A 72,089-nucleotide genomic window follows, 5' to 3' on the forward strand; every position below is an offset into this window, starting at 1 on the left:
ATTGCCCAACTGGCTTTTTGTTGAAGTGCAACTCACACTGACAGTTGAAGGCCTCTTTGGGGTGCTGATATTCATACTTCAACACCATATGAAGGTCCATAGAGAACCCTTCTAGCCCCATAAAGTTTGGTTTGTCCCACCCTAGGCTTATACTCGAGTCAATACATTTTTCCAGTTTTCTTAGGTAAAATAGGTACCTCGGCTCATATTCGGATCGGCTTATTCTCGAATTTGGGCAAATTTTCCAAGTTTCAAGAAAGAGTATGGTTTTAGTAGGGGGGGATGGGGAGGGGAAGAAAGGGTTGGGTAAGAAAGATATGAAAACCTGGAAAGCTTGATTAAGGGAAGGAAAACAATAACTGTCAGCCTTGATAGTTTTGGGGGTTAATGTTAGTCAAAAGAAAGAAGCTTATGGCTAGGATATGCTGGAATTAGGGGAATAGTTCTGCATATTACTAAGCATCTAATCAGCGAGGCCCCTGATCTTTATGGAAATTAGCAGATTTATTTTGCAAGAATGCTATTTTGTCCTCAAAGTGTCAATTGCTATTTACTCTAGCTATTACTTTGGATATAGTGGGAGGGTGTCAGGAAAAGCCAGGATTCAAACACCACTTGGGGTGTTCCTGGCGGCATGCATTTGCCTCTATAGCCACTGGAGGCATTTTGGGCTGTCTGATTCTTCTCTTGTCTGTCTCCTACTTTCTGTCTGCTCCCTTTCCTCCGCCCACCTCATTAACCTCATGTGTTTCCCATCTCCTAATCTTCACCCTTTATAAGCCTTTCCCTGACGATTGCCCCTTGCTTGGTCATTAAATGTTTCTTGTGACCCTGCCTCCGTGTTCCCTGTTCCTGTGACTATTCTTGTTCTTGCTGGTTCCAAGCTCCAGTTCCGTGTCCTGATCCTGCTTTCTGCCTTGTTCCTGTTCTCTGGTGCCCTTCCTAGTTCTGCCTTGATTTCCCGGTTTTGACCTTGGCCTGTCCTCGACTTCACTTGACTGCCGCTTGCCCTGACCTTTTGCCTGTTTTGGATTCCGCCTCTGCCTGCCGTGTTATATATGCAGTGTGTATTTCCATTGTGTGCACAGTTACATCACTAGTTATTAAAGTTCTTCATTATTATCATGGCCTCTGACACCAGTTCTGTGATCTATGGTTACACTCTGGGTTACCCAGTCTTCAGGCTCCCACCTTCCTGGTACTCCATGGCGTCTCCTCAGGGAGATCGTGACAGAGGGTCTATGGATTTCCATTTATCTGCTAAAGCTATGCGGGTAGCTGTTAAAACATGACTGAATAAGATCTGGGAATATTTGGAGAGTTCAGGAAAGGGCCTCCCCAACAGGTTAGTAAGTGGGTCTTTTGGCAAGACCTGAGTGGTTAGATTGGTTAGTAAATCTGCTACGCTGTCCCAAAGAGTCTGTATCTTAGGGCAAGTCCAGAAGATGTGGAATAGAGTGCCCTAGTCCTCGCAAAGTCTCCAACAAGTGTTGGGGTGGTCCAGGAATAAAGCATTTAGTTTATCCGGGGTGTAATACCAAAACATTAATACTTTATAGATATTCTCTTTCTGTCTAACACAAGTAACTACTTTTCTGGAGTTGGCCCAGATTGCTTCCCAGTCCTCTGTGGTTGGTTGGGTTGGTAAGCAGTTGGCCCATTTGGTCATGTACATGTGGTTGGGTTGCTCATCTGAAGGTGAATCTGTCAGCAGTCTGTTTATCTTTGAGATTAAGCCCTTCTGTGGTAGGTCTAGGAGCGCCAAGGATTCAAAAGGTAAAGAGGGTGATGATTTAGTTTGTTGAATATAAGGTTGCAGGAAGTGTAGTAATGTTCGTCAGTTTTAAACTGATAAGACACAACTTCTGGCTATTACTATTCCCCCTAAACAGTACAGTATGAGGGTATTGTTTATTGTGTGCCCAGAACATTCCTTCTCTGTATATTTGTATTTATACATATGGGAGGGAGGTGCCATATTCTTTCCCTTAGACAGTACAGTATGAGGGTACAGCTTATTGTGTGCCCAGAACATTCCTTCTCTGTATATTTGTATTTATACATATGGGAGTGAGGTGCCATATTGTTTCCCTTAGACAGTACAGAATGAGGGTACAGCTTATTGTGTGCCCAGAACATTCCTCCTCTGTATATTTGTATTTATACATATGGGAGGGAGGTGCCATATTGTTTCCCTTAGACAGTACAGAATGAGGGTACAGCTTATTGTGTGCCCAGAACATTCCTCCTCTGTATATTTGTATTTATACATATGGGAGGGAGGTGCCATAGTGTTTCCCTTAGACAGTACAGTATGAGGGTACAGCTTATTGTGTGACCAGAACATTCCTTCTCTGTATATTTGTATTTATACATATGGGAGGGAGGTGCCATATTGTTTCCCTTAGACAGTACAGTATGAGGGTACAGCTTATTGTATGCCCAGAGCATTCTTTTTCTGTATATTTTTAGTTAATGTTACTTGGGAGGTGCTATAGTGTTTCCCTTACACAAACTGAAACAGACAGAAAATAAAAGAACAATATTAAACAATGAAATGTTTTTAAAGTAAAAGAATGTAAATTTGGGATGACAATATCCTATTATCACACCCCCAATGCTTAAGTAGCAGTTGCCACGGATGTGATACATAACATGCAGATAGCGCTAACGTCCCTTGCTGTATGTCAATATTCACATCAAGTTTCAACCGCCAGAAACGTCTTGTTGCTTTTTAAGATGCCTTGACTGATATCCAGTGCTCTGTAAGGAGAACGGCGCTCTTTGTACAACAATGGGAACCCAGGATGCTTAGCTGAGACGAAATGAAAAGTGATTAACTGAATTTTAATGCAGACAGGGAGACCTATTGATTCTCAGTGCAATAAAAATTCAGTCCCCGGAGGGTCGTGGATTAGGCAAACACTGAACAGCACTCGGTGCGTTCTCGCTACCTAAGGAAATCTGCTGAGCCCGGCAACATTTCACTCAGTATTAATGCGGGAATGTGATTTCATTCTCATCATTCTGACTTTTATTGGCAAGTGTAAGCATTAAAGTATTGAGTGTATAATATTGCCATTAAACAAGGCCCGATAACTGCACTGTGCTGAAATTCCTCGCTAGCTTTTATTTCTCTACTGCACAAAGATTTGTGAAGGCACCCAACTGTTGTAGAATTTGGAATAGCGATTAGTTCAGGAACAGGGTAATTTATGCCATTTCTAAATGATGACGGTAACAATGCACAAACTGCAGCAGTGGGCATGTAAGTCATTGCTAGTAATGGATAGGCACTGTGGGGATAGCAAGTGCAGAACAAAGGCAGAGACACAGAAACCATTGAGCTTATTTCTAAAGCTGGCCATACACGCACCGATAATATTGTACGATATTCGGTGCGTGTATGGCAAGTCGGCGAGTCGACCAATATCGCAGGAAGCTGCTGATATCGGTTGACTCGCCGATCGGCCAGGTTAAAAGATTTTGATCGGGCGCCATAGAAGGAGCCTGAGCAAAATCTGCTGTCAGGGCTGAATCGGCAGGAGGTAGAAATCCTATTGTTTCTACCGCCTTATCTGCCGTTTTAGCCCTGAAGGTTAGTGGCGGATTTAACGATCTTTCGTGCTACTGATGGTCACACAAAAGATCGCAAATCACCACGTGTGTGGCCACCCTAAGACTTAACATTATTGTCCTGGCCATTTTGCATAGTATTTAGTTGCTATACTGTGCTCACAAGTTGATTGCACATCCAATGGTTTATCTGTATCTCTGTACTGACTGTTGCGGTCATGCAGAGGGTCTTCTATCTGACTTTTACCTTTCTTCAGGCATTTCACTCCTATGCACCATTGCCAGTGCCATCTGAGGGCACAATCATTTATACCAGGAGTTTGCCAAGAGGTTTATGAGGCTGGATCTCAAGCAATAGACTTTGATCTGAATGCCTATGGCACTTGACAAGTCCCTTCATCTTGACACTTACTGTGCCTTTGATGGATGGCTTAATTGCTGTTACAAAGATCTAAAGCACTTTGGGGGCTATAAATTGCATGGGAGAAAAGCAGTATAGATGTAACCTCCAACAACACCACCACCGTTATGTCACAGACATATGAACAAGGACTACACATATCCCAACATAGATATGTCTATGGTAGTTAGCAGCTCTTTAGACAGTCTCAAGAATCATTACTCTCCAATTCTGTAAATTTCTAAAAGTATGTAGTGTGTTGGGTACAACGTATCCAACCAAGACTTCTTTAACATTAGCCGAGAAATTGCTGGAGACTATATCAGTCTAAAAAGTCGGGTATATACTGAATATGGTTTCTTTTCATTTTACTATACAAAGTTATAGCTGGAGCTGTGCAGGACTTCTGTGTCTTGCTCTTCTCTATGTAAATGTATAATCTCCTTAGAGCTAGAGAATCCTATGAATAAGAACATTCACTGTTTAGTCGAACCTGTAACCTAGAACACAGTCCGTACTGATAAAGCTATTTAAACGTTGATGAAGATGCTGTTGTGCAAGCAAATTGCATGTTGTCATTCTCATATTAAAAGACCTTTGACCTGATCATGAATAGAACTAAATGAATACCCAAATGTCTGTCTTATCAAAACTATGATTGATAAACTTGCAAGCAAACCAACCATTGAAACCAAACAGAAAATCCAACATTTATGTCTTGAACTAATTGCATTTTAGCAGAAGGGAGCGAGAAAACAATCTGCTTCTCCCTTGAACATGCACATAGATATTATTAGCAGGAGAGCTGTCTAGTTCATAATCTTATTATTGCACGCCCAAGGCAGATCTAGATAACGTGACTTTCTTAATATCACAAAGAGCCTTGTTTCATATTACGAAAAACAGGATCATCTACTCTGAAGGCAATGACATTACTAGACTAATCCTTTCATGAAGCATCTTTAACGCTTTGCTCTTATGACTGGCCATAGCGCTATATTCTCTGGTTCTCTATGTATTTTCAAGATACTTATGTAGGTTGCATGCATACATTTACAGGTGACTTATATATATATCGGAGGAGAGTTGATCCTTAAAACTCCTCACCTAATCAGCAAACGCTCTCTGTCTGAAACAAATGGCTTCTTGTCTACAATCTGACACCATTATTAGTATCTTCCTCAGCCTGCGCTATAAAAATGCAATCAACAGAGATGCTTCTAAGAATTCATGGAAATCTTATTGCCCGGTGCAAGATATAATGTAAAACAGAAATTGGCATTCCTCCATGCAACACTATACAGAAGAATTCAGGGCTGTCTGCAGGCAAGAATAGTAAATGATTCTGTTTGAGACTTAAAACAACATCATTATTATTATTATTATTATTAATAATAACATGTATTTATAAAGTGCCAATATGTTCCGCAGCGCTGTACAATAAGTGGGTTACATACACTGGGCATACAGAGTAACATATAAAGCAATCAATAACCGATACAAGAGGTGAAGAGAGCCCTGCCCAAAAGAGCTTACAATCTATATGTAGAAGGGGTTCAGACACAAGGTGTGGGAATGGGCAAGATCAGAAGTAAGGTAATAGATGTAGCACAGGGAATTGCATTTAGCAGCACGCTGAAGTTAAGATAAATGAGGGGAAGCTTCTCTAAATAAATGGGTTTTAAGAGATCTTTTGAAGGCAGAGAGATTGGGAGAAAGTTGGACAGATTCTGGGAGCGAATTCCAGAGAAGGAGTTGAGTATCAGGTCAGTAGAGGAGCATAACAAGTGGGTTGGTTGGTATCTAGAGATAAGATCAAAGATGTAGGGTTGGGGGAAAAATGAGGCTGTGACCACAAAATTCATATAAGGGATCCTCTGCACTCACCCATTATCAATATAAATAGGGCATTAAGCCATTCTGTGCATTAAGGTACCAAGCAATGCCCTCCCCTTCAACAAAACAGGGATTGTTTGTCCATATATTGCAATGTACTTCAAGCTGGCCAACTGCGTCTAAGTCATCCCTGGTCTGGCCAGTCCTACACTCACTTTTATCTGATTCATTAAGAATTCTACTGCTTTAATATACATTTTATAAAGGGACTGAGTTTTTTACCTGCAGCTTACTTGCTTTCAAGCTTAACCCCCCCCCCCCTGTTTAACTGCCATCTTCCTACCACTTATGAAATATCAGCCTGCCCCTTACACTAGTTCCATCCCTTAGGCTAGGTCTGAATGTATATGCAGCTGATTGTAAAAACCAGGCCCTAATTTACTAATTGATTAGACTAAAAAGTAAGCTTTACCAGAAAGGTCTATGTAAATACAGCCCTCTATCAAAAGAAACACAGGATTTCTTGTCTCCTTTTTTGTAAACATGTTCTTCGGCATCTGACTTCCTCTCTCAGAAAAATCCTTCATCCCTGGGGCCAGAGTCTGTGGAGTTCTCTCCTCCCCCCTCCCATAAGAATTCATATCTGGCAACCATGGGTCTCATACTTAAACACTCAGGACAAACTGTGAAATATGCATCTACCGAATATGACAAAACAAACTAATAGTAGATAGTACTAACACAGAATATCTCATAGCATTAAGTTACTTACCTTGTTGAAATTTATATGTTCCATTGTATACAAATCTTGCAGAACAGATCTAAATGAAGAATTGTATAATATAAAACTACTTAAAATCACAAGCAAATATGTATAAATTAAGCTGTATGTTTTTTCTCTTATGCACTAATAAAGATTTGAATACGAAGAATTCATAAAACTCACTCTCCCCTTCCCTTAGGAATGTGTAATCTGAGCTTCCAACGTCTAGAGCTGCAGCAGGAAGCTATGAAGACCAAGCTAAAATGGCAGCTGCTATCTTAAACAAACAGAGAAAGCTTCTAGGGCTCATTACTCAGGTATGGTAATGCTTTCTGCAGAATAAATATAGCATTCTAGGTGGCACTAATGTGGCGAATCTATTGGCAGTAAAATTCCAAAATGACTATCCTTCTCCTTTAATAAGCAGTACAGAGAGGCTGCAATATATTGGAGTAACTTCATGCTGAGGGATTCTGCTGTCTTGTAGGCTAAATATACAGTATGCACTTTGTTTTTCGCTGTGGTTTTTCTTTTTTTCCCCCAGCTCTTGTTGCTTGAAGCCTTTCAATGACAGGCCCAATGTATTCACAAAGCAAATACGTTAAAAAATTAAATCTGAAAATGATTCCCGGAGACACACGACATCTAAGTGTAGATTATACAGGCCCGGCGGCTCATTATGACCCTATGTCTCTGTACATTAGAAGTGTGACTTAAAAGGAAGGGAGTCGCAGAGACATAAAGCTTGGAAATAAGCTGGGAGATGGCCGTAGAGTGATATTTCCCTGCAAGGCTGGAATGTCATGGATAATACAGCACTCGTTATTAATAGCGCCTGATGATGTGATTCATGGTGACGTAACCAAGGGAACATAAACTTACAGCGATATTTTATATATGAAGAGAGTGAGGCCAATGTTTAAAAAGATACATATTTATATATGTTATAGCAAAAAGGAGAGTTGTGACCACCACTAACCAATTTCATACAATAACATAAATTAATTGGAGGTGCAATGAGTGTGTGACCACAAAATTCATACAAAGACCTCCTCCCTGCTCTCGTTACAAACAGGGTAATTTGTTCAGAGGTAGTGATGAGCGAATCTGTCCCGTTTTGCTTCGCCATAAAATTCGTGAAACGGCAAGAAAATTCGTGAAACAGCGAAAAATTTGAGAAATGCATGTCGCATGATTTTTTTTGTCGCTCGTGTTTTTTTTCTGTCGCCCGCGTCTTTTTGTCACCCGCAGCTATTTTCTGTTGCCCGCGTCTATTTTTTTTGTCGCCCACACTTTTTTTAGCAAGAAAATTTGTGAAACGGCGAAAAATTTGCAAAACGCATTTGTCGCACAATGTTTTTTGTCGCCCACACTTTTTTTTACACGACCACTCCCAATTTTGACGCGACTGCGCCCAATTTGACTCGCAACAAAAAAAATTTCTGAGTGACTAACTTTTCCGCAGTGAATTTTCACGGAAGCTTTGCGAAACAATTCACCAATGGCAAAATGCGGAAATTCGCTGTGAATCCATGTCTGGCGCAAAAATTTGCTCTTCACTATTCAGAGGTTCTTATAACCATTTGAATAAACAAACCCCTCACTTCTGTAGAGAGTAGCCATTAAGTAGCTCAATATCAGAGGGCTTCTCAGTGGACAGGTAATTCCTTTGATCAGCTTCTTCTCTGCTCTGCAGAACCAGGAAGTAACAAGAAGCATTAAAGTAAAAATTATTAATTATTTCATATTCTTGTTTAGTGCCCAATACAACAAAACCATAGATATTTCTTTAAAGCGGGCTATGTTTAGTACAAGCCCCATTTACAAACAATCTCTATCTCACAATCAACAATCTCTCTTCTTTCAATTTTTATTGCTTGTTTGTGTAAAATTGTGTGCATTATGTTTTAATCTTACCTATCACTTACCTATTGATGAGCAGGAGACAAAATGCTTAAGGATTTCCAGGAAATTCTTTAAAAAATTGTAATTTTAGCAAAACTGTGTCATTTGGGACTTTGAAATAAAATGGCTCTTATCCATTCTGAATTTCAAAGTAAATGTACTTACTAAAAATTGTATGGCTTTCTTGGGTAAACTTACTGTTAGGGGCATATTTGTTCATGCAACCGATAGCTTTTGAACATTCTGTATTGTACTTCTTCAGGTTTTTGATCACTAGAAGTCACGAATCTTAAAGGAGAAGGAAAGCCATTTTGGCATTTTACTGCCAATAGATTTGCCACATTAGTGCCACCTAGGACACTATATTTATTCTGCAGAAAGCATTACCATACCTGAGTAAACAGCCCTAGAAACTCCCTCTGTTTGTTTAAGATTGCAGCTGCCATTTTAGCTTGGTCTTCATAGCTTCCTGCTGTAGCTCTAGCCTATAGCTCAGACTACACATTCCTAAAGAAGGGGGGGGTGAGTTTTATGAATTATAGGAGGGGGGAACAGGAGAGGGGAGAGAACTGCACAGACTCTGGTCATGGGAATGAAGGATTTTTCTGAGAGAGGAAGTCAGATACCCTAAGAACATGTTTACAAAAAAGGAGACAATAAATCCTGTTTCTTTTGAAAGAGGACTCTGCTTATGCTGTATTTATGGCTGTATTTACATAGACCTTTCTGATAAAGTTTACTTAGTTTTTACCTTTCCTTTGCCTTTAATAACACTATATCTATCTGTAATTGGTGAGCTTGGGAGACATAGGGCTTTCCAAACAAGTTTTATTTTTGTGCACATAATAGGTTTATTTTTAAATTGTGTTTCTAGTTCTATATTTTGTAAAACTATGGGCAGATTTAGAGCTTATGTAGTCCTAAAAAAATATTTTCTTTAATAGGTAAACAACAAGTTCCACCTATGAAACTACCCAGAAGAGCAAGAGCAATTTAATGCAAATAAAGTTAGAAACGCGGCTGGTACTGAACGTGTTAATTAATGCCGCTCCATTTCGTGATTTCTACTTCAAATTGAACATTTTACTACCGGTAATTACGACTTTTTTTTCAGCAATGAAGTGTGTGACTAATGCGAGGCAAGTGGGTGTATGACTAATCATTTTGCAGGCTAAAGGTTTCCTTTGAAAAAGTGCATTTATGGAAGCATGGATTTCCAATGTATTTATCTGTTTTATTTAGGAAAAAGCAGGTGAGGAGATTATTGATTCTTCCCAAATAATGTGCGGCTGATCAGGGTTCTTTGGGGAAGATTTTAAAAACTAGAAAATCAAAGACATCAAGGGGCACATTTACTACTTTTTTTTCTGGCCGTATAAACTCGACATTGGTATATATTCGAATTTAACGTGATCATTGCTGTATTTATATAATGTCACGATAATGCTTGAATCGTTTGTACGAAAATTTCGAGTTTACATTCAAAAATCCTGAATTTTTTCAGTGGAAAGTATTGTTAAAACTCGAAAAATTTGAGTTTAAATGGACGTTTGTTTCCATGAATCCTCTTTATTTTCCCCGAACAGGAATTGCCCCAGCAGGCATTTTAGGAGCATTGGCATTCTTGGAAAACAATAATGTGAAACTGAAAACAATGATGGGATTAACTTCCCCTTGAAAATGTGTGAAATAGAAAACAATGAGATTAACTTCCCATTGAAAGTTCAAGGACAGGCTGTCACTGACTATTCTATTGCTCTACTATTCTAAGCCTCCATAGGCCTGAATGGTACTCGACAGATCAAACCTTCCTAATTTTTATTTGGCTAAAAAAAGTTAACTAAACATTAATAAATCACTAATTATGGGAGTTATTTTCGAAAAAACTCGATTTTTTTCGGGGAACAATTGAGTTCTGGCAAAAACCCATTCATAAATCTCAAAATTATCTATGGGTATGTGTTATATAGGATGAAGCCACACCCTGCTTTATCATCACTGCCTGTCAATGATAACATCACATCTGATTTTATTGTGGCCAGTAGATAAAGCAACTGTGGGTTGGATCAGGCACCAGATCCAAATAGTTTAATATACAGGTTGAGGATCAGATCTACTAGATCAGTGATCCCCAGCCAGTGGCTCGGGGGCAACACGTTGCTCACCAACCCCTTGGATGTTGCTCCCAGTGCCCCCAAACCAGGGAGTTATTTTTGAATTCCTGACTTGAGGGCAAGTTTTGGTTGAATAAAAACAAGATTTCCTACCAAATAAAGCCCACTGTAAGCTGATAGTGTGCATAGAGGCCCCTAATCACAGCCCTTATTTGGCACCTCCATGAACTTTTATGGTGCTTGCGTTGCTCTCCAAGCCTTTTTACATTTGACTGTGGCTCACGAGTAAGGAATCTAGTACAGGGGACCCCTGTACTAGATTACACCTGTATAGGTCACTAGTTTATACAGATACACTTATAATGATACCGGATGAGAAATCTTCTACCACCCTCTTGCTGCTTCCATAACTAGCATCATGAGTGTGGGCCCTCTGCAACCTTTATTTTTCAGTACTATACTGCTAAATGCTTGCATTTTAAGTAAAAAAAAAAAAAAATACAAAGACCCTGAGCCTGGAATTAAGTTTGTATTATTTTGCAAAGAGCTATATATTGTAACTGTATAATAAAGCAAATAACTGGTTTGTTACTTAACTCTTACCCAATCAATACCCTAAATGCGTCTTCAGTGCCAGAGGGGTTCACTTGTTGCTTACCTACAACCCTTCCATACTGCTAATAAATAGTCCTCTGGTGGTCCTCTGATGAAGCGCCACATGGTGCGAAACGTGTTAGGAGATTAGGATGCACCTGGTCATTGTTTGGTATAGTATGTTTTTCATATAATTTATGTTTTTGTTAATTTGAGCCAATAAATGTAGTTGTTTTTATTCCACTGAAAATCTTTGCTATTTATCCTTCCATACTGCTACACTACTACTAAGTTGCTATTTGAAGTATAAAAATTCACCACACCTGAAAACAATTCGTTGGTAAATCAATAAGTTCATTTTATTTTTGCAAAGTTCATTCTGTGTTTGCCAAAAATAACATTAAAAAATATTGAAATAAATTAATTTTCATCCGCCTCTAGGTTTATGTTATTCCCAAACTTGGCATACAGCTGCACTTTGAGATCAGAGAGCACTTGTTGGATGGATTCTATACGTGACTGTAAACATTCGATTTCTTCTTCCAATTGTTTCTAGGAATAGCGAGAACAGAAAGATTTAACATATGATCTAGCTGGTTGCATCAGTTAAAAACTTAGGGGCAATTAGGGACAATTTTTTTTTTCCTTTGCACTGTTCGATACATCAATCACAAATTTTGTTGAATATATTGCTTTAAGAAATATCTCAAATGGCTTTCTCTCAATCATGGTCGATTAAAGACTATGTTAGAACATTTCCAGTATTGCCAGAATTCCTTGTGCTTTCTGGCAGCTCAAAAAACTTGAATATTCAAGTTTTTGAGAAGCAAAAAGCTGAATAATTAAATCCCACAATAAAAATATCCAGTTTATATTAAGAAATACAAAGGTAGGCCTAAAGTAGAGTGATGAAATTCCCGGATCAGTTTGAATTTGTTATTTCATAAATGTAAGGATCACGAAAACCGACATTAATAGTTAACTCATTCATCAATCAAGAGGAAACTCAATTGGCTGGCATTAGCCTTAATAAACAGAAATCTCCGACCTGTAACCCTACATGTTATTTTAGCTATAAACAGTTTTTTTTTTTCTTACAGCTACAAGAAGCAGCAGTATTCAAAATGATCTGTTGCTTTAAGCAACTATTCACTAATTCTAAAATCCAAACTGCTAAGGTGGCCATACAAAGACTGACTGTAGCTGCCGATATTGGCCGATTCGCAGCTTATTGGCCCGTGTATGGGCGCGAAAGATGGGCTTGAAATCGGCCACATCTCGATCTGGCAGGTTTGATTTTTCAGTCGGATCCACATCGGCTCGTTGATGCAGTTCCCGAACCAACTGCACCTATATCCACCTTTCTAATTCAATTGTTTGGCCCCGTAGGTGGGGATATCAGGAGAACTGCTCCCTGGGTGACCTCGCCAAGCGAGCGGATCTTACCATGTATGGCCACCTTTACCGTTTGAGAAGGTCACACTTGTTTATTTATATTAAGCATTAAAGTCATCCTCTTCAAACCAATACAAGATTTGTGGAATCTGTTTTGGAATTCAGGCTGCTCCACCTCTTACAGACCTTGGCGGCTTCCAGCATCTCTTGAGTCTCCTCCTGGGAGTGACTTATGAACACATCTCCAATCTGGTACGGAACCAGCAGGGAATCTTCTAGCATCATTAAGTCCTCACAGGCGTCTTCTAGGTTCTGAAGCTGTTTCTATATAAAAGGGTGAGAAAACAGAACAAAGCTTCTAACTTTGGGCCTATTCCAATTCTATTCATTCTATATACAGTAAAACAGCTGCATTTCATTAAACTGAACAATACTGAAGTTAATTTATGTACAGAACCACAGGGTACGCATTTTGCTTTCTAGGGTCAACAGAGCTAAATACTAGGGGATTGTTTATAGAACAAAATCTGTGGTTTTTCAGGCACATTTTTTTTGTTTAGCTCTGTCACCAAATTGGATTCATTTTCTATTTGAATTGTTTTGGAATGCTCCTAATAGACCAAAATGGTATAAAGTCATGGGATTTTACATTTCACTATTCCCATAGGAAGGCCAGTTTGATATTGATTACCATATACATTTTTCTGATTGAACACTAAAACAAAGAATTATATTTCTCCAGAAAACATCAGCATTCATTGAAATATATTTCACTTCTATGTATCGGTGCATTCATTTTTTTTTGGATACAGCTGAATACAAAATCCTCTGCAAAGCCAAATAAAAACTTTATTTACATTAAAAAAATTGTCACGTTCAGTTGTGCCAACTTTAAAGTCACATTCTACTTTAGGGGGCTGATTTATTTAATATTCTTTCTATGATTTCAGAAACTCATTTGAGATTTGATGGGAGAGAATGGAAGGAGCCCGCTGTTATTTTCAGATAATAAAATATCTTGCATTTCACTGCCCCAAAGGCTAAATAAAGAGAAATGTTAAAATAGGATTCCAGTTATATTCTTAGTAATGGTATGGGATCCCTTATCCAGAAACCCGTTATCCAGAAAGTTCCAAATTACAGAAAAGGCCATCTCCCATAGACTCCATTATAAGCAAATAATTCTAATTTTTAAAAATGATTTCCTTTTCCTCTGTAATAATAAAACAGAATCTTGTACTTTGGGTTTATTCAATACTTAAATGATTTTTATCAGACTTAAATTATGGAGATCCGAATTACAGAAAGAACCCTTATGCGGAAAACCCCAGGTCCCAAGCACTCTGGATAACAGGTCCCATACCTGTATAATGATTTTGTCCCATTCCTGAACTGGAGAAAACTATTATCGATTAAAGCCATTCAAGAAATTAATTTGTGAATGAAGTGAAAACAGATCGCCAACATCCTTCTATTTAAAGGCCATTTTATCAAATATATTAATTTGCTAAAATTCTACTGATCTATGAACAAGCCGTTTACAGCAAAACCTTTAAAATAATTTGGAATTAACTTTGGCTAATTCATTTACAAGGATCACAAAGAACGTGGTAACTGGAGATGGAAAAAAGCCACATTCATCAAACTGAATACTTTGCTCATATAATTTGTTTTAACTTCAAGCTGATTCGGAGGACAGAGCCCCCCCCCCCCCCCATTCGGTAGCTGTCTCCAGTTTGCCTTAAAAGGAAGGGAAATACTTCCTGACTTTAAACAGTAATCAGACCCATCCCTGGATAAGGGTTGTTCTATAAGTATCAATACCAGTCCCCTCTTTACTAGCTGACCCTATTTCAAATAGGGAGAACCCTTTCCAATAACTGATGTAAGACATAGACTATTTACAACTTGATGGTTTCTTGACCTGTCACACACTGTACTCTAGGACATTTACACAACACTTTATAACTGGCATGGAAAAGGCATATCGGTTAATGCAGATGCAATTGCTAACCAGTGATGTAATATGCTGTGAGTAAAACATTTAGTCACTGCCTTAATAACTTGATAACTTGTTTTAACAATCAGCAGCCTTATAATGACTGTGGTTCTATGTGGAAAGATGGTTTACTTTTTCTCTGTAATAATAAAACAGAACCTTGTACTTGATCCCAACTAAGATATAATTACCCCTTATTGGGGGCAGAACAACCCTATTGGGTTTATTTAATGGTTAAATGATTCCCTTTTCTCTGTAATAATAAAACAGTACCTGTACTTGATCCCAACTAAGATATAATTACCCCTTATTGGGGCAGAACAGCCCTATTGGGTTTATTTAATGGTTAAATGATTCCCTTTTCTCTGTAATAATAAAACAGTACCTGTACTTGATCCCAACTAAGATATAATTACCCCTTATTGGGGCAGAACAGCCCTATTGGGTTTATTTAATGGTTAAATGATTCCCTTTTCTCTGTAATAATAAAACAGTACCTGTACTTGATCCCAACTAAGATATAATTACCCCTTATTGGGGGCAGAACAGCCCTTTTGGGTTTATTTAATGGTTAAATGATTCCCTTTTCTCTGTAATAATAAAACATTACCTTGTACTTGATCCCAACTAAGATATAATTACCCTTTATTAGAGGCAAAACAATCCTACTGGGTTATTGGGTTAATTCAATATTTAAATGGTTTTTAGCAAACTTAAGTTATGGAGATCTAAATTATGGAAAGATCCCTTATTCGGAAAACCCCAAGTCCCAAGCGTTCTGGATAACAGGTCCCATACCTGTAGTACATAAGAGGGGCATGCACTGCTTCCAACCCCAAAATTGTACAGGAGCAGCCATTGGCTAAAACCTCATCTAACACATATATATATTTTTAATTACAATCACAAATTATAAAAAAAAATAACCAGGCTTTAAATAAAGTGAGGCACAGATGTTGTTTACTTATTAGCTGGAACATAGACCAGTTGTCTTCCCTCCCATTTGGTTCCGTGAATTTTATTTTGCCTTAACCCCTTCACTGCTAAGGTTCTGCACACCTGACGACTGCTGCTCCTATTTTACTTCAAATTACAAGAGTACCAGGGCTGTATTATACAGAGGATTAAGAATTCCTTGTATGTATGGAGGTTGGGGTTGTTTTCTCTGGAAAAGAGGCGCTTGCGAGGGGACATGATTACTCTGTACAAGTACATTAGAGGGGATTACAGGCAGATAGGGGGGGTTCTTTTTTCCCATAAAAACAAATCAACGCACCAGAGGCCACCCCTTTAGATTAGAGGAACAGAGCTTCCATTTGAAGCAGCGTAGGGGGTTCCTCACGGGGAGGGCAGTGAGGTTGGGGAATGCCCTTCCTAGTGATGCTGTAATGGCAGATTCTGTTAGTGCCTATAAGAGGGGCCTGGATGACTTCTTGAACAATCAGAATATCCAAGGCTATTGTGATACTAATATCTACAGTTAGTATTAGTGGTTGTATACATAGTTTATGTATGTGAGTGTATAGATTGGTAAGTATAGGTTGTGGGTGTTGGGTTTACTTGGATGGGTTGAACTTGATGGACTCTGGTCTTTTTACAACCCTATGTAACTATGTATGTGTAAATACCCCAACAAATTATGTTACTTCCTTCTAAAGTTCCCTGAAAGTTGGGCCATAGCCCTCCTGTTATGTTATAATTTCCTTGCAAGCAGGTACCAGGAGAAATAGCATAGCAGTCCATGGAATATACTGTGTCTAACCTATATAAATGTAAGGAAGGTATTGGCTACCCCCAGGTCTTGCCACAAACCAAAAGAACAGTGCTGATGGGTGCCATGTAGAGAATACAACTACTGGTTCCGGTGAGGGTGTGTCACATTTCAATTCTTGAAACAATCGAACATGATGACAGTATCCCTTCCTTCATTCTAACAGACAAGGACTAATTATAGTTAACTGCTGATTGGCTGATGAAGAATACGACACCAGTGGAAACTTTCCCCTTTTCTCTGAGCTTATATGGAAACTTTGCATCAAAGAGGCTATAAAAGCAGCCATTTGTGCGTTTTCTGCTGACCTCTGGCAATGGAAAGGTGCTTCAAATGGGAAAACAAAATCTCGAAAATAACAATGAGAAGAAAAGCGCAGTAATTGTCATTTTATGCACACATCTGCATCACCCGGCGCCTCCCTGTGATAGAACCGCATTAACAATCATTACTGCCACGATTCCTCATTTATGGAAGGAACCCATTTCAGGCTAATTGGTCCTTCAACGCCTTTACAAAGGGGACTGCTGTAATTTAAGTGCGGAGCAGATGGATAAGTGGGACTGCGCTTTTATCCGCGTACGCATTTGAAGCTGGAATGAAAAGGATATATAAAAATATTGCTGGGAGTTGAACGTTTCTCAGTGTTTTCATTTCGGTGTTATTGCTGGTTGTATATATTCTATATTTAATTTGCTTCCCTGTGCTTCTCTGCTGCTGCCACCAACAGGAGGAAAGTGGTACTGCATGTTGCATAGGTATATTGGAACTAGAGAAACATCTGAATTAACCAGACATGGTGTTGCTTAAGCCAAGTAACACTTCCCCTTTAATAAAAGCAAAGATCTCGCTGTTGTATTACCTTTTTTACTTCGATTTCATCTTTCAGCTCTGTGACCCGGTTTGTATTTCTTGCGAAGATGTTGATTTTTTGTTGGTCCTCGAATGTAACGTTTACATCTTCCGCAACCTGGAACGCAAACAGGACAAGTCATTACCCTCCAGACAGGGGAGGCGCTACTCAGGACTGTAGGAAACCTATGGTTCTGGTGCCTACGCACAAAGGCCTTTTTTTCTCTGTATGTATCAGTGTGAGGATCTACTGACAGTCTGTGTATTGATAACTGCCATAGAGACTATTCCATTTATTTATAAAATTAGCATTAGCGATGACTTAAGTGACGAGAGCAAAGGATTCTGCCTCATTAAGGAGTTTTCCTCATTAACGAAAATTATATTAATCATATTCATTTAGCGGGAGCAAATTACTGATGTTACTGTAACCAGCTGACCTCTCAGGACATCATTAAAAAGGCAAATTGCTACAGGTTATTTTGCTGCTTGTCACTGTCTCAATCAATTGACTTTTTTCCTTTATTTTTTCCCCACAATGGAAATTAAGGATAGGATCTCAATGCTGGCAAAACCTCAGTCACTAGAGCAACTATATGAACTGCTGCCTCACCAGGGCCAGATTCTAAACTGGGCAACCCGAGGCCACACCACCCCCCGGCAACTTGATAGGCCTTGTCCCCCATAAGCACGTGTGCGCACCCACCCACTGTTTTGTTTTATTTTGTGCCGCCCTGGGCCTAGGTCTTTGTGGCCTCACAAATGCTGATCTGTCTCTCAATACAGGGCAAGCTTCTATAGAATTAAATATATATAATAATGTGAACCAAATCATAATGCACTGCTGGCCTTTGAGTCATAGCCACAGGATTACTAAAGTGGGGTAACTTTGGGGAATATACAATCATTCACATCGCAGCCAGCACCCCTGTAGAGTTAATTTAATTTCCAAGCACAGGAACAGACACACCCAATGGGCAGGTATAGTGAGACAGTAAGGGGAGCTGGCAATAAGCATGGCATTGCCGTGTTCCTGGTCTCATTAATATTCCACTTATGATGCTGATTTTGAGTGCTGCCAGTTTGGGTTCCTTCCAGTTGGGTATTGGTTTCCAGCTCAGGTCAGTGCTTGAGATCTAATAACCAGGGTCTTTCTGACCAGTGGCAGAAACGAATTAAAACACAATCAGCAGGGCAGCAAAGGAGGTAGGCCTGTCAATTTTTATATAACTGTGGATACTTGTAACCGTAACTCGCTGTATAATCCCAGCCCCAACAATGTGAGCCATTCCCACATCATTTGTCTCACACCCCCTTCCCCTTTTAGACTGGAAGCTCTCTAACTCCTATTTCAGCCAGCATTTCTATATAATCTGTATTAGTGGTGGGTGGGTCACATAAGCTATGATCATACCTGTTATTAATAATGAATACACCTGCCAGCATGAAAGCCCCCATGCCCTGTTTATGCCCACAGCAGAGAACCCCAGGGGGCAGGACACAGAGGGTCCACATGAATAAAACAAGGCAATTAAATCATTCCCCCTGGCAAATGATACTCACATTTCTATTCTCTTAGGCCTGAAACCATTACTCCTATTATTCACAGAGCTGATTAGTCCTACAACTCCAAGCACTGACCAGCAACTCTAGTAAATATCTGCAGTTAAACTGGAAATAAAAATAATAAATAGAAATAAAGGTATGAGATGATCCCTTATCCGGAAACCCATTATCCAGAAAGCCCCGGATTACGGAAAGCCCGTCTCCCATAGACTCCATTTTCATCAAATAATTCAGAATTTTAAAACTGATTTCCTTTTTCTCTGTAATAATAAAACAGTACCTTGTAATTAATCCCAACTAAGATATAATTACCCCTTATTGGGGGCAGAACAGCCCTATTGGGTTTATTTAATGGTTAAATGATTCCCTTTTCTCTGTAATAATAAAACAGTACCTGTACTTGATCCCAACTAAGATATAATTACCCCTTATTGGGGGCAGAACAGTCCTATTGGGTTTATTTAATGGTTAAATGATTCCCTTTTCTCTGTAATAATAAAACAGTACCTGTACTTGATCCCAACTAAGATATAATTACCCCTTATTGGGGGCAGAACAGCCCTATTGGGTTTATTTCATGGTTAAATGATTCCCTTTTCTCTGTAATAATAAAACAGTACCTGTACTTGATCCCAACTAAGATATAATTCATCCTTATTGGGGGCAAAACAATCCCATTAGGTTTAATTAATGTTTAATTGATTTTTAGTAGACTTAAGGTATGGAGATCCAATGTACGACCCCTTATCCGGAATACCCTTGGTCCTGAGCATTCTGGATAATGGGTCCTATACCTGTACAATTCTACCTACACACTACAATTACAGCTCAAGCGCTCAGGGTTGTATCAGTGACTTACTGGACAGACTATGAAGGCCCAAACTATATGTGACTGAGGATCTGCTGTTGGGAAGGTTTAATAGAATCCTGACAGACATGATGGCCTAACAGAAGTACACAGGCCCTTATAATAATTACTGGCCCAAGGATCAAACCATTAAAGAAGCCTATAGGGGTGGCCTAATCAGGCAGAGCTATATCTGTACTGCAGACTAAGAGAGTTGGCCGTTTGACACATGCCCAGTGTAAGGCTGGCCCCTCACCCCTAATAATCCCCCTGTGAATAGCTCATTTGGCATGGCAACACAGAAAGCAGCACAGTCTGCAGCACATCCCTTAATTATTTCTTTACAGAATGTATCCTATTACACCCCAATCATTTGCCTAATGCCCCCTATTCTCCCATGGCGATTTCCCCCCATCCAGCACCACCTTTGTATCGCACCCAGTTACCGATATTCCCTGTAACACCCCCAAATTCCCCCACGCCCGCCGCAACATGCAGCATTACCGCTTTCTTCATGGTGGCCGCCATCTTGGGATAGAACCAACTACCGGGCGGGGGGAGGAGCGTAACGCAACCTGCTCTTACTTAATAAAGCTAACCAGTGAAAAAGAAGTACCGGGTCAGAGAACGATCGCACAATCAAGCCTTAAATTCGTGGCGCTTGCAATATCACAACACATAACGATTGTAATACGGTCATCTGCATTTTACGCAATGGTACAGTCCAACTTACGCAGAATCCAACTTGACAGCGAGAGCAGGAAGTGTGCGACGCGCTAAATGGCCACTAGATGGTGCAAGAGGATGGGATCCTGAGTGACTGGCGTGATAAACTGGGCGAAGTGCTTAGTATCAGTTATTGAACTGTTCTCCGGGTGTTATAGTACAGGTATAGGACCCGTTATCCAGAATGCTCGGGACCAAGGGTATTCCGGATAAGGGGTCTTTCTGTAATTTGGATCTCCATGCCTTAAGTCTACTAAAGAATCAATAAAACATTAATTAAACCCTATGGGATTGTTTTTCATCCAATAATGATTATTTATATCTTAGCTGGGATCAGTTACAAAGTACTGTTTTATTACTACAGAGAAAAAGGAAATCAGTTTTAAAATTCTGAATTATTTGATTGAAATGGAGTCTATAGGCGACGGTCTTTCCGTAATTCGGAGCTTTCTGGATAACGGGTTTCCGGATAAGGGATCCCATACCTGTACTACAAAAACCAACGTGCAAAATATTGTGTAGCATCATTGTATATGGTTTATCTTATCAAGTTTAATGTCTGTACTATAAGGACAATTGCCCCCTCCATATGTCACGATCTTCATCGGGACATTTGGCCAGTGGACTGGGGGGGGGGGTGAATTTTGGTTGTAACTTGTAATTATTGGCCGGCATGTTGGTCTGAGTTCTGTTAATTCTCTTTTGTGAAGTTTTTAATAAAAACACATAAAAACCCTGAGTCTGCAGCCTTGTGCCTTTATATGGTCACAGAACCCCTCAGTGACTGCTAATATCCTTATCATTTACAGTAGGGGGTACATTATCCCTTATAATACATGAGTGATACTCAGAGTTCCCTGTATAACTCAGCCTGCAGCCTTGTGCCTTTATATGGGCACAGAACCCCTCAGTGACTTCTAATATCCTTATCATTTACAGTAGGGGGTACATTATCCCTTATAATACATGAGTGATACTCAGAGTTCCCTGTATAACTCAGCCTGCAGTGTTGTACCTTTATATGGTCACAGAACCCCTCAGTGACTTCTAATATCCTTATCATTTACACTAGGGGGGTACATTATTCCTAGATCATATACTTGATCATATTTTCTGCTTGATTATAACAATATAGCTTAGAGTAAAACAATATTATTGACTTCATTCTGGAATCACTTTCCCTGATATTAAACTTTCCTGCCCCTCTGTGCTCATCATGCACAGTATTGGAACATCAGACATGTAACATTGTACAGCAGTCATTTTTTTCTGTTGCCAGGGATGAAGAAATCCAGACTTTACGAGAAATCCATTTGTGGTGCTTAATCGCCTGTATGAGAAATGTTCCAGAAAGGTCAGTCTATGAGACCCCCAGACACTGAGGGAATTTGAGGGGAATGAAATTACCACACACTTGTTGTTGTTTTTTTTGTTTCCATTAGACTAAAGGAAAAGTAAAGTGTTTTATAAGTAATAGAGGTAAAGGGTAATTGACATTTATAAGTTTATTTTTCTTATCTTCTTATCCTTTCTGGTTACATGGGGGGGGGGGTGTATTTACTAGTACTCTTCTTCCTCCCTGATGCAAAAATACTGCAGCACAGTCTTGCTTAATGGCAGGGAGTCTAGACACAGTTGTGCCTGCTTCATGGTGCCCAACACCACTCATGGGTGTTAAGGTGCTATGTGGGGTGGTCGGAGTCCCCTGGGTGCATCTGGGCAGTCAGCTAGACTGCAGCAACTTGTATGGAAATGATTAGAGCTTGGGATCATTTGGACATAACGAACATGGCAGGGGGTACATATGGGACCCCATGATTTTTGCAGGAAGCCCTGCTCGCTGGGGTGGGAGCACCCATGAACTACATTTGTCTTCAGAACCTGTAACATCTGCCCCAAACTGCAAGATAGGGATTTCCAGAGTCCTTATCATTTTAGACAATCATTTCCGTATGATTATTAATTGCCGTAGTAGAAATGCCCTGTACTTTCCAGGCCAAGGCAGGTGGGGTATTGCCAGTGTGTTCGGTCTCCTTGTCTACAAAATACAATGTATTATGTTTCCAGAAACCTCTTAATCAAGAAAAAACTGATCTATATGTGTCTGTGTGTATCTATGTGTGTGTCTGTGTGTATCTATGTGTGTGTCTGTGTGTCACTGCGTGTGTATATGTCAGTGTGCCTCCCAACCCTGGGCAATTACAGGGAAATCATAGGCTGGAAATCACCTTTTATTCCATGAGTCTATCATTAAATTAAACCATAAATATTCAAAGGCAAGCAATACCATCCACCCTATTGTCTACAGACAGTATTTCCCTACTCTCACCAGCTTTCCCTACTGTCTCCACCTCACTCTACTGTCTCCATCTTACTCTACTGTCTCCATCTTACTCTACTGTCTCCATCTTACTCTACTGTCTCCATCTTACTCTACTGTCTCCACCTCACTCTACTGTCTTCATTTTACTCTATTGTCTCCTTCTTACTCTCCATATTGCCTTTGTCTTCACCTTGTTCTGCTGTCTCCACCTTGTCTTACTGTCTTTATCTTACCCCTCTGTCTCCACCTTCCCAGTTACTGGGCACCCTTGGTAGTTGGCCCTTCCAGAAAGTAGAGTGTTGCGCCAATGAAAAAATATGGCCCTTAAAGTGATACTGACACGAAAAAATGACTTTTCAAATTATGAATGTACATAAAAAGTTCCCTTTAGGTCATGTTGATCTTTTTTCACTGTTAGGGCTGGTTTTCTATGTAATTGTTGCTTGAAGTTCCTAAACCTGACTGTTTTGCCAACCTGACTGTCCCTTCTCAGCCTGTTACAGCTTCTAATGCTATCTACTGCTGCACAAATATGGCCGCCCCCTCATAGAAGAACATGGAGGATCAGATAGGGAATGGAAAAGCATCAGCAAATACTTTTATGGCAAAATTATAAAGCTCATGCAAAGTCAGTGTTATGATAGATGTAAAAATGGTTTCATTTCTGGTGTCAGTATCTCTTTAATGTAAAAACCCTGCTCATGATCCACCCAAATGCCACCCTCTCCCCCACAATCCCCACCCCCATTGTGGCATGGAATTTGTATCGTTTGTGTCTCTTGGGGCCCACTCTACAACAAAGATTCTAATCAGAGTTCCTTTTATACACCCTGATGTCAGATCTACTACGCACACTGCCATCTCTTTCAAGTCTCTTTTTAATAGCATTTTGCCTTACAATACACTTTATCCTACATATATTGCCCCTGCTCCAGACATATCTGCCTTACTATCCCACCATCACAGCCCCTTATCTTAGAACATTGCTTTCCCCTTACTGCTGCACTGTGTGGCTACTCAGAAAATGAGCCAAATGTGACCCCCTGATTGCCTCTGCCAAGAGACACCTCTGGAGATGGAGGGGCAATACTGATCCAATATGAGACACCAAACACTGAAATCATAGACTGACTCTCCCTCGCCCAAGGAGCTTGTTCCCTTATTACTTACACATAGCAGGCATTTTGTACATTTTGCTTGTGTTCCAAGAAATCGCTGGCACCCACAGCATTAATGGAATCTACCAAAATAATTCTAATCTCAAAAGAATCAAATTTGCCAGATGTGTTTTGGGAAATGTCTGTTTTTTTTTTTATTTATTTAAACTTAATCAGCAAGTTCCTCCCAAGGGAAAACGTGATCAGTTGTGCAACAATGGTTTATCATCCCGTGAGCTAAACTCCCACTCGCTGAGCCGCGCTTTCTATCCTCAGTCTCATCTGATCTTTTATATTGAGCTGATGTCACACAGGTGGTTTGTCAGTGTAGGGGGGGAACTGCCCCTCATAGTGCAGGAGTGAGCACATTTCTGCCCAAATAATTTTCATAATCTGAATTGTGCTTAGTACAGGGGAATACCTATGCTGCCATAGTTTTATGGTATCTCTCTGTACAGGCTATGAGCAAACTTAGGGGGCTGTTCCCGCTGAATTGTGCTTAGTACAGGGGAATCCCTATGCTGCCATAGTTTTATGGTATCTCTCTGTACAGGCTATGCGCAAACTTAGGGGGCTGTTCCTGCTGAATTGTGCTTAGTACAGGGGAATCCCTATGCTGCCATAGTTTTATGGTATCTCTCTGTACAGGCTATGAGCAAATTTAGGGGGCTGTTCCTGCTGAATTGTGCTTAGTACAGGGGAATCCCTATGCTGCCATAGTTTTATGGTATCTCTCTGTACAGGCTATGAGCAAATTTAGGGGGCTGTTCCTGCTGAATTGTGCTTAGTACAGGGGAATCCCTATGCTGCCATAGTTTTATGGTATCCCTCTGTACAGGCTATGAGCAAACTTAGGGGGCTGTTCCTGCTGAATTGTGCTTAGTACAGGGGAATCCCTATGCTGCCATAGTTTTATGGTATCTCTTTGTACAGGCTATGAGCAAACTTAGGGGGCTGTTCCTGCTGAATTGTGCTTAGTACAGGGGAATCCCTATTCTGCCATAGTTTTATGGTATCTCTCTTTACAGGCTATGAGCAAACTTAGGGGGCTGTTCCTGCTGAATTGTGCTTAGTACAGGGGAATCCCTATTCTGCCATAGTTTTATGGTATCTCTCTTTACAGGCTATGAGCAAACTTAGGGGGCTGTTCCTGCTGAATTGTGCTTAGTACAGGGGAATACCTATGCTGCCATAGTTTGATGGTATCTCTCTGTAAAGGCAACATACATATGAATTGTCTCTTTACATGTGATTGTCTCTTTAACACCAGTTTAGGTACCAGGCTGTTCCCTTCTAACAGATTCTCTTTATGGTTCTGTTATGAGCCCAAGCCACATGGACCTGCTGACCTAAGGCTATCATTTCCTTATTGCCTATTACAACAGATAAATTGATAAAAGAAAGTGCTTGGAGTAGGACATTTATTTAGTTTTAGTGCAGAAATTTTAGAACTTTCCCTAAACTCTGTCACCTTCAGCCATATCACCTTCCACCACCAAACTACAACTCGGTAGTACCAGTAATTAAATAAAATACATTGACTTCCTAATGGGAGAAAGCCTGTTTAAGTGGCTACTGACACCTTTAGCATTCAGGGTTGAAATGGGCATTGAGAAAATAGTAATAATCTCTTCATTGTGCTCTTCATCTTTATCTTATGACAGCTCAAACTCCCCTCTTACCCCACAAAAAAGGCAGTAAATTTTCAGTAGCTGAAGTGAACTCCTGGGCACTTTGTATGCACTAACTTCATTTTTAGGTCTATAAATACCAGATACTGTAGTGATCCTATGCACAATGGGCATCAAACTGTTCAGTGGACCCTTGGCTTTCAAGGGTGTTTTTCTTGGTACCTAATGCTAAGTGGGAGGTACGGTGCTTGAAAGGTATTTCATCAAACCCACCAATTTTGGGAAAGCATTCCGACTCCGTAGTTTGGAGTAGAAAGACATGGGTGCCCATTTTTGATTCCTGAATGTGTTTTTACCCCACAAAAATGCAGTAATTGCATTGAATTTTCATGATCTCCGGACAAATTTGTATGCACTAAATTCATTTTCAGGTGTCGTAATCCCAGATATTTGGTGCCTAATGCTATGTGGGAAATAATATGCTTGAAAGTGGAAGCTTTGAGGCAATTTTTTAGAATTGTCATAAATTTTTATACAAGCTGCTAAGTTCAGAAATTCTGAAGGTCCCTATGCCTAATTCCCTATCACAGTAACACACATTAGGGGCAATCTTATAAGGAGCCAATTAACCAGAGAGGATTAAATTTGTAAATACAAAATCTACAGCGCCTGGCGGTCAGGATTGAGCACAGGCTGCAAGACATCCCATAAAACTACGGTGGCACTGAGGGGCCAATATAAAGACCCCACATGGGATCACATCGGAAATCGCTTACTGTTCATAAAATGATTGGATAAAGGCCACCTCAGCCATTCTGTAGCAGTTATAAAACAGATAAACACTAAGGTTTAGTTCTGCTTTAAGCTCATAGACAGAAGCTGTTCCACGCCTGGAGTCATGCTGTAATTGGGTAGTGAACCATAGCAATGCAGGCAGGGTGTTTGCCAACTGCTGAAGCCTTTGAAAAGTCCCTCTGGACATTTTCCCCGGTTTAATTCTAGCAATATGCGCCAGCTTGCTATTACTTGCATGTTATTACTGTGCTTGGGCCTGACAGCCTATCCATCACAAGACCTAACAGAATCCCCAGCTTCTGTCCCATACTCCATGTAACCATCCAGCCCAGCTAATTACATCCACTCCTAGATTAGTCTAAACTGCAGGAAATTAAAGCAGGATTAGTCTGTTCCTTGGCTTACCTAGTACGGAACACTTAGCACAAATACATATTTTTCCTTTGTTACATTGTTACCCGAGCCAAAAAGTCTATTCCATCTGATACACAATCTCAGTCAACCCAGTAGATATAAATACAGTATCATTAGGGTTTCCTGCATAGTTCCAGCCCTGTGTTGGAAATCAGGAGACCTTGGATCACAAGCTCATACTGTAAATTAACTTCTATCTCTCACATCTTTTATCCCTTTCATTTCATTCTCTCTTCTGCCCTACCTTGTTCTCCCTTAATTTGTTCTTCTCCTTATACAGAAAGGCAAATAGCCATGGCACAAGACAGAAGACCAAATGGTTGGGAGAACAGGAGGACCCAATAATAACTGGCCCCCAAAGCTTGATGACTTTAATTAGCTGTAGTTACGCAGTTTTGAAATACATCAATCTGCTGCAAATAAGAATCTATGTACACAAACTGCCAAATATGAACCCACAAGAAAAGCATATTGGTTGAGGAAATACTATCCTCATTTGTATGCAAGGCAGTTGGATTTCTGGGAAATCACTCTTAAAATTTTCATGAAATACCTTAGAGCAGGGATCCCCAGCCTTTCTTACTCGTGAGCCACAGTCAAATTTAAAAAGACTTGGAGAGCAACACAAACATAAAAGTTCATGGAGGAGCCAAATAAGGGCTGTGATTGGCTATTAGGGGCCTCTATGCACACTATCAGCTTACAGGGGGCTTTATTTGGTAGGAAAGCTTGTTTTTATTCAACCAAAACTTGCCCCCAAGTCAGGAATTCAAAAATAACTCCCTGGTTTGGGGGCACTGAGAGCAACATCCAAGGGGTTGGTGAGCGACATGTTGCCCCCGAGCCACTGGTTGGGGATCACTGCCTTAGAGGCTGAAGCTAACCCATTGGGTGGAAATGGAAATTGTAAGCATAATCTGAGCTGATTAGCAGCTGACTGATTAGATTAGGTGATATGAACCAATATTGTTCTAGTATTCCAAACCAATGTTGTTATCAGGACTCAAGAACCAAACTAGTACTTTATCTTCAATAATTAAGACTTTAAGATCAGATAAAATTGATACGAAATTATAAAGAAAGTTTGCCATCATCTTGTTTTGCCTCAACAGTTATGTAACACAATTTAAGTCATTTTCATGAAGCCCACTTGCCATTTTGTCACCTTGGCATCTAGCCCAATAAGATCATTAAAGTCTTGGTCTTGGACTGGTAGACTTCTAGGACCATTTTCATCCATCTTGTTATGGTTCCAGCCATCAGTTTCAGTCAAAGCTTCATAGGTATCTCACCTTTCTGCCATCTTGGCCCCATTTACAGTTTGATCCTCCTTCACTCGGTTTTGCTGTTGATATTGTGTCCAACTTGCCATGGACTTAAACCTCCTTGGTCTCATCTCATCACTTGTTTTTGCTTTTGACTAAGAGAATAAGGTTGGAATAAGGTTGACCTGATGGATCTAATCATGGGTGCCTTCATTCAACCACCATCCTCTATTGTTCACAGTTCAAGATCTATTGTACAATTTTAGTATTACACAGCTACAACCTATACACAAATACTACTTATTATACCATATACACAAATACGCTCATTATACAATGTTTTCTTTGCTGGAGAAACTTTCTCCTATAAAATAACCACCCCTGTCATTATGTGCATTCATATCATTTCCCAGAACTATGCCTGTAATGGAAGCCTTTTATCCTTTCTGAATTTGTGGTTATTCATTATACTGAATTGCTGGCTTCGGAAGCTGTATCTTTATTTGCAGAGCATTTGTTGGGTAAGCCAAGTTATTGTCCAAGGATATTTGGCTGAAGAAGAATTGCTGTCTTCACTCCACAGCTTTCAAGCTAATCACCTCTGATGTGTGCTTATGGACAAAGGAGATCTTTTTCTAGAATTTCTTTTATTTTGTAAGCCTGAGTTGTTACCCAGAATTCTTTGTGATGGGGCAGAATGTTGTATAATACAGAAAAGCTGCTTTTATCAATAACAGACAGATGTATTACAAATTGGACCATCACCCTAAAATAATTTATTTGGATGTTAATTTAAAATAGCGTTAGGGATGCATAAACTCCTATATAAGGTATAGATATAATTAGCTCCTCTCTTTACCTTGGGGCAATTGGATTGGCTTAGATTATATAGTGTTAATGGTCCGCCCTTCCTATGTTCATAGTTTGTTGCCAGAGGCAATGCCATACTGGTAACTGAGAAATTCTACACATATATCCTATATTCTGAGATAATGAAGCTATTATAGTTTCATTATACCTAGACCCATGCACCACGGCTAGAAGAATATAATGGAGCTGTTATAGTCCTATTATATCTGGACCCATGTACCACGGCTAGAAGAAGATAATGAAGATATTATAGTCCTATTATACCTAGACCCATGTACCACGGCTAGAAGAAGATAATGAAGCTATTATAGTCCTATTATACCTGGACCCATGTACCACGGCTAGAAGAATATAATGGAGCTATTATAGTCCTATTATATCTGGACCCATGTACCACGGCTAGAAGAAGATAATGAAGCTATTATAGTCCTATTATACCTGGACCCATGTACCACGGCTAGAAGAAGATAATGAAGGTATTATAGTCCTATTATACCTAGACCCATGTACCGTGGCTAGAAGAAGATAATGAAGCTATTATAGTCCTATTATACCTGGAACCATGTACCACGGCTAGAAGAGGATAATGGAGCTGTTATAGTCCTGTTATATCTGGACCCATGTACCACGGCTAGAAGAAGATAATTAAGCTATTATAGTCCTATTATACCTGGACCCATGTACCACAGCTAGAAGAAGATAATGAAGCTATTATAGTCCTATTATACCTAGACCCATGTACCATGGCTAGAAGAAGATAATGAAGCTATTATAGTCCTATTATACCTAGACCCATGTACCACGGCTAGAAGAAGATAATGAAGCTATTATAATCCTATTATACCTAGACCCATGTACCACGGCTAGAACAAGATAATGAAGCTATTATAGTCCTATTATACTTGGACCCATGTACCACGGCTAGAAGAAGATAATGAAGCTATTATAGTCATATTATACCTAGACCCATGTACCACGGCTAGAAGAAGATAATGGAGCTATTATAGTCATATTATACTTAGACCCATGTACCGTGGCTAGAAGAAGATAATGAAGCTATTATAGTCCTATTATACCTAGACCCATGTACCGTGGCTAGAAGAAGATAATGAAGCCATTATAATCCTATTATACCTAGACCCATGTACCACGGCTAGAAGAAGATAATGGAGCTATTATAGTCATATTATACCTAGACCCAAGTACCACGGCTAGAAGAAGAGACTTCTGAGGTTGAGTGGGGAGATTAGTGGAAGGCATGTAGGGTCTTGGAGAACTGGAGAATATGGAGCAGTGGCCATATTCTTTGCTAGATACATATAAAAGCCCAACTTACAGGACCAAAAATGTCTTTATATAGTAAGCTTTGGCCTGTTCTAGATAGTTTTAGAACTAGGGCTGAAAGACGGGGACTTGAACTGAAAAAAAAAACTCTGGGCTAAGGGGATCTTAGTGTGGAAATCTAAGGAAAAGGCACTTAGGGGAAACTTGAGGCAGCGAAGAGCTGTACATTTCTACACTGACACATGTAAACAGATACCGATAGATAGATAGTGATGGGCGAAATGTTTCGCCAGTCATAGATTCGCAGCGGATTTCCGCGGAAAAATTCGCAGAGCGTCCAAAAATTGTCACCCGCGAAAAAAAAATTGCCGCGGGCGACAAAAGAATAGCCTTGCGACCAAAAAAAATAGCCGTGGGTTACAAAAAAATAGCTGCGGGCGAGAAAAGAATAGCCTTGCGATGAAAAATTGCCATGGGCAACTTTTTTTTTGATGTGTGACATTTTCGCCATTTCACAAATTTTTCGCCGTTTCTTGAATCTTTTGAAAGATTCACAAATTTTTCGGCGAAGCGAAACGGGACAGATTCACTCATCACGATAGATAGATGATAGATAGATAGATAGATAGATAGATGATAGACAGACAGATAGATAGATAGATAGATAGACAGATAGATGATAGATAGACAGACAGACAGGTAGATAGATAGATAGATAGATAGATAGATAGATAGATGATAGATAGATAGATAGATAGATAGATAGATAGATAGACAGACAGACAGACAGACAGACAGGTAGATAGATAGATAGATAGATAGATAGATAGATAGATGATAGTACATTTATACAAGCTACATATATCCATACATATATCCTCTCGGTTGATAAAAGTCATCTGTCACCCAGCCAAACACTGCGCCTAATAAACTGCTAAATAGAATGTAATTGTTACAAAGTGTAAATATTGAATGACAAGTACTTTCTGTTCTTTTCTCTATTACAAATCTATAACAAAAAAAAACCTTCTAGTATTTGTTTACTGTAACAGATGTTGCCATAGAGATGACTGTTGCTTGCCTACCTGTGTGTTTAAGGGGCGGGGTCTGCAAAAAGGTGGCGCTATCGCTCTCTCGTTTTCTTCCACGGCGCCTCTGTTTTTATCTAAAATATTTCTCCGTCGTGTTGCAAATGTCTGAGATAAAGTAAAAATGCAGCAGCAGTGAGTGTGAAAGAGAAAGGCAGCGAATGTACGGATTCCTCTGCACATAGTTACGCGGAATGTGTGACGGCAGATAAGGACGTCATGGTCTGTTTAATCGGCGCTTAGTTAAGTTTGAAACGTAATTAATGCTTGACCTTACCTTCTACTCCAGCAAGTACGCACCACTCCCACCAATGCCCTCTTCCATCTATTACTTGTATTGTTACCTGTTCTCACCCTATGGGATTTTTGGAAGTGTATTTATCAGATTGTGAAATCTGACTTTCACCCATTGATAACTATGCTTCTTGATATATCTACCCCAAGGGACTGAATAAAAATGGTGCTCTTGCACTCCCCTGCAAAGAGGGGAGCAGACTTGGGCAAAAAGTTAGCAAATTTTCTTACTGGAGGTGCCCAACACCCATTTGATGACAAATTTGATAACAAATGATATGTAATATAGGTTGAACAGTACTCTATGTAGAACTGCTTCTTGTACTACTATCCACTTAATATAACAAATGTACCAAGAAGGAATGTTCTGGGCACACAGTAAGCTATACCCTCATACTGTACTGTCTAAGGGAAACAATATGGCACCTCCCTCCCATATGTATAAATACAAATATAAAAAGAAGGAATGTTCTGGGCACACAGTAAGCTGTACCCTCATACTGTACTGTCTAAGGGAAACAATATGGCATCTCCCTCCCATATGTATAAATACAAATATACAGAGAAGGAATGTACTGGGCACACAATAAGTTGTACCCTCATACTGTACTGTCTAAGGGAAACAATATGGCACCTCCCTCCCATATGTATAAATACAAATATACAGAGAAGGAATGTTCTGGGCACACAATAAGCTGTACCCTCATACTGTACTGTCTAAGGGAAACAATATGGCACCTCCCTCCCATATGTATAAATACAAATATACAGAGAAGGAATGTTCTGGGCACACAATAAGCTATACCCTTATAGTGTACTGTCTAAGGGAAACAATATGGCACCTCCCACCCATTTATATATATATATATATATATATATATATATATATATATATAAATACAAATATACAAAGAAGGAATGTTCTGGGCACACAATAAGCTGTACCCTCATACTGTACTGTCTAAGGGAAACAATATGGCACCTCCCACCCATATATATATATATATATATATATATATATATATATAAATACAAATATACAAAAAAAGGAATGTTCTGGGCACACAATAAGCTATACCCTTATACTGTACTGTCTAAGGTAAACAATATGGCACCTCCCTCCCATATGTATAAATACAAATATACAAAGAAGGAATGGGCACACAACAGCAGAGATTCTGGGGCTGCTGCTGCCTGAGGCAGCAACCACAATGCTGCCCCCACCTTTCCTGCTCTGTCCTTACAACTTTAGCATCTGAGCGGGTCCAGTGCAGAAAGTGCTTTTGCACTAGCAGAGATGAATTTTCATTTTAACAATGTGGCAACGCTCATCTGTTTGCAGAACTATGCAGAAAATTCATCATATGTGCACCCAGTACACTTTACATTCTATCTCAAACCATTGCAATAGACATGGACTGAGGAAGCACATTTGTTTTTCGGTTGTAAATGGGTTAATAGCCTGGGGAAGCTGGGGCAGCCTAGGAAGGAGCTGTGGGACAGAGGTGACAGGGGTGACAGAGGTGTTGCACACCAGGTGACAGAGTGCAGTGTGTCTGATTGTTACCTCTGAATTCCAAACAATGTGAAAAAGGAACAAATAATAAAAAAAAAAAAGTCGAACCTTGCAGCAAGGTCCCAAGGCCAAACCTATGAGCAGCGAGTAACACGTGTGAGTTCAGTTTAACCTGCTTTTATCTAGAGCTTTGGCTGGAGCTTGCGATTCTCATGCCAAGAAAAAAAAAAAATCTCTTTAATGAACTCTGAGTACTACAGCACCTTCCTGCACGCTGGATACACACCAGCAAACCCGGGCTTCTCATTGGTCCAGCTAACAGAGCTAAGGCGAGGGCTATATAAACCTCTGCAAGATGCAGCCCTTTACAAACCTACTAACTTCTCCTGACCCAGGGGGTACACACTCTCCCACACTTCAATATGACTTCCAGAATAAAGAGAGATTTCCTTGGGATGTTGCTCAAATCCAGATCGATCAGCGTTCAGCACAGCATCCCCACTGCCACTGCTGTCTGTGACTTAAAGGAGGAAGAACTCCCAGCACCCTCCTCCTGCCCCCACTCACTGGCAGCCCTGCCGGGACCAACCAAATTGCCCATACTGGGGAGCTTGCTGGACATTTTAAGGAAAGGGGGGCTGAAAAGGCAACATGAAGCACTGGTGAGTATATATGTACTTGATACAAGATCATACTCTCATCAGATTTTTAGATTTAAGGGGGGACGTAAACCCAAAATGATGTAGAGAGTAATATTCCAATTTTCATTTTTCTATTATTTGTAGTTTTTTTTAATTACTTACATTTCTGATCAGCCGTTTTCCAGTTTGGAGCTTCAGCAGTTATCTGGTTGCTAGGGTCCAAATACCTTAGCAACCAGGGAGCTGGTTTAATAAGAGACTAATATAGGAATAGGGAAGGACCAAAATTGTAAAATGAGTTATAAAAAGTGAAAAAAATTAAAAATTGTAGCCTTCAGGAGCAATAGTTGCCGGGGTCAGTGTCTCCTATTCGAAAGGTGCAAAGAGTTAGAAGAGGAAGGCAAAAATTATAAAAAAATTGATAATAAAGACCAATTGAAATATTGCTTAGAAGTGTCCAATCTATAACATAATAAAAGCTAAAGTAAAGGTGAACCACCCCAGTAAAGATGTGCAATGGTTTCACAGTTGTTTGTAAATGCAGTTTCTATTGAAAGCAGAGTTTTTCTGTCCCTTTCTGCACTGCTGGTTCTGTCTCCAGAAAAAATGTATCAGAACTCAGCCTTGCACACTGCACAGGTCTGTGAATCAGCTGGCTTCCGCTACATTGTTTTGAAAATCAAAACCAACCAACCAGGACAGAAAATATAAACAGCCAGACAGATACTAAGTTCAATAGCAGTTACATTTTATGGTTGAACGTGATGGACCTATGTCTTTTTTCAACCCAACTTACTATGTTACTATGTTACATTTATAATTAAAACTGAGTAATGGATGCATGCTGCAAACTTACTTATAATGTTAGAAATTAGTTAAACCTACTTAGAAGGATGTATATTTTTGTTTCAATTATATTTTTTCCAAGTTTACCTGCTCACCACACAGAAACAGTTATTTGGAAAGCGTGTGTGTTTGTGTAATTAGTCATGCCTCTGATTCACTTGGTCAAGAATGTCTAGCATTAAAGCACTCCAGCTATATCAACCAGAATGCCCTTACAGCAATGTATTTTGTCTATTCCGTTATATGTAACCAAATATATATAATTTAGTAAAATTACAGATTTAAAAATAACTGTGGCTTTGATTGCATTGATTTGCTAACCTCTCTTATCTGACTCATTTAGGTATGTTTAAGAAACAATCCTGGACCTTTGTAAAGATAGCTAGAATCTCAGCCATAAAGCAGGGCAGGACTGCTGCTTACAATGGGTATCAGATAGGATCTGTGCCACTGTGACAGAATGCTCTGTTATACAGATAGCTAGAATCTCAGCCATAAAGCAGGGCAGGACTGCTGCTTACAATGGGTATCAGATAGGATCTGTGCCACTGTGACAGAATGCTCTGTTATACAGATAGCTAGAATCTCAGCCATAAAGCAGGGCAGGACTGCTGCTTACAATGGGTATCAGATAGGATCTGTGCCACTGTGACAGAATGCTCTGTTATACAGATAGCTAGAATCTCAGCCATAAAGCAGGGCAGGACTGCTGCTTACAATGGGTATCAGATAGGATCTGTGCCACTGTGACAGAATGCTCTGTTATACAGATAGCTAGAATCTCAGCCATAAAGCAGGGCAGGACTGCTGCTTACAATGGGTATCAGATAGGATCTGTGCCACTGTGACAGAATGCTCTGTTATACAGATAGCTAGAATCTCAGCCATAAAGCAGGGCAGGACTGCTGCTTACAATGGGTATCAGATAGGATCTGTGCCACTGTGACAGAATGCTCTGTTATACAGATAGCTAGAATCTCAGCCATAAAGCAGGGCAGGACTGCTGCTTACAATGGGTATCAGATAGGATCTGTGCCACTGTGACAGAATGCTCTGTTATACAGATAGCTAGAATCTCAGCCATAAAGCAGGGCAGGACTGCTGCTTACAATGGGTATCAGATAGGATCTGTGCCACTGTGACAGAATGCTCTGTTATACAGATAGCTAGAATCTCAGCCATAAAGCAGGGCAGGACTGCTGCTTACAATGGGTATCAGATAGGATCTGTGCCACTGTGACAGAATGCTCTGTTATACAGATAGCTAGAATCTCAGCCATAAAGCAGGACAGGACTGCTGATCTGAAAGATAAAGGAAGCAGTCATAGAACTGACTGCCTTTACAATACTAGCACAGAATAATCAAAATGTAATAATAAATCCAATTTACTCCAAAACTTCTTTACTTTTTAAAGCATTACACACAAACCAAAGACAGTGTCTGTTTAATGATCTTTTAATTTATTTTTTCACATTATATACCTATCATCGCACCAGTGTTTACCAGGTTTGACTGAATGTCTCTTGCAATAACTGAGGGCACTGAGAAAAATGAGAAGACAGGATGAAATGAAAGGAAGATTGCCACAAATACTAAACCTTATCCATTATGTGACTTCATTAGACACAATGTGGAGCAAGTGTAAATGTGAATAATATATAGAGGGAGGGTTTGTAGGGGTTAATTGTTATTTTTATTTCTCATTTCTTATTATAGATTGAAATGAACTGTAATAAATTGAATCTGCTCTGGTTTATTTCCCAGGCAAGTTACCACAAGCAGTTCGGGAAGATCTTCCGTATGAAGCTCGGATCCTTTGATTCTGTCCATATCGGAGCCCCTTGTCTTCTTGAAGCGCTCTACAGGGAAGAAAGCAATTACCCCAAAAGGCTAGAGATTAAGCCATGGAAAGCCTACAGAGATTATCGTGACGAAGCTTATGGACTGCTAATACTGTAAGTTATCATGTGACCAGCTTTCCCAAAATATAGCCATTTGTGCAGAAAAAAGGTCAATTTATTTAACAATTGAGTCCTCCCTAAAACTGTGAGGCCATTAGCAAGCCAGATCTTAATTTACCCTTGATGGGTAGTTGGAAATGCTTTCATAAAATATGTCTCTACATTATGTACTACTGAGCAAAAATATACTTAGAATCCCACATATATGCTAAAAAGTCACTCAACCCAAATTGAACCCCCACTGGTAAAACACATGACTTTGAATTTGTTAATAGGAACCTCCATAACCAGAATACCCTGTCCCTGCATTGGTAACAACTCAGGATCAAACTGTAAGCACCCACATTGTTCACCTGTTTACACCTCAGACAGACTGTAGGAGCAGTGCCAACATTGTGTCACTGTATGTACTGCCTGCCTATGCTGCCTGTGTGTCATACTCTGCTAATCCTATGCTGCCTGTGTGTGCCATACTCTGCCTGCCCTATGCTGCCTGTGTGTGCCATACTCTGCCTGCCCTATGCTGCCTGTGTGTGCCATACTCTGCCTGCCCTATGCTGCCTGTGTGTGCCATACTCTGCCTGCCCTATGCTGCCTATGTGTGCCATACTCTGCCTGCCCTATGCTGCATGTGTGTGCCATACTCTGCCTGCCCTATGCTGCCTGTGTGTGCCATACTCTGCCTTCTCTATGCTCCCTGTGTATGCCATACTCTGCCTGCCCTATGCTGCCTGTGTGCCATACTCTGCCTGCCCTATGCTGCCTGTGTGTGCCATACTCTTCCTGTCCTATGCTGCCTGTGTGTGCCATACTCTGCCTGCCCTATGCTGCCTGTGTGTGCCATACTCTGCCTGCCCTATGCTGCCTGTGTGTGCCATACTCTGCCTGCCTTATGCTGCCTGTGGGTGGTGAACCTGGCAGGGGATTGTTCTGGGAGTTTGTTAGCATTTGGAAATAGTCAATATATGGTCCCTATGGTGTGTAATTATATGCTGGGGGTTGCTGTGCTATCCACAGGGGAGGCATATGGATTTAAGGGTACATCTTAATATGACATAATGAACTTCTTTTGCATATGAATGAAGGGTGATATCCCTGCAGTGAACACCAGCTATTTGGGGTTTTGCTGCGCTAACACCCATTACATGGGTAAGGTCTGAAGTGGGTTTAAATAGGGGGAGTGGTCAAAACTGGCTTCCATTATGGGCTCATGTAGGCCAGAAAAATTCCTGCCCTCTGTACCATAAATGTACCAAAAACTCCTGCCCTCTGTACCATAAATGTACCAAAAACTCCTGCCCTCTGTACCATAAATGTACCAAAAACTCCTGCCCTCTGTACCATAAATGTACCAAAAACTCCTGCCCTCTGTACCATAAATGTACCAAAAACTCCTGCCCTCTGTACCATAAATGTACCAAAAACTCCTGCCCTCTGTACCATAAATGTACCAAAAACTCCTGCCCTCTGTGCCATAAATGTACCAAAAACTCCTGCCCTCTGTACCATAAATGTACCAAAAACTCCTGCCCTCTGTACCATAAATGTACCAAAAACTCTTGCCCTCTGTACCATAAATGTACCAAAAACTCCTGCCCTCTGTACCATAAATGACCAACAGGAGGTTCCCAATCCCCTGTAGTTTTCCATGCCCATCTGTTGGGCTTGGCATACAGAACTTATATAACAGTAAATATATTATGACAAGCACAAGCCTAATAAAATACTTCACAGACGATGTTACGTTTTTTCCACACATACACATGAAACAGCAGAACAGAAGAGTCTACCAGACGTGGCCTTCAGTGTCGAGGTGCCAAGTCTTCAGACATGACAGTCAGTTCCATAAAAAGGAACTCAGTTAAAGTAATGGGGGTGATTCAGTGAAACAACAAACAGAAGGTGTGGGTTTTATGAAAGAGACGTAGTATTAAATGCATGAAACAAATCAAGCCCTAGTGCTTGTGTAGCGGTGACGTTATTTAAAGAGCTGATGTTTTGGTTAAAGTTCATTCCTTCCCTAACTCTGGTAAAACACACAGGAAGTGTCTAATCTTGCTTTTGACATTTTCTTAGTGGGAGGTTAGTTAGCCAAATGGGGATTATGTAATTAGCCTGGACCAAAATGTATAACCTACTGTTTAGCTACTGATTCATCGTTACATAAAGATAACCCACGACCAACCAAACATCATCTATTTTTAAGCACTGCCGTGTCTTGAAATAAAAGATCATTAAAAGTAAAGTTTCTTATTAAACACAGTAACCGTGAAAATATAATAAGAACGCAATTAAGGGAGAACTAAACCTGACCAGTAAAAATGCCTAGGAATTGCATATTTTATATACTAAACTGACTGTACTTGCTTAAAGTTTCAGCATCTCTATAACGGTAATTATATAGGCCTTTACAGTTGTCACAGGAGCTCCCCATTTTGGATTCTGTTAGAACTGTCCGGGACAGGGCACTGTGCTCTGAGCAGCTGTTGAGAAGCTGAGCTTAGGGGTCGTTGCAAATTATTGAGCAGAAAATGAGGTTTGTCTGTCATATAAACTGACACTATGGGGGAGATTTACTAATCCACGAACGATCCGAAGGCGTCCGAATGCGTTTTTTCGTAATGATTGGTATGTTTGCAACTTTTTCATTGGCGTCGCGGCTTTTTCGTATGTCCCGCGATTTTTTCGTCGCCATCAGATTGGTTTTTCCGTCGTTTACTATCACTCAATATGAAAAAATCACGACGGCACTGAAAAAGTCGCGCAAAATACGTTAAAGTCCCGACGGCGACGAAAAAGTCGTGAGAAATAAGAAAAATCGTGACGGCGACAAAAAAGTCACAAAATTTTCGTTTCTAATCCGATTTTTTCCCTTTCAGAATTCAGATTCGTGGATTAGTAAATCTGCCCCTAATTGTACTGGTTTCAGAGCTGCCATGCAATGTGAATCCGAATGAATTACTAATCAGCCTTATACTGTTACATTTATATTCTATATATACAGTATATTGTGCCATTTATATTCTATACAGTATATTGTGCCATTTATATTCTATATATACAGTATATTGTGCCATTTATATTCTATACAGTATATTGTGCCATTTATATTCTATATATACAGTATAGTGTGCCATTTATATTCTATACAGTATATTGTGCCATTTATATTCTATACAGTATATTGTGCCATTTATATTCTATATAGTATATTGTGCCATTTATATTCTATACAGTATATTGTGCCATTTATATTCTATATATACAGTATATTGTGCCATTTATATTCTATATAGTATATTGTGCTATTTATATTCTATATATATAGTATATTGTGCCATTTATATTCTATACAGTATATTGTGCCATTTATATTCTATACAGTATATTGTGCTATTTATATTCTATATATACAGTATATTGTGCCATTTATATTCTATACAGTATATTGTGCCATTTATATTCTATATAGTATATTGTGCCATTTATATTCTATACAGTATATTGTGCCATTTATATTCTATATATACAGTATATTGTGCCATTTATATTCTATATAGTATATTGTGCTATTTATATTCTATATATATAGTATATTGTGCCATTTATATTCTATACAGTATATTGTGCTATTTATATTCTATATATACAGTATATTGTGCCATTTATATTCTATACAGTATATTGTGCTATTTATATTCTATATATACAGTATATTGTGCCATTTATATTCTATACAGTATATTGTGCTATTTATATTCTATATATACAGTATATTGTGCCATTTATATTCTATATATACAGTATATTGTGCCATTTATATTCTATACAGTATATTGTACTATTTATATTCTATATATACAGTATATTGTGCCATTTATATTCTATACAGTATATTGTGCCATTTATATTCTATACAGTATATTGTGCCATTTATATTCTATACAGTATATTGTGCTATTTATATTCTATATATACAGTATATTGTGCCATTTATATTCTATACAGTATATTGTGCCATTTATATTCTATATATACAGTATATTGTGCCATTTATATTCTATACAGTATAATGTGCCATTTATATTCTATATATACAGTATATTGTGAGTCGGTCCCTAAGCTCAGGTAACTGACAGCAGCACAGAGTATGTCCAGTGAGAAGCAGAAAAGAAAATGGGGGGCTACTGGGGCATATTTGGATGCACAGATCTTCCCTGCTAAAGGGCTGGGGTTGCCCTGGGCTGGTACAGAAGCACAAAACATCATGTGTAATATTTCTAGCCTATCTCTTTAGTTTAACTTTAGTTCTCCTTTAACTGCCTTTCCTATATTTAGTTTGTTGCACAATATCATTAAGTACTGGATACACATGAAAATGAAACCTCCTTTCTTCTCATTGTAATGGATCCTCTGAAAGGATTATCTGGTGAATGAGTTCAATGAGTTTAAAAAAACTCTGATCTGATGCCAGCCAGGCATTTTAGTCATTAAAAGTAACTTCCCAATATTTACTTGCCCTGACTGGAGCTATGGAGTGCTCTTTGGGGAGTTGTGACACTATGGGGGTTATGTAATAAAAAGCACAAAGTTTGCCCAGGAGCAGTAACCCATAGCAACCAATTAGCAGTTTGTGCTTTTTCAATTCAGACCTTTTAATAAAAGATGGTTGGATATATAATGGCTCCCTTTTTTTCCCCTCATTTTCTATTCATTTTATGCAGAGAAGGAAAGGACTGGCAGAGAGTCCGAAGTGCCTTTCAGCAGAAGCTAATGAAGCCAACAGAAGTGGGGAAATTAGATACTAAAATCAATGAGGTAAACGGATTGACATTCTTAATGTGCATTCCTTCTGTCTAATTTTGGTGTGATATTTTCCATTAACATCTTCCTCTGATATATCATTTCATTTGATGGTCAAGTGTCATCATTTCACAACCCCTTGTACCAAAATAAATCCAAAGTTAATCTTGGGTTGGGGGTTGTATGTATTAACGTGGGTGGATTTGGGGTTTTTATGGATGATTATAGCCTCAGCTTCTCTCCATCAAATTATACATTGACCTAAAGTAACTTTATATAACTTATAGTAATTAACACACACACTTATACAGTCTATGTAAAGTATATCATATCTGCCTTCCAAAGCTGTGAGGGCACTACCACTCTGTGCCAAATAGAGATGTAGCAAACTGTTCGCCGGAGAACTAATTCACACGAAAATCGGGTGTTCGCAAGTTCGCGAACTTTTAGCGATGTTCGCAACTTTGGGTTCGCCTTAGCTGGAGCCAAATTTTGACCTCTCACCCCAAAGCCAGCAGATACATGGCAGCCAATCAGGCAGCTCTCCCTCCTGGACCACCCCCGGACCACTCCCTTCCATATATAAACCGAAGCCCAGCAGCCATTTTACATTCTGTCTGTGTGTGCTTGATGAGTTAGCATAGGGAGAGAGCTGTGCAGGGGTTTGAGGGACAGTTTAGGTAGCTTTGCTGACTAGTGATCTACTTTCTACTGCTCTGTATGTAGCTGCTGGGGGCAGCTGTCCTGCTGATCTCATCTGCTGTAACCCAATAGTCCTTGTAAAAGCAGTTTATTACACAAGTTTAGAAATGTAGTGTGATTTCTGCCCTTTACAGCACAAAACACAACGCTGTGTCAACAACGTATTTCTGGGCAGAAATGGCTTTTCTAGGTTTTAAAGTTCGCCTTACCATTGAAGTCTATGGGGTTCGCAAAGTTCGCACTTTTTGGCGGAAGTTCGCGAACGGGTTCGCAAACTTTTTTTGTGAGGTTCGCTACATCTCTACTGCAGTGTAACAATATACAGAAATCCACAATATACATCAATCTTTACATATATCTGCAAATGAGTCTGGCTGTATTTCTCTACACTTATAATGTCTTGATAATCTAGCAACACTGTAAAAGAACCACCGGAGCAGTGCATTTTAAATGGCCAGGGCCCCGTTTGAAGGTCCAATGTTTGTTCAGGGTCCCCTTTAGCTCACAAAGTGGGTACCGATATAGGAAAATGTTAGAGTATCGGTCATACGTTTAAGAATCTATAGAACAGCAAATACATAATCACCTTAAATCTCACCCCAAATAACCTTCAAGCTGAACTCTTAGACGTATCTAATGATTCTCACTAGTGATTAGTCCCATTTTGCTTTGTGGAAAATCTTTTAAAAGATTCTCGAAATGGAAAAAACAAAATTGATTCACGACAAATCTTTTGACATGGGCAATATTTTTTGGATGCACTGCAAATCTTTCCACTGCGCCCGTTTCGCTTAAGAATCCGCCAATGGCGAAATGCGGAAATTCGCCACGAATCCATGTCTGCCAAATTTTTTCACCCATCACTATTAGTGATGAGTGAATCTGTCCCATTTTGATTTCCCAAAAAATTAGTGAATCATAAACGTCTAAAGATTCTTGAATAGCAAAAATGTTGCATGTCGAGAAAAATTTGCAGTGTGCGTCAAAAAAATGATGCGGGCAACTTTTTTGTCATGTGCAACATTTTTTTATGCACGTGACAATTTTTTTACACGGGCGACAGTTTATTGACGCACAGCAATTTTTTCCTCCAATGCCGAAACGCGGAAATTCACCCTGAATCCATGCCTGCCGAATTATTTCGCCCATCACTAATTTTCGCCCTAAATGGTCATCAAGTGGAGGCCCCCTCCTTGCCACAGCTCCAGTGGTGCCTATTAATGATATATCCTCCTCTTAATATTCCCATTAGACAAAAGAAATATAGTAGAACTAAGTCTGGGAAACTGGTTATTTACCCAATCAACTGAATGTACTGAAATATTCAGTTAACAACACAGAAGTTTCTGAAGATGCCTTTCATAAGAATTTACTATTATGTCCCATGTCCTTTCAGGTTTTAGTGGACTTTATGAAGAGAATTGACAGTGTTTGTGATGAGGATGGAACAATAGAAGATTTATATTGTGAACTAAATAAATGGTCACTTGAAAGTAAGATCTTACACTGACATCTCAATATTTTCTATCATTGAATAACAACTTTTTATTTTGACTGGGTTACAGGCAGAACAGTATCCAAAATGGGATGGGATATATTATCTGTAATGCTTGGGACCTTGGGTGTTTTGAATAGGGGTCCTTTCTGTAATTGGGGGCACCATGCTAAACAGTACTTAAAAGTAATGTATTATTGTCACTCAGGACCGTGGAAATAAGTTCTGGAAATAATAAGTTCTACAGTTTGATGTACTGATGGGTTACAGCCCAAATCAATGCTCCCTAAGACTAGCATTCTTACAAATAGTTATTAAACTACACCCCCAATACCCCCTGACACCCTTTTCAGCATCTCCATATAAATAATGTTATCTGGGTATTTATTTATGTTTCTGACTTCCTCTGTTTCAGGTATTTGTCTTGTGCTTTATGAGAAGAGATTTGGATTTCTGCAGCCGAATTTAGGGGAAGAGGCCCAGAACTTTATTACAGCCATAAAAATGGTACAGTCAATCACAGCCCTGCATACAGTGAAAGGGAAACTGATAATTCAGACGATAAATTGCCCTGTAATCCTTATGTAATGGGGAAGGGCATTTTATTAAATAAATCAACTTAAACCAATCAACTGCTTGCTCCTTGTCCTCTCTGTGCACTATAATAAAAACATGTTTCTTTGTTTCCAACCATTAGATGATGAGCACCTTTGGACTCATGATGGTGACACCAGTTGAACTCCACAAAAGCCTGAATACTAAGATATGGAAGGACCACACTCATGCCTGGGACAGCATCTTCAAAACTGGTATGAGAAAAAATGTTACAGACATGTATCTGAAACCAATGTAGAAGAAGAGAGTTGCCTATTGACTCAAAGTCTACAGTGGCATTCCAAGGCACTTTTTCCACTAGATGTTGGAACATTGTTGCTGGGAGTTGCTTCCGTTCAGCCACAAGAGCATTAGTGAGGTTGGAAACTGATGTTGGGGATCAGGCCTGGCTCACAGTCAGGATTCCAACTGATCTCAGAGGTCCAATTAGGTTGAAGTCAGGGCTCTGTGCAGTCCCATCTCAGCAAACCCAATCTGTATGAGCCTGGCTTTGTGCATGGGCCCTTCCCCTAAACTGCTTCACAAAGTAGGAAGCAGGGAATTGTCAGAAATGTCATTGTATGGCATGGGTCGGACTGGGGGGAGCAGGGCCCACCGGCACCCGTTAAGGTATCCCCTCATAACCCCGCCAAACGTCCTCCCCTGAGCGCGTGTAAGTGAAACGCATAAGGGGAGGACACCGGCGGCTGGGGGAGTGGCAACAGGGTCGGGTCTGACCCGCTGGGGCCCACTAGGGCTGGGGCCCACCGGGTATTTTCCCGGAGTCCCGGCGGCCCAGTTCGACCCTGTGTATGGCTGTAGCTTAAATAGCTCATCCCTTAAGTTAGAAGGGGCGGGCACACAAATTTGGTCATATTAATTAATATATTATATATCAGCAACAATTTTTCAATGATTTTAAAGGGTTAAGCATGATTATTTTACAATTCACAGCATTGTAGGTAAATTCTTTCTGCAAGTGAATGCGTTTATTACTGGAAGAACTCCACTATGTCCACAAACCACACAAAAGGCTGACTCGCCACTTGTTGGTATGACAGCGTATACATATTTATGAATTGAAATGATTTTTTTTTTTGCTTGTTTTAAGATAAAAAAAATTCTCCTTCAGTTCTGCTCTGTCAGTAAGTAAACCAGCACTCATGCAAAAAAAAAGTCAACATCAGATGAGATATTTTTACTTTCACATTACTTAGGTTTAAATGTTTTGTACAGAATAACAACCATCCAGCAGTCAGCCCTTAGAAAAAGCACACACAAAAGTTAGAATAATGAAAACTCGTTTTCTGTCACATTTGGATGTGTATTAACCCAGAGACTACAAACTCCCTGTCCCTCTCAACGTAAGCCGCCATTAAAAGGTTTTATTCCCACCCACTGTTTGAGTCACAGGGGGTCATTTAATATAAGTATCCTATAGCAATAGTGATTAGAGTTTTTATCCAGCTGCACATTGAGCAATGAAAGCAAATACCTGATTGGTTGTCAACTTTGCCCAGTCTTTATAAATGACCCCCACAGACTCACTGCCCATTCCGATGCTCAACTATCTTCTGCCCCACCCCATCTAACTTAGTCGATTCTTTTTTAAGTTAATTTATGTTCAGTTACATTCATTCTTTCCAAGCTCTGGGCTCTCACATATAATCTCATCATAATCTAATCATATATAATCTTTTTATTTCTTGCAGCCAAATGTCACATTGACAGAAGATTGACTAAACTGTCATCAAAAGGCTCCGAAGATTTTTTGTGCACCATCTACAACGACAGCAAGTTATCCAAAAAAGAAATGTACGCGACCATCACCGAAATGCTCATTGGGGCAGTGGAAACTGTAAGGAAAATAAATGTTTCCCCTGTTTATTTCCTGATCATACAGTTGCAGGATAGGTATATGGCAGGATAGGGATTCCCCTGTACTAAGTACAATTCAGCAGGAACAGCCCCCTAAGTTTGCTCATAGCCTGTACAGAGATATACCATAAAACTATGGCAGTATAGGGATTCCCCTGTACTAAGTACAATTCAGCAGGAACAGCACCCTAAGTTTGCTCATAGCCTGTACAGAGAGATACCATAAAACTATGGCAGCATAGGGATTCCCCTGTACTAAGCACAATTCAGCAGGAACGGCCCCCTAAGTTTGTTCATAGCCTGTACAGAGAGATACCATAAAACTATGGCAGCATAGGGATTCCCCTGTACTAAGCACAATTCAGCAGGAACAGCCCCCTAAGTTTGCTCATAGCATGTACAGAGAGATACCATAAAACTATGGCAGCATAGGGATTCCCCTGTACTAAGCACAATTCAGCAGGAACAGCCCCCTAAGTTTGCTCATAGCCTGTACAGAGAGATACCATAAAACTATGGCAGCATAGGGATTCCCCTGTACTAAGCACAATTCAGCAGGAACAGCCCCCTAAGGATGCTCATTTTAATGCAGGAATTACTTTAACTTCATGATTTATGATACTGAAATTCCTTTGGACAAATTTAATAAACGCCTAATGATTGACTGGGCAAACATTTGCTGTGTTCTTCTGACTTGTGCCTATATGATATGCAACCATCAAGATTAGATAATAATTAGGTATTTAGGTTCTCATCTAAGCACTGAATATAAAAGCTGTCATTTTTAAGCCAATTTCGGCTAAGTACACAATGATCAGAATAAATAAAATAATGAGATTGCAGACAGCACACAATTCTTTCTACTAGGAATTCCCCATGACTTTTTTATATTTTACCCAGTGTTGGAACTGGCGTCTCAAGGCTTTTTGCCATCTGTGCTTCAAGTTCTATTTAAAATCCATGGCATATTTATTGCGGCCATCCACTGGCTGACACTCCATGGTATTTTGTTCTTTTAGTTCATGGAAATATATACATTTACCAGTGGATTAATCCCAATAAGACTTTTTATGGGTTCTTTGTATTGTAGACAGCCAACAGTTTGCTTTGGGCAATATTCAACATCTCCCGTAACCCGCACATTCAGAAGAAACTTCTAGAAGAAATTGAGAGTGTATTGTTACCAGACCAGGTCCCTACGGCAGATGATATCAGAAATATGCCATATCTAAAGGCCTGCTTGAAAGAATCAATGAGGTGAGCTTCCTTTGAGAATGAAAGGACCAGTAACACAAAAATGAAAATTATTGACTTGATTTGGCACACCTTTATTTCTATTCTGTTCATATAAAACCCTTAGGGCAAACTGCTGTACTTTTTACCCGCAATGCAGTTTAAAAAGTGACCTACTTAGTGCCATAAATAGTGACAGTAGGGCAAAATAGAGACAGTGGGGCTAGACAGAGACAGTAGGACAAGATGGAGAGAGTAGGACAAGATGGAGAGAGTAGGACAAGATGGAGAGAGTAGGATAAGATGGAGACAGTATGGCAAGATGGAGACAGTAGGACACAATGGAAAGAGTAGGGCATGATTAAGACAGCAGAGCATGACTGAGACAACAGGGCAAGTTGGAGACAGTATGGCAAGGTGGTAACATTAGGGCAAGATGAACGAAACAAGGGAAGAAAGAAACAGGACTGGCATGATGAGAAAGTAGGACAAGATGTAGAAAAGGAAAATAGGGGGAGATGGAGATAATAGGGCAAGGTGGCAACAATAGGGAGAAGGTGGAGACAGTAGGGGAAGATGTAGACAATAAGGTGAAGAAAGTGGGGTAAAATGGAGACAGTCGGACACAATGGAGACAGTAGGTCAAGGTGGAGAAAAGAGGGGAAGATGGAGACAGTAGGGCAAGATGGAGGCAATAGGGCAAAATGGAGACAGTACGACACAGTAAGGACAGTATGGAAAGATTGAGATAGTAGAGAAAGATAGAGACAGTAGGACCAGATGAAGACAGTAGGTCAAGGTGGAGAAAATAGGGGAAGATTGAGACAGCAGGGCAAGATGGAGGCAATAGGGCAAAATGGAGACAGTAGGACTAGATCTAGACCCACAAGTCAAAATAGCTGCAGCTAAAGAGCTATAGATTGGATAATCAATATTTATCATATAAATAATGTGGCCCCACATTGTCTGTTCAACCTCAGCCCAAACTCCCAAACAACAGACCTGTCTAGTTAATTTTATATAAATATTTATTTTTCAGGATTACTCCATCCATTCCCTTCACAACCCGAACTCTCGATAAAGAAACCGTTCTTGGAGATTATGTTCTGCCAAAGGGGGTGAGTAGCTGGGTGAAAGGATTAAAGGGACATTGTATTCCTGGCCAGAATCTCTTGACTAGAATAAACAATAAGAAAGCAGTTTCAATTTAAAACGAATTGAAAAATGTGATACTTCCTTCTTTCGTGTTTATTACATTTGACGAATGTTGATACTTGGGTTTTTGGTGGTCTAACGTCCTTTCTTTCTGTATTTCTCTTGGCAAACTCATGTGGCAGAAGCAATAAAGGGGCTGACTGTGGGCATGTAGGGAAATATTATATAACTCTGTTTAACAAGGGTTATGAAAGATAAAGATAGTCAATTCTTGCTAAAGCATTTCTAAAGCCGCAGGGAGGGAATTAGTGACACACATTAAATGACTCACATGTTTTTGATTCGCAGACACTTTGGGCTATAGCTCATATACACTCACTAACCTCTCTAGCTCTTGACTAGACCAGACACTTCAGGCTTTATTTAAAGTTAAGGTATGTTGCCAACATTAAACATCAGGGTAGCTTCATCCCCTCGGGCCACATGTAGAGTTGCATAGATGGTTTCTAGATATTCAAGCAGCACAGTACCAGTTTGTGAACAGGAGCTTTTAGTAGTTGGGCCAATTCACAGTAGTGGTTATTTAGGAAATTGGGCACCATGGCCAGAATGCATCTTTGAAAGTATAGTTCTTTGTTTATATTGAATAACCAGGCAATGATTCCCCTTTTTAGACTGTACTGACCATAAACAGCCATGTTCTGGGCTCAAACCAAGAATGCTTTGATAACTGGAACCAGTTCCGACCCGAGCGTTGGCTTCAGCAAAAGAACACCATCAACCCCTTTGCTCACGTTCCATTTGGCATCGGGAAAAGAATGTGTATCGGCCGACGACTGGCCGAGCTGCAGCTCCAATTAACTCTGTGTTGGGTAAGAGCTTCTCATAATGAACTATGTATCAGGTTTCATGGCTGGAACTGGCAGCTTTTGTGTTTTTAAGATATCTCTTGGCAAACTCCATGAACCCCTTGTATTTCGTTGAACCTATTGACACCTTTTATGTTCTTTAAAATAAACATTACAAGTATGAAAACAAAGAGCCATGAGTGTTCTCAAATGTCATCAAAGCACAACAGCTTCTTAATCTTTCAGCAGTAAGTGCCCTCTTTAGCAACATTTTTTTCGTCATTGTCTTACTTTTTTAAACTATTGCTGTTTGTTAACTACTTTTCTTTTAACTATTTCTAAATTACCAAATTTATATATAAAAGTGACTGTTTCAGTCTTGTTAATGTTTGAACAAACAAAATTAAGTTGAAATTACTTCTCTGCTCCAGATATGGCAAAAACAGTATATTCTGTATGAGAATGGATTTTTTTTAGCAAAATAGGGGGAAAAATACTTACGTTTTCCTTATGGTCAACAATTTTATCAGAATAATTAAAGTCTTGTAATGGAGTAGACGTTCTACCTACTCTACAGTTGTAATTTCCCCATGCAGCTCCATTACCTAAGTCAGGCTAGGTCTGGTTCCATTAAGCATTAGTGCAATGAGCCCCATCTTGTTGAGCATATGCCCTGGGATAGTAGGGAAGTCCTCCATTGGTGCCTACCTGGTAGTGGTATGCAAGTAGAAGTAAGTAGTTATGTTTATTTTCTTGGACAACCCTCTTGGACGAAGTGGATGGTGCAGGGAACCTTAGGAAAAGCCCTAGAGAAGAAGAGTCCTAGAATAAGAATAGATTCCAATGAATGTCAGAGAAGATGGACCTTGTAGACATGGACTAGATCCTACATGTTATTGCTTCAGAACCAAAATATATTCAAGGCTATTTGATAGAGCAGCGTGAAGCTTCATCAAGGAGTGTACATGGTCAGTACCCTGTGCATGTTTCTCCAGTATAAGGGAAAAAGTGTGTAAGCTCAGGGTACTGAAGAATATTCTGTACTGTGGTTGGAACCTCAAGTGGCTACTACTTCAATCTGTTTTAATAGCTTTGCTTGGCATTATAGCGTCTGTACCTCTGGCACCCAGTTACTGTGTGAAAGAAACTGAGTGATCTAATTTTTCCAACCTATACCAACTCAATACCAGTCCTATGTGACCCATGTTCTACTGAAGTTTGTTGTTAAGGTGATGAGTTAATGAGAATTTGGTACCATTTCCATTTTTATCAGAATGGAAAGTTCAAGATGTCACCACTAAATTATGGTATAAAACATATGATTTAAGTAAATGCAGCAGGTTTTTTTTTCTGCTTAGTTTACACAATATTGAGAAATGTATTCACCTGAAATGTATTTAGAGATTTTTTTTTCTAGCAAATTATTAGAGGAGAAAGATTCACAATAACATTGCTTCAATATCCCTTTCAGCTGATTAGGAAGTACGAGATTGTAGCCACCGATAATGATCCAGTGGAGACATTACACTTGGGGACTCTGATGCCCAGCCGTGAACTTCCAGTTGCGTTCCACAGGAGATAAATCCAGGTGAGTTTACTTTAACTAGCCCAACTAGCCTGGCTATATTTTGACAAGGTTGCTTCTTCCAACAACACATCTAAATACAGAGCTGTCAACTTTTAAGTAGTGGTTGGGGAAACCGTGGGGTGCACCCGGAAGTGATATCACACACAGGTGAAAGCTATAGGGCATATTTATGACTTAAGGAAAACTATACCCCTAACCTAACCTTGTTATGAGCTAAGGGGGCCCAGCCTGAAGGCCAGTTAGGGGGAAATTTGGGGTGAGTGCTTATTTGTGCCCTGGGTACCCCTGGAACTATAGCAGGGTGACTGTTACCCCAATGTTTCTATATATCTGTAACCTTGTTATGGGCTAAGGGGGCCCAGCCTGAAGGCCAGTTAGGGGGAGATTTGGGGTGAGTGCTTATTTGTGCCCTGGGTACATCTGGAACTATAGCAGGGTGACTGTTACCCCAATGTTTCTATATATCTGTAACCTTGTTATGGGCTAAGGGGGCCCAGCCTGAAGGCCAGTTAGGGGGAGATTTGGGGTGAGTGCTTATTTGTGCCCTGGGTACATCTGGAACTATAGCAGGGTGACTGTTACCCCAATGTTTCTATATATCTGTAACCTTGTTATGAGCTAAGGGGGCCCAGCCTGAAGGCCAGTTAGAGGGGGATTTGGGGTAAGTGCTTATTTGTGCCCTGGGTACCCCTGGAACTATAGCAGGGTGACTGTTACCACAATATTTCTATATATCTGTAACCTTTTTATGAGCTAAGGGGGCCCAGCCTGAAGGCCAGTTAGGGGGAGATTTGGGGTGAGTGCTTATTTGTGCCCTGGGTACCCCTGGAACTATAGCAGGGTGACTGTTACCCCAATGTTTCTATATATCTGTAACCTTGTTATGAGCTAAGGGGGCCCAGCCTGAAGGCCAGTTAGGGGGACATTTGGGGTGAGTGCTTATTTGTGCCCTGGGTACCCCCATTTCTTCTATATATCACTGGTGAGTGCTTATTTGTTAAAATCTCTGCATTGATTTCATGTAGTTAAAACGTTATCCATTAGCAATCAGTACAGCCCAGAAATTTATATTTAGCGCAAGTGTTTGTGATTTTTCAGATATGTAATATTCTAAAAGGTTGTAAAGGGCATTTCCTTAGGGAAAGCTTTTAAATATGAATTGGACAATTACACTACATCAGTGCTGTCCAACTTCTGTTGTACTGAGGGCCGGAATTTTTCCGACCTACGTGGTGGAGGGCCGATAATGGAAGCCCGTTTTGACCACTCCCCTTTTTGAAACCGCACCTACTTGAAACCACACCCATGTTATCACATGACCATACCCATATTAATGGTTGTAGTACAGCAAAAACCTGCCATACTCTGCCTGCCCTACCCTGCCTGTGTGTGCCATACTCGCCTTCCCTACCCTGCCTGTGTGTGCCATACTCTGCCTTCCCTACCCTGTCTGTGTGCCATACTTTCACTGTGTGTGCCATTCTTGGCTGGTTTGTGCCATACTTGGCCTGTGTGTGCCATACCCTGCCTGTGTGTGCCATACCCTGCCTGTGTGTGCCATACTCTGCCTTCATTACCCTGCCTGCATGTGCCATACTCTCACTGTGTTTGCCATTCTTGGCTGGTTTGTGCCATACTTGGCCTGTGTGTGCCATACTCTGCCTGCCCTACCCTGCCTGTGTGTGCCATACTCTGCCTTTATTACCCTGCCTGCGTGTGCCATACTCTCACTGTGTTTGCCATTCTTGGCTGGTTTGTGCCATACTTGGCCTGTGTGTGCCATACTCTGCCTGTGTGTGCCATACTCTGCCTTCCCTACCCTGCCTGTGTGTGCCATACTCTGCTTGCCCTATGATGCCTGTGTGTATGGCACACACAGGCAGCCTACAGTGACACAATGCTGGCACTGCTCCTACAGTCTGCAAAATAACTATATATTAAAAAACTTTTTAATTGAAGTACCACCTCAGTATATGTTCTTTTTGCAGTGTGCAGGGATTATTTGTGGGTTTCTACTGCTCCTGAGGTGTGAACAGGGGAACAATGGGGGTGATTACAGCCTGAGCCAGAGGTGTGAACACTGCAGGGGGTGAACAATACAGAAACTAAAAGGTGTGAAAAACACAGGTTTTACATATTTAAACAATACAGCCTGATTACAGCCTGAATCTGAGGTGAGAACCATGCAGGGGGGCAGTTAATCACAGTACTGATACCATTTAAAGCTTACACAAGAGTAAGCCATCAAAGCAGCCAGACAGGTGGGGGGCCACACAGAGGGGGGTCGCGGGCCGCCAGTTGGACAGCACTGCACTACATCATTTAAGTGTGAGGCCAATAATGAGCAGCAAACACAACAATTTCCCCTTTACGTGTCTATATTATGGCACACTGAGAGTATAACCTTCATTTCTGGGAATCAGTTCATTATGCTGAGCAGCCATGCCATCAAGGTTCAGTAGCTGGGAGCACATCGGATCACTTGTAGCTTTTATTAAAGGGACATTTTTAGAGCAAGTACATGACTAATACGTCTGTGTGTGTCATAAAAGCTTTAGGGGCATCAGGGTTCAAAAATCGTTCCTGGAATACAGATTTGCACTTAAAGCCCTCAGTAAACCTGCACTCATTTCCAGTATTGCCCTTGGATGCAGTTACCAAGACCAGCAGTTGCCAGAAAATGTTGCAATTGCCCTTATCTATCTCTTTCTTTTTTATTTGGCGTTATTCTTAAAGAGAAGAAAAAAAAACCCTTTGACATGAACTCATTCATTTGGGTTATGAAGGAAAGGTGCATAAACACCATCTGAGCTTCCAGATATCAATATAAATGTTTATTCTTTATACAGACGTGATTCCACAGATTGAAAGGAAACCATGATAGTGTGTCTCTGCGCTTGCTGGAATCAGTTGGCCGCCCCATTACACTCACACTGTAATTCAGCCACTCCCTGTGAAGCTATGGATTTCGGGACTTGAAATCCCTCTGCTTTCTATAGTGAATGGTGCTCAGACCCAGGGTTGGACTGGGAGGTGCAGGGCCCACCCCAGGGGCCCTGCAGGTGCCCCAGCCAGCCGTGTACCCTAACCTCCCCCCCCCCTGCAGGGGCCCCCCTAGCCCTCCCCCCACAGGGCCCCCACCTGACGTCCTCCCCGAGCGCGTATAAATTGAATGCGTCAGGGGAGGAACAGTCAGAAGGGGGAGCGCTGGCAAAGGTCGGACTGGGCCAACGGGGCCCACTAGGGCCGGGGCCCACCGGGATTTTTCCCGGTGTCCCGGCGGCCCAGTCCGACCCTGCTCAGACCTCTCTTAAAGCAGAGGGTTTAATAATTCCCCTTAAAATGGATATGTTGTTCATGTCCCTTAGTATGTATTCCATCAGTAGGTTCAGTTATGGGGTAATGAAGCCAAGCTAACTTGCTCAGTAATCTCCCTATGTTAGATAAGCAGAGCAGGATGGCTGGAAGAACTGTCACTGGAGGGTTCTTTTGCCTCTGGTTAGGGAACCTTCTCTTTGGGGAGTACAATGGGAAAGTAATAAGGAGCATTTACGTCCTCTATATATTTATATATTCTGTTTCACTTTCACAAAAATAAGAATGTTATAAGCAAAGAAACTGAATTGAAATTGATGCCAAATGTGAGCTGCGCCCAAGGCCAATCACTCCCTTCCCCAACACATTTAGGTGACAAATGGGGCGGGTTGGAGATTGATGTGGACTGGGGCTTGATGAGTGGGAGCTGACTCCCTGATAGTTGCCATCGTGCATCACGTGGGTGGAATTATAGAGAGCTAAAATAGGGGCAGGCAGGAAGCTGTTTGAAAACACTAAAGTATGATAGGTATTGTTTAGAAGTACTATGTTTGGGTGACCATTGTCTCATCTTTTGATTATATAGATTGCCATTTATGCTATATGCCAACACTGAGTCCACATTCTTCCTTTTCATTCTCCTCTGCCATTATCTCACTATTCTCTCATGTTCACAGGTGAGGAATGAACGGAATTTGTTTACATATGCTCCTAAACTCTTTGGCACTGACCTTCTCGGACAGCAGTGTGACCAGGCTTTGAACCTCAGAATCTGGCAAGCAGAATATGTTAACAAGCAGTCACAATGCTGAAGTCAACTGATAGCACTGACGGGAAAATGGGGCGGTCAATACGCTAAACCACGTAACACAACTATGCAACGTGTTTGCTAAAAAGATATGCCTGGTATTTGCTCAGCTGAAAGTAGGCCAAAGTATGTTGTTGAAGGCTACAGCCGTTCACATTTGTTGCGGAGATAAAAGGTGCTCTCCACCTGCCAAGTGATTATATCTAGAGGGCAACTGTAATAAAACAAACATGTTTGCTCACAACCACGCCACCCATTTATGAGACTTCACTGGTGTTTACTGTGTATGTGCTGAGTTTACAAAACTATATTTAACATACAGCCATTTAATAATAAGTGTTTCTGGGACATAGGGGAATTTGAGTGCAGTGGCCCTGAATTTTAACCAAAAGGTTCATTATTTGTTAAAACAATCAGTGCTGGGAACAGAAACTGCTCCACTGGCGAATGGATGTACTTGTCTACAAATGACTCAAAACAGCGGATCTATGAGTCTAAACTATGCCTGGAGTCTGATATCTTTCAGCACCTCCAAAAAGTCAGATAAAATGGCAAATTGTCTGTTTTTTTGCAAGATACCCCCGAAATGGGGGTGGGGTCATCAGTAATCAGTGACTAAATTTACTAGCATATAAAAATTGATATTTTTTTTTCTGTTCAGAGACCCCGACGTGCAATTTGGCAACACAATCTAAATGCAGTTTTACAAATTAGTTTGCTTCTTATATTAACCTTTCAGTCCCTGTCGTAAAGTAAGTAAGGATTCAGTTTCATTATTCATCCTGCTTAGTTGGCGCAGAAAACAGGGGAAAAAATTATCAAAATTAGAATTTTCAAGTTTCACGAACAGTTATGGGACCTGTTATCCAGAATGCTTGGGACTCAGGGCTTTCCAGATAAGGGATCTTTCTGTAATTTAGATCTCCATCCTAAAAAATCATTTAAACATCATTTAAACCCAATAGGATTGTTTTGCCTCCAATAAGGATTAATTATATCTTAGTTGGGATCAAGTACAGGTACTGTTTTATTATTACAGAGAAAAGGGAATCATTTAACCATTAAATAAACCCAATAGGGCTGTTCTGCCCCCAATAAGGGGTAATTATATCTTAGTTGGGATCAAGTACAGCTACTGTTTTATTATTACAGAGAAAAGGGAATCATTTAACCATTAAATAAACCCAATAGGGCTGTTCTGCCCCCAATAAGGGGTAATTATATCTTAGTTGGGATCAAGTACAGGTACTGTTTTATTATTACAGAGAAAAGGGAATCATTTAACCATTAAATAAACCCAATAGGGCTGTTCTGCCCCCAATAAGGGGTAATTATATCTTAGTTGGGATCAAGTACAGGTACTGTTTTATTATTACAGAGAAAAGGGAATCATTTAACCATTAAATAAACCCAATAGGGCTGTTCTGCCCCCAATAAGGGGTAATTATATCTTAGTTGGGATCAAGTACAGCTACTGTTTTATTATTACAGAGAAAAGGGAATCATTTAACCATTAAATAAACCCAATAGGGCTGTTCTGCCCCCAATAAGGGGTAATTATATCTTAGTTGGGATCAAGTACAGGTACTGTTTTATTATTACAGAGAAAAAGGAAATCATTTTTAAAAAATGATGTTCTTATAATAAAGTCTATGGGAGACAGTCTTTCTTTAATTCGGAACTTTCTGGATAATGGGTTTCCAGATAAGGGATCCCATACCTGTACTGATTCCAAAAACCTATAAAAAGTTAAAAAACTCAAACACAGTGAAATCACATTCTTCCCCTCATTTGTAATACAACTCCTTTCAACTTCTCCGTGAACTCACCAGCTTTAGATGTGTAGTATTTTCATTCAAATTTTTGATTTTTTTGCACTTAATAAACCTCAAAAATCTAAGTTACAGAAACTCAAATTTGACCTTGTGTCTTATCCAAAGTCATTTTTGAGCCATTGTCACCAAGACTTTTATCCTTGGAATAAGATGCTCTAATACAGTGATCCCCAACCAGTGGCTCAGGGGCAACATGTTGCTCCCCAACCCCTTGGATGTTTCTCTCAGTGCCCCCAAACCAGGGAGTTATTTTTCAATTCCTGACTTGGGGGCAAGTTTTGGTTGAATAAAAACAAGATTTCCTACCAAATAAAGCCCCCTGTAAGCTGATAGGGTGCATAGAGGCCCCTAATAGCCAATCACAGCCCTTATTTGGCACCTCCATGAACTTTTATGGTGCTTGTGTTGCTCCCCAAGTCTTTTTACATTTGACTGTGGCTCACAAGTAAGAAAGGTTGGGGATCCCTGCTCTAATACAATATTGCTCTTATTTATCTTAGACAAAGCTGAGTCTATATTGGCTTTCTTTACCTCAGCACTGAAATTGTATTTTTACATGTTTATTCCTGTTTCTGCTAGATTGATACATTATTTTATTGTTGCACATAGTTTTAATATAATAAACTGTACCGGTATATGCTACAGCTGATTTTTCTGTGCTGTGGTCTCATTAAAATTATTTGTAAAAAAAACAAAATCATATCATTTTCCAGAAATAGTCCACTTTACTTGCGTAGGTGGTGGAATGAGCCAGGTGAATGAAATCCAGGCAAATACAATACCACAAATACAGTTTTGCACCATTTAGATGGCTTGAACCTGCTTCAACAATATTTATATAAAGGGATTACGTAACTTTGGCTTCTGTATGTATAGAATGACTTTTCCACTGGACTTTGTGATTGTCTATCTGTAAATATGTTTATGTATGTTCTATATTGCGCTGTCAATAAAAATGTTTATTTGATAAGCTTGGTCGTTGTGTAAAGTATGTCATGAGGCTGTACAAATATTGATTTTTTTGAAAGCTGCCAATTATCCAGTATCAAGTTCTGTTGAACAGCCAAACTGTTGTCCAAAGTTTTTCTGCTGGATTAAACTTACTACAGGGGAATACCTATACTGCCATAGCTTTATGGTATCTGTCTGAAGATTTTATATATCATGGAAAAAATGTTCTTCTTTGGTGGTTAGTCGGAGGGTTGAGGTTTCTTGTGATGAAGGCCAGTTAGGGGCAGAATTGGGGTGAGTGCTTATTTGTGCCCTGGGTACCCCTGGAACTATAGCAGGGTGACTGTTACCCCAATCTTTCTATATATCTGTAACCTTGTTATGGGCTAAGGGGGCCCAGCCTGAAGGCCAGTTAGGGGCAGAATTGGGGTGAGTGCTTATTTGTGCCCTGGGTACCCCTGGAACTATAGCAGGGTGACTGTTACCCCAATGTTTCTATATATCTGTAACCTTGTTATGGGCTAGGGGGGCCTAGCCTGAAGGCCAGTTAGGGGGAGATTTGGGGTGAGTGCTTATTTGTGCCCTGGGTACCCCTGGAACTATAGCAGGGTGACTGTTACCCCAATGTTTCTATATATCTGTACCCTTGTTATGGGCTAAGGGGGCCCAGCCTAAAGGCCAGTTAGGGGGGGATTTGGGGTGCATGCTCATTTGTGCCCTGGGTACCCCTGGAACTATAGCAGGGTGACTGTTACCCCAATGTTTCTATATATCTGTGACCTTGTTATGGGCTAAGGGGGCCCAGCCAGAAGGCCAGTTAGGGGGAGATTTGGGGTGAGTGCTTATTTGTGCCCTGGGTACCCTTGGAACTATAGCAGGGTGACTGTTACCCCAATGTTTCTATATATCTGTACCCTTGTTATGGGCTAAGGGGGCCCAGCCTAAAGGCCAGTTAGGGGGGGATTTGGGGTGCGTGCTCATTTGTGCCCTGGGTACCCCTGGAACTATAGCAGGGTGACTGTTACCCCAATGTTTCTATATATCTGTAACCTTGTTATGAGCTAAGGGGGCCCAGCCTGAAGGCCAGTTAGGGGGAGATTTGGGGTGAGTGCTTATTTGTGCCCTGGGTACCCCTGGAACTATAGCAGGGTGACTGTTACCCCAATGTTTCTATATATCTGTACCCTTGTTAGGGCCTAAGGGGGCCCAGCCTGAAGGCCAGTTAGGGTGAGATTTGGGGTGAGTGCTTATTTGTGCCCTGGGTACCCCTGGAACTATAGCAGGGTGAATGTTACCCTAATATTTCTATATATCTGTAACCTTGTTATGGGCTAAGGGGGCCCAGCCTGAAGGCCAGTTAGGGGGAGATTTGGGGTGAGTGCTTATTTGTGTCCTGGGTACCCCTGGAACTATAGCAGGGTGACTGTTACCCCAATGTTTCTATATATCTGTACCCTTGTTAGGGCCTAAGGGGGCCCAGCCTGAAGGCCAGTTAGGGTGAGATTTGGGGTGAGTGCTTATTTGTGCCCTGGGTACCCCTGGAACTATAGCAGGGTGAATGTTACCCTAATATTTCTATATATCTGTAACCTTGTTATGGGCTAAGGGGGCCCAGCCTGAAGGCCAGTTAGGGGGAGATTTGGGGTGAGTGCTTATTTGTGTCCTGGGTACCCCTGGAATTATAGCAGACTGAATGCACATTAGGGAAAAATGCTAAAAATGCTGTTAGGGAAACAGTAAATGCTAATTTGCTTGGAAAGAATTTAGGAAGCATACTTAGCTCAGTGAAAGATTTTTGTTTTGCTGTTTTGTGCAAGTGTCACTAAATTAAGAGTGAATAAAATTTGTTGAAACATTATCCTGACTAACAGAGGGGACAACAATTTGTTATAATCCAGTTTAATATTTAGAAGTAGAAGTTTCCAGTCTGCAACATAACAGGGACTAATATAGCACTGGCAGGTAATTAGTAGGTGTCCTTGAACAAGAGGTGAATCGGTGAAGGGTGAAATTGCCGAGTTCCTAAATGAGAATTTTGGGTTCCACTCAGGGCACGTTACTCGAGTTTTGTTTTGCTGGTTTATTAATAGAAAATCAAAGTAAACACATTGTTTGGCTGTTTGGCACAAGGAGTTTGTCCTTACCTATTAATAGATAGTGACGCACAAATGCTTATGGGGTAGTTAAAAAATGAATAGAAGTTAAGGACTTGAGGGCACGTTTAGTGAAAGTAGTGCAGCACATTCCTTCTCCGGTTACATAAAGGATTTGTGAACTCAAGACCTTTTTTTAAAAGCAAACATAGATAATGATCTCAATGAACCATGGCTATTTACTATTATAAGCATATCAAAGTGTCAATAAGTTTAAGGGAGAGAGGGCATTACAGGCAAAGGCTTTCTTACCACTGGGTTCAAGTCTCTCTGTGGCATATTCATGTAATGTGGTTCAGTGAGAGGTAAGTGTCCCATAGGTAAGTGTCCCATAGGTAAGTGTTCCATAGGTAAGTGTGCCATAGGTAAGTGTCCCTATAGGTAAGTGTCCCATAGGTAAGTGCCCTATAGGTAAGTGTCCCATAGGTAAGTGTTCCATAGGTAAGTGTCCCATAGGTAAGTGTCCCATAGGTAAGTGTTCCATAGGTAAGTGTCCCATAGGTAAGTGTCCCATAGGTAAGTGTCCCATAGGTAAGTGTTCCATAGGTAAGTGTCCTATAGGTAAGTGTTCCATAGGTAAGTGTCCCATAGGTAAGTGTCCCATAGGTAAGTGTTCCATAGGTAAGTGTCCTATAGGTAAGTGTCCCATAGGTAAGTGTCCCATAGGTAAGTGTTCCATAGGTAAGTGTCCCATAGGTAAGTGTTCCATAGGTAAGTGTTCCATAGGTAAGTGTCCCATAGGTAAGTGTCCCATAGGTAGGTGTCCCATAGGTAAGTGTTCCATAGGTAGGTGTGCCATAGGTGTCCAAGACAGTTCTCTAATTCTTTGTTCCTTCATGTGCATTAGTGGATACTAGATCACAGACTGGGACGAGTAGGATTCCTTCACTGTAGATCATAGCCATCTTTTTCAACTTCATAAAATGTAGTTGCCATTTTGAACCTAGTAGAATGGTGTATTCTAGATATAGCTAAAAAAACAATTCTGACCCAGTTTAGGGGTTGTGTCTGTCCCATATTCTGCTTTCTATAATTACTGGTCCCTTAGTCCTTAATGACTGTCATTAGGGTCTTTGCCCAAGTTGATGGGCTTATCCTTCATGAATGATGTTTAGGTGTTCAGGGCTAGCAACATATGTTTGCTTCAACATGTGAACAAAGTACATGGAACTAAGGGGACACCGAGCAGACAGGAGGTTCTCATTGAAGGATCCTATTGAATTAGGTGAGCCACTGGTACTAGAATACTGGAATACTAGAATACCCATTGTAACTGTGTAGCTTCAAAAATCCACCCTCTGGCTTTGCTGGACATCTCCAAGAATACATTAACTCTTGGTAAGGAGTATTCTGGGAACTGTAGTGTGTATAGGGTTGGCCAGTTTATGGATACGCAACCCAGTCGTGGAATGTTTACTGTTTAGCACACCTGATAGCTACGTGATATTCCAAAATGTTGACAGACGTGACCTGCAGCAACAGATGAGGTTAGAAGCTCGGATTATGGTTGTCAGCTAGACCTGACCTTACAGGTTCATTCAGTCTTGTTTTTATAACATAAAAAAACAGGTTGAACCTACTGTCCTACACCAATCAAAGCAATAGAAATAACTTAAGCTGAATTGGGGGTGAGTACAGTTCAACTGGCAGATCACTGGTAGACTTTGAAAAGAAATAGCCAATGGATAAGCCATCAGTCCCAAATCCATATGGTTTACAACAGGTTATTCTGGGGGATGTTCAACTGAAAATACTTTTAATTTCATATACACACAATGACAATCTGCAATTTCCCTTTAATGTGCTCAGTACGGCTTTCTGTCACTAAAACTATGTCTGGTGTTGAGTGGTTCTTATAAAGACTCACAAGCATTCCCTATAGAACAGTGATCCCCAACCAGTGGCTCAGGGCAACATGTTGCTCACCAACCCCTTGGGTGTTGCTCTCAGTGGCCTCAAAGCAGGTGCTTATTTTTGAATTTCTGACTTGGGGCAAGTTTTGGTTGAATAAAAACAAGATTTCCTACCAAATAAAGCCCCTGTAAGCTGATAGTGTGCATAGAGGCGGCCTAATAGCCAATCACAGCCCTTATTTGGCTCCTCCATGAACTTTTATGGTGCTTGTGTTGATCTCCAAGTCTTTTTACATTTGACTGTGACCTACAGAAGGCTCTATTTGGCATTATACTTAGTTTTTATGCAATCAAAACTTATCTCCTTACCAGAAATTCAAAAATGAGCACCTACTTTGAGGCAACTTGGAGCAACATCCAAGGGTTTGGGCAGCAACATGTTGCTCACAAACCACTAGTTGGGGATCAGTGCTTTAATGGACCCACTTGCTAACCAACCACTGACTAAAGCTGAGTTCAGATAGTAAGCGTGCCGCTTAATATAAACATCCTCTATTGGTTTGCCCAATCATCAAATCATTTGCCCAATATTTCAGCTAGAAGTTGAATTTGTGATCTGATTTTAGGTCTCTTATTTTATAAGAAATAGGAAAATGTAGGGGTCATTTACAACCATAAGTGCAGTGGGCTAAGTGCAATTTTGACCACAATCCTAATATTTTCAATGATTCCAGCATAATTGCAGTGACAAAGGGAAGATGTGCATGACGCAACTTCATCCAGTGCATCAAAATGTATGCAGTTGTACTTACACGTCAATACGAATCGGATGCAAAGTCCAGTTGGTGTCATTTCCGGTGTTTAGCATGAGAGTGATGGGTGCATCCCATTCTTTTGGTGCAATTGCACTTTGCTAATTGACGCAGGCTGCTGTCTGAGCCCTGGAACTACTGTCTGGTTCGGAGGTGGCAGTGGCTTCCGAGTCACCCTGCTTTAGTAGACACAACTAGAGATGTAGCGAACTGTTCGCCGGAGAACTAATTCGCACGAAAATCGGGTGTTCGCAAGTTCGCAAACTTTTAGCGAAGTTCGCAATTTTGGGTTCGCCTTAGCTGGAGCCAAATTCTGACCTCTCACCCCAGAGCCAGCAGATACATGGCAGCCAATCAGGCAGCTCTCCCTCCTGGACCACCCCTGGACCACTCCCTTCCATGTCTGTTGGAGACAGGTGTGCTGCTCATAGTAGTGCACTAAGCCCCAACCACACATTGAACCGGCTGTAACCTTTACACGACTTGATTGGCATGTAGACGCCGGATGTTTTAAAGCAGTTTATTACACAAGTTTAGAAATGTAGTGTGATTTCTGCCCTTTACAGCACAAAACGCAACGCTGTGTCAACAACGTATTTTTCAGATACATTTTTGCCCTTGATCCCCCTCCTGCATGCCACTGTCCAGGTCGTGGCACCCTTTAAACAACTTTAAAATCAGTTTCCTGGCCAGAAATGGCTTTTCTAGGTTTTAAAGTTCGCCTTCCCATTGAAGTCTATGGGGTTCGCAAAGTTCGCAAAAGTTCGCACTTTTTGGCGGAAGTTCGCGAACGGGTTCGCAAACTTTTTTTGTGAGGTTCGCTACATTCCTAGACACAACTGAGCAACATTTGTGACTGCCGGCAAGAGGAAGGCAGCTATACGGAAATGCTAGGACTGACGCCAACTTAGCATGGCCGCAACTGTACTTGCAGACGTAAATGACCCCTATTATGTACTGAAAGAAAACATACCTTTTCTTTACAGAATAACATAGAATGCACCTTCCTAGTGTTTTGCCAAAATCTCTTTTTTGCCGTAGCTGGTTCCAAGTATTTTGTGGGCAATAATTAATATGCCACGCCTGGCCAAGCGGAGCAGCACATTTATGAGTCATTTTATTAATGTTCAGTACAGAACACACATTAGCACCTGTAGACGTGTTGTATGTCAAGGCAAAGTTTTTGCCTGAGGTAAAGAAAGAGAGAGAGAATTCGACTGGAAAGGGAAGAGGAATTTACAACGCAAAGTTTGTGTTTCTTTTTGACCTGCGTGGTGAGAGGAATGTAGTTGTGAAATGCCTTGGCAAATTAGCTGCAAGTGAATCCATCTGAAGCTAAATTGTGTCTTTATAAATATACATTAAATGGGTATTTCACCTTCAAATGAACTTATTATAATGCGGCAGTGAAAGTTTGAGACAACTTGTAGTTTTTTTAAAGGAATTTGAGCAGGTAGCTGGTTACTAGGGTCCAATGTACCCCAGCAACCAGGCAGCAGATGTATGAGAGGATGGAAGAGGAATAAATGAATGACTTAAATAAAAAGATAAACAATTTAGTAATAATACAATTGTAGCCTTACAGAGCAAGTGTGTTTTTTGGCTGTCGGGGGTCAGTGACCCCCATTTTAAAGCTGGAAAGAAGCAAAAGAGAAAGGCAAATAGTGCAAAACCTGTAAGAAAAAAAGAAACATGAAGACCAGCTGAGACATTGCTAAGAAGAGGATTTTATACAATACCAAAAGTGAAATTAAAGGAGAACTACCCCCCTCTAGATTGTCTTAATGCAACACTCCCCAGTCAGGGGTCCCCCATAAGTTTGTAGCCGACTGAGTTCCTTGTACGGCCTTTCCACTTTCTGCAGGTTGCACCAGTGGTTATTATAGGTAATGTTCTCCCTAAGGTTTTCATTTCAGCATCCCCTTAGCCAGTGTTCCTTGTGATACAGATGTCTTTCCTGCCACAACAATCCCACCACTTATAGACAATTAAGTTTCTTCTGTTAACCATTGCAACCAAACTACAGGCCATCTGGCTCATCATTCTATCTCATGTCAAATGTGCACTATCTATGTCTCTCTGAGTTACTAAATGCTCTTCTGCTAGCCATGGCAACCAAAATACACTCCATCTGGGCTTTCATCATTCTATCTCTTGTACAAATGTGCCCTATTTACGTCTCTCTGAGTTGCTAAATGCTCTTCTGCTAGCCGTTGCAACCAAAATCCTGGCCATCTGGGCTTTCATCATTCTATCTCTTGTACAAATGTGCACTATCTACGTCTCTGAGTTACTAAATGCTCTTCTGCTAGCCATGGCAACCAAAATACTCTCTATCTGGCTTTCTTAATTCTATCTCTTGTACAAATGTGCACTATCTACGTCTCTCTGAGTTACTAAATGCTCTTCTGCTAGCCATGGCAAACAAAATACTCTCCATCTGGGCTTTCATCATTCTATCTTTTGTACAAATGTGCACTATCTACGTCTCTCTGAGTTACTAAATGCTCTTCTGCTAGCCATTGCAACCAAAATACTGGCAATCTGGGCTTTCATCATTCTATCCCATGTCAAATGAACCCTATCTACATCTCTCTGAGTTACTAAATGCTCTTCCGCTAGCCATTGCAACCAAAATACTGTCCATCTGGACTTTCATCATTCTATCTCATGTCAAATGAGCCCTATCTACATCTCTCTGAGTTACTAAATGCTCTTCTGCTAGCCATTGCAACCAAAATACTGTCCATCTGGGCTTTCATCATTCTATCTCTTGTCAAATGTGCCCTATCTACGTCTCTCTGAGTTACTAAATGCTCTTCTGCTAGCCTTTGCAACCAAAATACTGGCAATCTGGGCTTTCATCATTCTATCCCATGTCAAATGAGCCCTATTTACATCTCTCTGAGTTACTAAATGCTCTTCTGCTAGCCATTGCAACCAAAATACTGGCCATCTGGGCTTTCATCATTCTATCTCTTGTACAAATGTGCCCTATCTACGTCTCTCTGAGTTACTAAGAGCACTTCTGCTAGCCATGGGGGCAAAACATTGGCCAGATGTACCTGCCCTACATTTTTAAACATAGCCCTTAGAGATGAGATGTTTTTTACTCAGCAGTGGAATTCACCATTACTAATATGAACATAACTAGCCATGTGGCAGCATATACTGTACGTGTGACCCACTTCATTGCTTTTCCTTTTTACCACAATATATTTATAGCTTGAAAGAAACAAGTGACCATTGGCCTATTTAAAGATCCCTGCTCTTTACTATTCAAGGCTTTTCAGGGTTTCACGCACAAACAACAACAACCTGTTATTTTTAAAATAGCGCTACTTCCACCTTCAAACCTTAAATCACCAATGCAGACACGATATTTATGTATATGTAGAGCAGCAAGGTTACAAAAGTTCATGGCTGCAGTTTACATGACTCTGCTGACGACTAACAAATCTGTTGAAGAACTTTGGACAATGTGAGCTTGCAGAAAACATACAGCGCTTTGCAAATCTTGTATTGTTGCATAATGTAATCAGATACTACTATGCATGAAGTAGTATGAGCAAAACTAGGAATATGGTCCTCAATAATAGTACATGACATATTAAATGATTGATCCGATATACATTAGACGAAATAGTAAAACAGTGGCCTTGATAAAGCCTGGTAGGGTTATTAGAGGTTATAAGTCCTTGGGAAGGTCTTCATGGTTCATCACACAGATTTATATTATTTTCAAAGTTTTCTCTCTACAAGGATCAACTCTAGGCAGAAAAGGACTGAGCTACGGTGCATGGTGAGCACTACCAATTTCAGCAGCCAAAACTAAACTTATGCATTGTGTTGAATCCCCCTCCCCTACCCTATTCATGGTTAGGACTAAGGAGCTAAAACATAACTGATTTGGAAGCCTCAAAAGTTTGGAATTTGGACAAATTTTCTTATTTACCAAATTAGTAAAAGTTAAAAAAGCTCCACAATTTGCCATGTTTTTACCTATAATGCAACATTCCATCCTAGAATTCCAACCCTTCAGTTGGCAAGCACCCCCTGCCAGTAGAGATGTAGCGAACTGTTCGCCGGCGAACTAATTCGCGCAATTTTGCGGACTTTTGCCGATGTTCGCCACTTTGAGTTCGCCGCGTTATTTTTGGCACCGCGTTTTTTCGCCTTGGTTTTTCTGCCGCGTTTTATCGCCTATGCATATACATAGGAATAGCTTGCGGGTTTTTTTTTGCGTTTTTTTTTGGCGTTATTTTTTTGCGTTTTTTTTTTGCGATTTTTTTTTTTGGCGTTTTTTTTACAAAGTATTTTTCAGAGAAATTTTTGCTTGATCCCCCTCTTGCATGCCACTGTCCAGGTCGTGGCACCCTTTAAATAACTTTAAAATCAGTTTTCTGGCCAGAAATGGCTTTTCTAGGTTTTAAAGTTCGCCTTCCCATTGAAGTCTATGGGGTTCGCAAAGTTTGCGAATATTCGCGAGTTTTGCCGAAAGTCCGGAGTATGGGCAATGCCCATAGCATATAGCATTTTAATGCACTGATTTAAGCGGTGGCACAGCACTGAGTGATCATAACTAAGCCCTGTATTGTTAAACCTGTTAAGTATTCTGCTTATTATGGCCAAGAGGATATCAATAAAGCCGGCTTATATTAGTGAATTAAGCCTTGCTAATATTTCATAAACTTTCATGCTTACTAACCTATCCCAATCCTTACATTGTATATTGTCTTCTTAAGAAAAACTCAAGTCACTCAGGAGGGGACATTTTGTGTTGGCACAAAATTACCTAAAACTGTCATCAGAAACTGTTCAAGGTTGAAGAAACTATCATTAGATTTCTCTATAAAGTACTGTATGACATTGTCCAATGCCTGGGGTTGCCATACTTATACTTAATATACTTAAAGATAATATGAGGCCACCATACTATTAACGCTGCCAACTTAATTTACAGACCTATGAATCCACTAGTATTTTGCACATCACAGGAACAAAAAAGGAGGATTGTTTAGGTGGTCAGTGCAAAAGTAAATGTGTTTAATCTCCAACCTTTCTTACTCGTGAGCCACAGTGAAATGTAAAAAGACTTGGAGAGCAACACAAGCAAAATAAAAGTTCATGGAGGTGCCAAATAAGGGCTAAGATTGGCTATTAGGCAGCCTCAATGCACCCTATCAGCTTACAGGGGGCTTTATTTGGGAGTAAATCTTGTTTTTATTCAACCAAAGCTTGCCCCCAAGTCAGGAATTCAGAAATATCTACCTGGTTTGGGGGCACTGAGAGCAACATCCAAGGGGTTGGGGAGCAACATATTGCACCCGAGCCACTGGTTGGGGATCACTGCCATAAACAAAGAACAGGGAGCCAGCTCTACAGGGTTCTAATTGGAGGCTCCTCTTGCCTTAAGTGTGCCACTGGGCTAGGAGGAACATTGTTTTAGGAAGCCATCCCTTATCTTGCCAGACTACAAGCACTACAATGTTGATGTGTGCTGGACCTTTTAGGTTGGTGACGTTTGTAATAACAACTTTTTGTCATGGAAGGTCTCTCATTATCTCAGCAAAAACATATTGTACAGTTATGTGTGTGAGAAGGTGCATCTTGTTTACTGAAAAGGATTAAAAATACAAATGTCAGAAGCTTAAGCCTCATTCCAGAGCAGTAAGACCAGTGACATAACTCAAACCTGGAGGCAGGCAAATCAATAGGAAATGACGGCATGCATGCGAAGAGATTAAATTATCAATATCTCAAAGAAGGTCGGCTTTTATCAGAACCAAAGCAAGTTCTTTATTTCCGCAGACACTTTGGAGCTGGAGAGGGCTGGAGAGTTGCATATTTAATCTCTCTTTATTGATGCACATTTAATCCTGCTTAAAAAAAGCACCAATAAAACCAATAGCGCCAAACAGTGATCAGTCTGTGCAGAACAGAGGGAACTGAATGCCTTTTAGCCCCAAAACTTTGAAGATTCGGAAAAACAAGAAAGACATTCTGCTGCTGCTGAACCATGAAGTCTCCCAGAGAAATGCAGCCGTTGGTTTTGTTATTGTGAAAGAAAAGGTAAAACTGGAAACAAAAGAAGATTTGTTTTGTTTTACATACAGTAAACATTCCTTCTATACTATATGCTCGAAAGCAACCAGACATGTTTTTAGCCAAAAGTATCCAGACACTCGATAGCCACAAGAATTTTTCATAGGGAGCGTGGGAAGGTTTTTTGCTGATCTGAGGCCAATGTAACATCTGTGCAATGCCAAGTGTTGGCTGGAGTGGTATAAAGGCACCACCATTGGGCTCTAGAGCAGTGGAAATGTGTTCCCTCTAGGGATAAATATCATTTCACCATCTGGCAGTATGATGGGAAAGTCAATTGGTGGTGAAGGAATAATGGTTTAGGGCTGTTTCCATGGTTTGGGCCCACAGTTTCCTTAGGGATACAGGGTACAATGATATCCCTGACAATTGAGTGCTTCCTACTTTGTGGAACAGTTTGGGGATGGCCCTTTCCTGTATAAGGACAATGTTGCCCTCCATGCACAGAGCCAGGTTCCTACAGAATGGGTTTGCTGAGATGACTGCACAGAACCCTGACCTCAACTTGATTGGACCCCCTGGGGGATGAATTGGAACCCTGACTGTGAGCCAGGCTTGCTCCCCAACAGCAGTGCCCAACCTCACTAATGTTCCTATGGTCTGAATGAAAGTCTAGTAGATCCTTCCCAGAAGTGAATGAGCTGTTATAGCATCAAAGAGAGGGGCAACTTCATATTAATCCCCTTGGTTTGGGAATGAGATGTTGGACAGGCAGATCTCCCAATACTTCTGCCCATCTAGTATAATTTATTTAGTATGAACCTACACGGCATCCTTTTAGTTCCATTCCAAGTAATCAGTAAATGAGGGAAATTTTTCGCCAGACATGGTGCATTTTTTCTTGAAAGTGTCGCAAAAATTCTGCACAACAAAAATTTGCAGAAAGGAGAAAAAAAGTTGCAGTCCCGTCAAAATTTTTTTTGCTGTTTCACAAATTTTTCGCAGTTTTGCAAATACTTCAGCAAAGCGAAATGGGTCGGATTTGCTCATCATTAGTTATCAGCAATAAATCATTATAGTCCAGTTATCCTGTAGGCATCTCACAGAATTAGATCAAATGACACCACCAAAACTGGATTAATGTTTACACCTTTTTTCCCAAAATTCATGTATCTTTGTTCCCGTCTTTAGAGAGTGGACTCCTATCCCTGTGGTAGTTGGGGACCTAATGACATTATAACAGCAGTAAATTGTTCTTCTAGCTTTGCTGCAGGGACATTATAACGAAGGGGAAGAGCCGTGTCCATTCTGGTAGGTACATGGAGGGCTACATATTTTCAAAAGACACCTGGGACTCTTGGAACAAACTTTGAGCACTTTACCTTCCCTCCCAAGTAAATAGATAAAAAGGGAAAAACAGGTTCTTTGCTAAGGGCACAACCTTTTATACTTTTGTTTACTCCAAAAATTTTCCTTTGTTTTATATAAAAAAAATGAAAACCACAAACTGGGCAATGAGCTTCAGTACATCAACATCTGTTCTGTTGATCTGCACCCGTTGACCTCTCGTAAGCTTCTTTATGAGCTAAAGAACAAGTTGCTTCCAGCTTTTGATTGCGGACAGATGAGAACGGTTCCTCACTGTGCTTCCCTAAAGAATGTCTCATTCAGCAGCAATGTATTATCTACTTCTCCGGAATCTTTACGAGCATGCGTTCCGTGCTAATCGAAACATGTTTTTTCCTGAACTGCTTCCTTGTGGACAGACTTTTGCAAGAAGGTTTATATAATTAAGAACACGTTTAAATACAGAGCTACTTTCACTTTTAGCCTCAATCAAGAAAATAATATGAGGAAATTGCAGTCAGAGTTGAGAAGGTTCATATGAGAAATAGTTGTAATTGTGTGAACTTGTTTGGCTCCATTTGGAAGAAATATGAACGGATTCACATCTTGCTTTCTATATATCTGTAACCTTGTTATGGGCTAAGGGGGCCCAGCCTGAAGGCCAGTTAGGGGGAGATTTTGGGTGAGTGCTTATTTGTGCCCTGGGTACCCCTGGAACTATAGCAGGGTGACTGTTACCCCAATATTTCTATATATCTGTAACCTTGTTATGAGCTAAGGGGGCCCAGCCTGAAGGCCAGTTAGGGGGGATTTGGGGTGAGTGCTTATTTGTGCCCTGGGTACCCCTGGAACTATAGCAGGGTGACTGTTACCCCAATGTTTCTATATATCTGTAACCTTATTATGAGCTAAGGGGGCCCATCCTGAAGGCCAGTTAGGGGGAGATTTGGGGTGAGTGCTTATTTGTGCCCTGGGTGCCCCTGGAACTATAGCAGGGTGACTGTTACCCCAATGTTTCTATATATCTGTAACCTTGTTATGAGCTAAGGGGCCCAGCCTGAAGGCCAGTTAGGGGGAGATTTGGGGGGAGTGCTTATTTGTGCCCTGGGTACCCCTGGAACTATAGCAGGGTGACTGTTACCCCAATGTTTCTATATATCTGTAACCTTGTTATACGCTAAGGGGACCCAGCCTGAAGGCCAGTTAGGGGAAGATTTGGGGGGAGTGCTTATTTGTGCCCTGGGTACCCCTGGAACTATAGCAGGGTGACTGTTACCCCAATGTTTCTATATATCTGTAACCTTGTTATGAGCTAAGGGGGCCCAGCCTAAAGGCCAGTTAGGGTTAGATTTGGGGTGAGTGCTTATTTGTGCCCTGGGTACCCCTGGAACTATAGCAAGGTGACTGTTACCCCAATGTTTCTATATATCTGTAACCTTGTTATGAGCTAAGGGGGCCCAGCCTGAAGGCCAGTTAGGGGGAGATTTGGGGTGAGTGCTTATTTGTGCCCTGGGTACCCCTGGAACTATAGCAGAGTGACTGTTACCCCAATGTTTCTATATATCTGTAACCTTGTTATGAGCTAAGGGGGCCCAGCCTGAAGGCCAGTTAGGGGGAGATTTGGGGGGAGTGCTCATTTGTGCCCTGGGAACCCCTGGAACTATAGCATTGTGACTGTTACCCCAGTGTTTCTATATATGTATCTTACTTAATATAATGTGATAGAAAGAGTTTATACCCAGATATTTTGAAACCCACAGCCCTACAGGGATTAATTTGAATACATTTATCTAAAAAATAAACACAAACACTGGGTATTTAGTACAATTCTAATTTCTAACATTAGGGAAGCATCTATCTACAAAGATGGACTTTTTATTGTTTATGGGAAATAATCTCTCTGTACACATTGTCAGGGATTCAGCAGAACAGAAATAATTGTATTTACATAATGTCAGACTGTAGGGCTTCTCAGGTAAGCTCTTGCCTTTGCAATAACTAGGGAAATAATGCCAAGTAAATAAGCTGTGATAAGTACAGCACCTAAACAGGAATCATCTTGCTAACCTCCTTTGTTGTTGGTTTATACAAGGTGAACACTCTCGCTGTGCTGGAGATTCCTCAGGAGATCTGTTTCAATAAAAGGAGGAATAGAACATAATAATGATATTTGTTTGAGCTTGTGTAGCTATGTACCTTCTAGACTGCAGGCCAAGGTAGGTAACTGGCAGAGCGGACAGTTCA

The 72,089-nt window shown here is 40.5% G+C and overlaps 2 protein-coding genes across 2 annotated transcripts; one reads left to right on the forward strand and one right to left on the reverse strand.

Moving 5' to 3' along the window:
• Window positions 1-11,525: 11,525 nt before the first annotated feature.
• Window positions 11,526-20,138, reverse strand: pfdn4 (prefoldin subunit 4). Its single transcript, NM_001170494.1, has 4 exons — window positions 20,123-20,138; window positions 17,216-17,323; window positions 12,770-12,907; window positions 11,526-11,740 (listed from the first exon to the last, which is right to left on the reverse strand). Exons 1-4 carry the CDS (start codon window positions 20,132-20,134, stop codon window positions 11,609-11,611), a joined length of 390 nt encoding a protein of 129 aa, NP_001163965.1. The 5' UTR covers window positions 20,135-20,138; the 3' UTR covers window positions 11,526-11,608.
• Window positions 20,139-33,297: 13,159 nt separating this feature from the next.
• cyp24a1 (cytochrome P450 family 24 subfamily A member 1) lies at window positions 33,298-55,770 on the forward strand. Its single transcript, XM_012952963.2, has 12 exons — window positions 33,298-33,643; window positions 36,234-36,424; window positions 41,155-41,248; window positions 43,332-43,428; window positions 43,846-43,937; window positions 44,128-44,239; window positions 45,737-45,882; window positions 46,993-47,159; window positions 48,175-48,253; window positions 48,965-49,162; window positions 50,610-50,726; window positions 54,719-55,770. Exons 1-11 carry the CDS (start codon window positions 33,404-33,406, stop codon window positions 50,718-50,720), a joined length of 1,527 nt encoding a protein of 508 aa, XP_012808417.2. The 5' UTR covers window positions 33,298-33,403; the 3' UTR covers window positions 50,721-50,726; window positions 54,719-55,770.
• The last annotated feature ends 16,319 nt before the right edge of the window (window positions 55,771-72,089 follow it).

Source organism: Xenopus tropicalis, chromosome 10 (assembly GCF_000004195.4).
Source record: "Xenopus tropicalis strain Nigerian chromosome 10, UCB_Xtro_10.0, whole genome shotgun sequence".
NCBI lineage: Eukaryota > Metazoa > Chordata > Amphibia > Anura > Pipidae > Xenopus > Xenopus tropicalis.

Excerpts from the sequence above, each read along its gene's own strand:
- pfdn4 (NM_001170494.1), bottom strand. Across the intron at positions 12,908-17,215 it reads ATGAAATCGAAGTAAAAAAG|AAACAGCTTCAGAACCTAGA; the intron begins GTAATACAACAG and ends CCTTTTATATAG. Across the intron at positions 11,741-12,769 it reads AGATGCTGGAAGCCGCCAAG|AAACAATTGGAAGAAGAAAT; the intron begins GTCTGTAAGAGG and ends CGCTATTCCTAG.
- cyp24a1 (XM_012952963.2), top strand. The coding sequence starts at position 33,404 with ATGACTTCCAGAATAAAGAGAGATTTCCTTGGGATGTTGCTCAAATCC. Across the intron at positions 41,249-43,331 it reads TAGATACTAAAATCAATGAG|GTTTTAGTGGACTTTATGAA; the intron begins GTAAACGGATTG and ends ATGTCCTTTCAG. Across the intron at positions 43,429-43,845 it reads AAATAAATGGTCACTTGAAA|GTATTTGTCTTGTGCTTTAT; the intron begins GTAAGATCTTAC and ends CCTCTGTTTCAG.